Below are 72,089 nucleotides of genomic sequence, written 5' to 3'. Positions count from 1 at the left end.
TTGCAAGTTAACAGTCACATTAAGGTAAATCACACTTGGCACCATATTCTAAAGGTACAGAGCAACAACCGGAAACCCCAACCTTCTAAAGGAATTAAGATGGACTACAACAAGCAAACCAATTCAGTCACAATACGGAAGAGTAGTTAAATAACTTGATATTCAGAGAAAAGCCTCAAGATCTCGTGTCTATACATCCGCAATAGATTACCTAAATCTAAGTCCAAATCGAAGGATGGTTCTGTAACTCAAGAGTCTCAAATCCAAGAATTTCCTTAAAGGAGAAATTAGCAGAGGACAATATAAATGAGAACATGAAAATTGGAAGTGTGGGAAGGTGTCCACATTTCAGAAGCTCTGTCAAGAGTCTCCTTTGGGTCACAACAAAGTGTTATCCTAAGCCACAATTAGGAGCCCAATTACTATAGAGGTCCAAGTCCTCGAGGTCTGTAGGGAAGTTCTCTCTAGGAGAAGTGTAGAAGCGATCTGAAGAGATCTTGCAAAGTAGTCTGCATAGAATCCGAAAATGCACCTGAATCTCCAGGTGGTGTGAACGGTGTGTTATAACGTGACCAGTCCCAGGGCAGCACCCCTTGATGCGTGTCATCAGGGATCCATTGTCTTTGATTCCCATGTTGCCGACTGCAAGATTGACCAAACCCTCCACCATTCATGGGTACAACACTGTCTTCTCACACCCAAGTTAGATTGATGCTTAGGCCTTCAGCAACGCTCCGGCTCCATGATCTTTCGTCAAGGTCTTCTTCTCGGGCTCTTTCTCTCTATCGCTGGTACAGTAATGTATCTATTCTCAAACTAACAATGTGTGCGAATAAGAAATGTCACATTAGTAGAAATGGAAAACAAAAATGTATACGGAGTGGTGAAGTGCAGGCCTGGTCAGGACAAGTTAAAGCATCAACCCAGTGGTGTACATTTAATATGCATGTGCACATTCAAACACAATTGAATAAACATTTTGGGTGCAGTGTGGGGCTCGTTTGAGCATTTTCGCCAAAGCTATTTTTCCTTTCTTTCTTTCGCTACTTCCTGGCTGTGATTTTGACGGCTGTGTTGGCTGCAATGTTGGCACAGTAGTGTTTTCGGTTTGTGTTCTTAGGGTGAGCGGTGTTTGTGGATGAGTGACGTGGTTGAGATTAGGAAGGTCCGTGTCGAGCAGGACGTGCACTTGTACATGACTCTTAAGTGCCGCCGGGCTGTACAGCGTGAGTGCAGTGCCGTAGAGCAGCAGTGGCACGTAGCGCTCACAGTGAGCTCACTCAGTCGCTTCCAGGCGCTTGACTGGTGCTCATGGAAGAGGCGAAGATGGTGGTCATGGCGGGTGAAGTCCTCCAAAGCAGGGTAATCTGCTGGCTCCTCAAGTGCACCCCCCGCCACAGTCGCACTCCGCCCCCGCTACACTCATCCCGCCCCCCGCCCCCCCCCCTCCCCCGAGAATGCTCTTAACCTTGCAAGGAGCTAAAGGAAGTGATGCCAGTGGAGAGACGTGAGGCTTCTGTGAGAGGAGGATGAAGACATTGGGCGCCTTGGACAGCAGAGACCTTGTCTGTGGTACTTGTAAACTTTGTTCATGGGCAGTCAGTAATAATAAGAAAGGCTGAGATACAAAGCGAGACCTATTCTAAATGCTGGAACCCATGTTTGCTTGTTTCCTGGCCTTGCTCAGAAAGAGGCCACTATGCCTCAGTTTGGTATATTGGCACATTTTATTTGGTGGTCTGCCCAGAAGTGTTGTACAGTTTTCATGACGTGCGTCCGTCACAATGTCCGCAGTCACCTGAGGGTTGTAGCTCTGAATGTCTCACAGTAACAAGCTCCTACGTGGGGGTGGGAGTACAGTTTTAACTTCACACCGGCGTCTGCATGATCCCCTTGGACTCGCCTTGTCGCACAGCAGGACTCTCGTGTGACTCTTTGCCGCGCAGTCCCTCACCTTCAACATCAGGGTGTGTCCAGCCTTGGTACTCGCTGAACTTCACGTCTGCCTTCAGCTTCTGTTGGTGACCCTTGTACCATGTGCTTGGTGAAGTCCGCCTTTTGTTGAGCATGTGTCTCTTTAAACCACCCAGCCTGGGCGGCAGCTCGCCTGGCCACTCCCTCTGAGGGATGCTTCCCAAGGAACATCGCTGCGGCTGAGGGCACGGCTCAAGTGGAAGCAACTCTCTCTGGCTGCCTGTCCCAGCATAGCTTCCTCCAACAGAGGGCCCTCTGTTCTGCGCTGTCATGAATCTGTGTTTTTTCCCAGTGGCGGCTAGCAGCATTAATGAATGGTGAGAGGCTCGCCATAAATGCTGCTGGCCGTCGGGCACTCCAAACCGATGCTACTCTCCCTGCACCGATCCTGGGGGTCATGAGGAGCAGGGAGGAAAGGGAAGAACTTGCCTCCTTGTGTAACGTGAGTCCAAACAATCCTGGAGTTGCAGAGCAGCTCCAGGATTTCTTGGAGCAGTCAATCCCTCAGACATCTTCTAGTGATGGGATTACTGGCTTTGAAGTGCGCATGTCTATTTATTTATGGGTTTGTATAGCGCTGGAATAGACTCCCGAAAGGAGTATCGCTGCGCTCTATCAACAGAAGAGGAGTAGATGGTCCTGAGGTCCTAGAGAGTTGCTAAGCATGAAACAGGTTTTTAACAGTTTCCTAAATGTGAAGTGATCCGTACACAACCTGAGTGGCAGGGAGTTTATTCCAAAGGCAGGGGCCAAGGTAGGAAAGACCCTTTCCGCCCAGTCTTGCCCTTCTAATGGGGGGACTTGAAGAAGGGATTGATTGCTAGTGTGCCTAGCATTTGCTGGAACGTAAGGAACAAACTTCTCCGCCAGATACGTGGGGCCCAGATTTTGCAGACCCTTGTGAATGACACAATAAGTTTTGAATTTAATCCGTTGGCGGATGGGCAGCCAATGGAGCTTTTCCAAAAGGGGGCGCGATGACCATCTGGGTGGTGCAATCAAGACTAACCTCGCAGCAGTGTGTTTGACCACCTGAAGTCTGCTAAGTAAGCTGTCATTTGCTGAGATCAGTAGCCCATTGCAATAATCCAGGCGGCAGAGCACTAGAGCTTGGACAAGGGTTTTCCTGGTAGAGTCCGGAAGTAGTGGAAACACTCTTCAGAGTAATCCAATAACATGGAAACAGGAGCCAGCTGTTTGGTTAACTTGCTCTTTTAGGGTTAAACCTTGATCCAAACGGATACCCCGGTTTTTCACCACCTGCTTGGGGATGGAGACGAGGCCCAGATCTAATGGCCACCAGTCCGACGTCCACAACAGTGGGGCTCCCCCAAAAAGCATCACCTCAGTTTTCCCTACATTACACTGCAGGAAATTCGAGGCCATCCGTTGTGATACAGCCCTCATGCCGTCGGAAAAGGACTGTTTAACCGCCATGGTTAATGTCCTAAATGGGAAGAGAAGCTGTGTCATCCGCATACGACACAGGGATGAAACCGTATGACCTCATAAGACTGGCAAGGGGGGGGGGGCTTGTATTCTGCACTGCTTTCTTCATGGAAACCTTCCAGCTTTCGCAGGATGTCTCTTTCTGGAGTCCCTTCCTGCATCCGTCTTCACTCTCGTTCATAAAGAGACTGCATCCTTCCATCTTTCACGTTGGCTCGGGGGCAGGATGCTCATTTCTGGTGCCTGCTTCTAAATCTTGAATCTTCCTGTCTGGCCCGCGGTGGAAAACCTACTCTTATACTGTCCTAGAAAGGTGCAGACCCAGCTCTAAAATCTATCATCTTGTTAAGGTGTTGACGCTTTATAGTGAGAGACAGATAGAGGCAGCCAAGACCTTCCTCTTTCATGTAGTATTTTTTATATTTTGTGTTTATGTATTTTATATTCTTTTAATTTTATATTTCGAGAAACTGTTACCAAGTGGTTCACAGGGGCCAGGTGGGGACTTTGACTGAATCTGCATATTAGGATATCTTCTATATTTTATTACCCTGTCCGGTGTAGTAGTAATTACCAGTGGCTGAGATTAATTCCATCATTCCATCCATCATTTTTTATATACTTCAGTGTGACACCCTAAGTGGGACACTTATGCCCAGAAGGTGCTATGCACACTGTCTCACTGGAACCAAGCTGCACCGGGCTGATCACCCCATACCGAGGGTGAAAACGGTCTTGGGTTGCTTGTTTCTGTTCAGTGAGGACCTGCCAGTTCACACTGACAGATTTGCATATGGCTGGGCCCAAACTGAGGTGGCATAGCTTGCAAAATCACAATTGATTGGGATGCAGCCTGAGTAATTTCCAGCGACTAAGATTAATTCAAGCATTCCATCCAATTACTTTTTTTTGTTTGTATACTGTAGTGTGTCCTCCTTAGTGGGTCCTGTTCACACGGTCACTGGGACCAAGCTATCCCTGGCTGATGAGACCATAACGAGGGCGAAACCGGTCCTAGGATGCATGTTTTCCGGTGCGGGGAGGACCTGGCCTGTTCCCATTGGAGACTGATTTGCATATGGGTGGGTCTCGCTGAGGTGACCTGGCTTGCAAAAGAACAGTGGATTGGTTACCGCCCGACAGATTACTAGTGCCTGATATTATTTGAAGCGTTCCATCCATCACTTTTTGTATTATTTCTGAAGATAAGGAAATTTAGGGCAGAGTGAAAGAAACGAGGAGACCATAGTGCAAGAAAGAAGTGGACAATTAGGAGAGCAAGAAAGAGTGGGGTGGAGAAAAGCAATAGGGGAATTGGAGTGGGCAATAAGGAGACTTGAGTAGAATTATAACTGGAAGAGGCCAAGAAAGAACGAAAGGGGAAGAGGGAGGAACGGACAAATGAGAGCAGCTCAGATGGATGGGAGGTTGCGGGGAGAGGATGGGGTGAGGAAAGGAAGAGTAATAATGCAAGAACGGAGGGAAAGAGAAAGAGGGGTGTAAGGAAGAAGGAAGGGGTGAAAGGGAGAGGTGGGATGGGTTGAGAATAAAGGAAGTGAGAGGGGAGGTGGCGGAGAGTAGTGTTACAGAAGGTGCATGATGATGTAGGTGTGCAGGGTAGGGCAGGTAGCTGATCAGTGAGTGAAGTGGGTTCATTGAGAGGCGCCTACAGGTTTGATGCCTTGTTTGAGGTGAGTATTTCTCCGCAAATGACCCATGAGAGCCTGGTATGTGTTTCCTATTATTGTACAAGTGCTCCTTCGGTTTCCAGCTGGCCACTGGCAGGTGGATGCCATCCTCCGGTGCTCAGCTACCTCCATCCTGAGGTGAGGCTCCGCTTCAGTGACAGGACTGTGGTCGGGGTTCAAAGGCCTAGTCTCCCTAGAGTACCAGCGGCCCATCCGGGAGAACCAGCCATGGCACGCTGAAGCCCACAGCATTCACAAGTTGTGTGTCCTAGACCTTGTGGCCTTCCTAGGGTGCCAGCCATGGCATGCTAGGGGCCAGGGTACCCGCAGGGTTTGTAACTGAGACCCTGTCACCACCCTAGAGAATTAGCTGCCCATCTGAGGGCACCAGCTATGGCCCACTGAGGCCCAGAGCATTCGCACGTTGTGTGCCCTAGACCTTGCTGCCTTCCTAGGGTGCCAGCTGCCCATCCGAGGGCACCAGCCATGGCACGCCCAGAGCCAGGGCATCCGCAGGGTTTGAGACCCTATCTCCTCCCTTGGGTGCCAGCTGACGATCCGAGGGCAGCAGCCATGGCACGCCGAGGGCCAGGGCATTGCAGGGTTTGTCTCTGAGACCATGTCTCTCTAGAGCAGCAGCAGCTGGTTGGTACCAAGCAGACAGATCTCTTCTGCTCACGAGCTGTCCAGATGGAGGCACAATTGTATTGGTGATCTAACGAGACCCCACTGGAAGAAAATCATTTTTGGCGAGACTTGCAGCCGCCCAGCGTGCTTAATCTATTCACCCTAGCTCTTCAAAGTTGCTAGGAGCCTACTGACTCAACGTGCAAACGCACCAACTTGGAACACACTTACTGTGCCTCCCAAATCCTTGACGCGGAATCTTTCCAGTAGTGCCAAATTGAAATTTGCCAGCCTACCTCTACCCTCACATGGGCGCCCGGCTGGGTCCCATCTGAGTATTACTTTCTTCACTACATGCACGGTGCCACACTTTTTATACCAGGCTGTGCAAACTATACTTCAGGTGTCCCTTCATTCCCAGGTCCTGAAGAGGCCCTACATTGCACACCGGGTCGAAACGCCATTGACATTTCAAAAGCGAACCATTAAACACCAGCACTTATCATTGTATAAAGCGCACGGCATACAATATATACCTCTAAATGGTCGTTTTTATGAGGTATAGGAAACCTTGTATATATGGCACGAATATGTCACTAGTATTTTAGGTTCCGTTGTTTCCCTGGTACACCACTCAGTAAAAACTGATGATTATTTAATTATCATTTATGTATTCTGTTTCTAAAACTATAAAAATAATTGGTTTGAAATACTAAATTCTATGTGTATTCGACTCCTTCTCTTTTTGACATCCCAGTAACCCATTACATTTGCACTGTGCGTTCATGCACTGAGATTATTTTGCCATTTGTCCACAGGAGCCAATGTCTTTTGAAAACAATGTAGGCCCCCTGGTTCCAAGTGAGTAGAGTTCCCTTGTTTTTAGTTTCCCTGCCCATGTAGGAGAGCAAGTCATGGCACGCTGGGGGGCAGCCCAGGGCATCTCTAGGGTGTGTCAGAGACCCTTTCACCTTCCTAAGGTACATCCTGCCCATCCGAGGACATCAGCCATGACTCGGTGCGGGCCGGGGCACCCGCAGGGTTTCTGTCTGAGACCACATGCTCTCCCTAGAGCAGCATATGCCCATCCGAGAGAGCCAGACATGGCTTGCTGGAAGCCAGACCAGGGCATCTGCAAGGTTTGTTTCTGAGACCCTTTCACTTTCCTAAGGTACCACCTGCCCATCCTAGGGCACTAGCCATGGCAGAGTGGGGGCCAGGGCACCCGCAGGGTTTGTGTCTCAGGCGATGTCATCTCCCTTGGGTGCCAGCTGCCCATCCGAGGGCACCAGCCATGGCAGACTGGGGCCCAGGCAATCTGCAGGGTTTGTGTCTGAGACCCTCTTACCTTCCTGAGGTACCACCTGCCCATCCTAGGGCACTAGCCATGGCACAGTGGGGGCCAGGGCACCCGCAGGGTTTGTGTTTAAGGCGATGTCACCTCCCTTGGGTGCCAGATGCCCATCCGAGGGCACCAGCCATGGCAGACTGGGGCCCAGGGAATCTGCAGGGTTTGTGTCTGAGACCCTTTCACCTTCCGAAGGTACCAGCTGCCCATCCGAGGGCATCTGCCATGACACGTGGGGGCCAGGGCACCCGCAGGGTTTGTGTCTCAGGCGATGTCACCTCCCTTGGGTGCCAGATGCCCATCCGAGGGCACCAGCCATGGCAGACTGGGGCCCAGGGAATCTGCAGGGTTTGTGTCTGAGACCCTCTTACCTTCCTGAGGTACCACCTGCCCATCCTAGGGCACTAGCCATGGCACAGTGGGGGCCAGGGCACCCGCAGGGTTTGTGTTTAAGGCGATGTCACCTCCCTTGGGTGCCAGATGCCCATCCGAGGGCACCAGCCATGGCAGACTGAGGACCAGGGCATTGCAGGGTTTGTGTCTGAGACCCTTTCACCTTCCGAAGGTACCAGCTGCCCGTCCGAGGGCATCGGCCATAACACGTGGGGGCCAGGGCGTTGCAGGGCTTGTGTCTGAGGCCCTGAAGGCCAGGTCTGCTGCAGCTCAGCCCCCCCCAGCCCCCACAAACTCGTCAGGATGAGCAGAGCACACCATAAATAAATGGAACCCTGTAGGTCCTTACAAGGAGATCTTCACCACTGTCCGGCTCTTGGAAAAATTCAGCTTTTTAAATTCCAAGTGGAAAAAAAAGATCTGTTGCAGCGCGTGCTGCGTGCGGTCGGTTTACACCTGGACCTCAAGCCTACATGTGTGCCGCCCCCCCCCCCCCCCCCCCCCCACACACACACACACACCATGCTGATGGGAAAATCTCACTAAACTCCTTCATTTAATATTTATTATAACATGGAAAATACCATTTTTATAATAAACGTTTTAAAAATTTAAATCGTTGAGGAATATGAAGGGTCAAGATAATAAACCAAGGTGAGTGATTCTGACCATGTTGCAAAAGCAGACTGCGCGATATTTCCTTTGGACGTGTGAACTAGGCCAGGACAGACCAGTGCGCCACATCTTGCACTGGAGAAGTGCAAATACTTCGAATGCCAATTAGCAGCGCTCGAAACAAATGAGCGAGATGTATTTGTTTCCTGAAGTCCTCAAGTTTTAAAATTCATAAAACAATTCTACAAACATGAATTCCTAAATTTTTTTGCAAGATAAAATGCCACGCCTCCCTGGGATCCACCAGAATGCGTGGGCCATGGGCCATGGGCAGTGCTCCCAGCTTGTGTTTGTTTCTTTGGCATCTCTTGTATCCAAGGCATATAAGATCGAGCCAGCTGCGTTCATCATTAAAGGGCCAGTTGAAACCTAGTGTCATTTTGCAATGGAAGAAGTTCCTTAAAATTCAAACCTCCGTGAATCCAGATCACTGGTTTTCATAATGCATCCTGCAGTTTGTCCATGGATTGTTGATTGAGCATGTGTGTGCTTGCATGCATCAGTCAGACCAATGTGACCGGTCCTCATCTGTGATCAGTGAAGCGGTCTCTGTCACGGATAAACCAGTTTGGATTTCTAACCTGAGATGCAGAAATTTTCACTTTGGTACTTAGCACAACATATCCCATTGTTTCCATCTTGACAGGATCCAGCATTTTCTCCCAGAGTAGCGGTCCATCACGCCCTCCGATGGGCCCTCCAAATTGGAAGTATGGCTATGCCCTATTCTTTCTTTCCGCTCCACCGGTTCCTGCCCACAACTCTGAGCAGCTCCGAGTACCTGTTCATTCTGTTGCAAGCAGTGTGAGCGTTACTCTCTTAAGAAGTCTGAGAGGTCAAAGGCTCTGAAGTCTGAGCATGTTGCTACTCGAGCTTGTGCAAAAAAGGATGACTGCCTTCGGTCCATCTTGGATTGCAAGGACGTCGTTGACCCGGGCTACTGGATGGTGTCCTTTTGACTTGCTAGAGACAAGGTATTTTTTTTAACTAAAACCCTTTTTTAAGTCCCACAAACATTTGACTGTGGTTCAAGGTAGGGCTGGAGCATTTTCAGTGTGTGGTGTTCCTCTTTGGCATCAGCAGTGTCCCTCCGTGGTAATCCACTATGGCGGGGCTTGCGCTCATCTTCTTAGGTCAGGGATACCCATCTTCCCCAACCTTGAAAACTGTCTGTTGAAGACGGACTGGTCGAAGTCCGTCATAGACCGCCTCCAGATGACGGGAACCCTCCTTTCATAATTGGTGTTAATGATCAACGAGCTGAAGTTTCACTTTACTCCTTCTCAAACACGTCCTTTCATTGGAGTCGTCCTGGATACGGTGCACTTCATGGCCTTTCCTCCATTGTAAGAGACCAGAAAATTTGGGCTATGATCCTGATATTTCATCCTCAGTCCTGGATCTGAGTGACAACAGACCTGAGGTTGCATGTCCTTTTAGCCTCCTGCATCCTCTTGGTCGTCTTTGCTAGATGGCCTGTGTGCGGTCTGCATTGGAAACTGAAGCTCCAGTGAGCCCAGCACCAAGGACGCCGTCAGATGCCATTTAGCTTTCGGGAGAAACTACATCCGATCTGCAGTGGTGGCTGCTCGACCGCGGTTGGACTGGCGGCAGGTCCCTCTCCTTTCGCCACCCAGAGGTGATGGATGAGTCACTGCTGGGATGGGAAGATCATGTGGGGGAGGCGGATATCGAAAGACTTTGGGCTCTGGTGGAAACCCATATTAATCTTTTGAAGTCGAGTACCATTTGTCTGGCATTAAGGGCCTTTCTGCCATCGACTAAGGAGTCTGATGCAGGTATTCATGGGCAACACCCCTGCCATGTGGTACTGCAACAAGCAGGGCGGTGTGGGGTCAGGGTTTCTGGGTCCTGACCTAATGGCTCTGAGCCTCGGGAGATAGTTAGAGCATCAGGACTTTTCCTTGACTGTGAACCACCTGGTGAGATCCTTGAATATCAGGGCAGATGAGTTCAGCTGGCAGCATCTGGAAGATCGCTATGGTGTCTAAATCCTGAGGTGATACACTGCATCTTCCAGCGTTTGGAAGAACCTGGCTAGATATTTTTGACACCTTTTGAGAACGGGCAGTTTCAGAAGTTTTGGTAGTTGGCGTTTAACAGAAGCCACTTGCTTGGAGATGTTTCTGGCTGGAATGAAAGACCGTACTCCTGTAATCTTTTCCACCACTTCCTCTTCTGCCATGAGTTCTGAAAGACCAGGAATTGGCCCCAAATAATCCTTGTGGCTCTGAATTGTGCCATAACAGTGCAATATGGATATGGGTGCACACGCTGATGGAACCGTACTGGCTTGATGATCTGGTTCAACGGGATGGGCATTTTAGCTTGTTGGTCCTTCAAGACTTTTTGATCTGATTCCACCCACACGCCCGCCACGTTTTTGAGATACCTCTTTGGTATCCGTTTTAAGTGTGAAGAATCCTTGGTTAGAATTATCCATCAGAAAAACAAGTTACTTATCTTCGCTAATACCTTCCCTTGTGGATACTCTAATTCCAGATTCCTTACTGCCCTCCAACCTTCCTGTTCTGTAATGTGACCTCTTTTTCCATTTAAAAAAAAAAAAAAAAACTTTGTTGGAGATCTGCATACTGGTACTGAAAATTGTTTTCTACCCCATGTCTGAGGATGCGGAAAGAATCCCAAGGAACTGACATTGAGCGGAGCAGCATGTAAGCACCACCCCTACACGCCAGTCATTTCTGGTGCGGTACAGAGCCACACAGCACCACATAGAGGCACACCAGAATATTGCTGAAAAAGCTTCCAGTTCCAGCCTGTGGTGTATTCGAAAGGTCCGGAAACCTGCAGCTAGATACTGTATCCACGAGAAAAAGATAAATAACTTCTTCATAGGTGTGTCAGAGACCTCTGTTGGCCATAGTTTCAAATGCCAGCAGGACTGGCTCATGGTGAGAAGAGGCATTGATTTGGGTGTGAATAGATCCTCGTGGTCATGCCAATCCAGAATTCAGTTTTTGCCAAGCACAGTGTAACCGCAAAAGGGTATTGTAATAGTCCTGTTGCTCCATCACCTCAATACGGTCTCTGGCAGCTTGCACCATCTTTTCATGAAAACAGTTGATATATTTTCAGATATCGAAAACAAATTGAACGTTTTCTTTTTTTCCATTCCCATAATTTTGGAACCTTGGTCCGAGGGGAAATAGTCGGACCACACTTGATGGTCTTTGTTTTTATTTCGTTGTACATGCTGCTGAGATGGGTCTGTGATGGGCAGCGGTCTGTGCAATGGTCTGCGAGGCCGTCATTGTATATGGTCCTCTGTGCTGCTCGTATTTACGTCCACGTGTTGTCTCCGGAAGAGCCTGTCTGACCAGGTTCTCCTTGTCTGCTCAGGGATGCTGCTGTAACAAACGCAGACTGCGTTGCCCGTCAAAGGACACCACCAGTAAATTGTAATGTGTTACATCTAATAACCTTGGAGACCAGCCGTGGAATGAATGATGCGCAGCTCCTTGTACCCGCAGCCTTACCCTCCCTCGCCCTTCCACTCTGAGCGTGGGGACAGCCACGTCACCAGAGCCGGCGGATCATTATGTACAGCTCAGAGAAGGCGGGCTGAGAGGAGACATTCGGACATGTCTGATTATAATGTACCACTGTATGTGGGCGCGCGCAGAACCCGGCAGGCAAAGCCCGCCCCCGCGAGTGGCCTGCGAAGGCTACCAGCGTTGGCATTAAATTCTGTCTAAGTGTTCATTAACTGATCTCCCTCCTTACAAAAATGTGGATTCAACACTGTGTGGGGACTACAGATGATTCCTCTTTTTAGAACTGTGAAGACGCTGCCCACCTGAGCTGTGGCATCTACTGCCAATGTTGGGAGATGCTTGGCTGGCCTTGTCTCATGTTGGATAATTCTCAGCAAGGCGTAAGGTGGTCCAGAATATACCTGGCACAATAGGCGAGCGTGGGGGGAGGTTTCAGGGGTGGCAGCATCAAACCTGAGCAGCTGTCCATCAGGAACAAGTGAGCTTCAAGGCTCGCCTGAAGAGCTTCGTGTTTAGCCATAGAACAGCAGTGGAGGTCCTAGGTTACATCTCCTGCTTCCCGACGCCTGCCTTTCCAACGGCAGGCCACACCCATACAGATAGGTTTTCCCATGAAGAATGTCTGGACCTATAAAACTGATCTTCTGTTCTGCCCTCCGTCATATCACACCCAAGAACAGGCTATGCATGAGTACATGCTCGGAGTGACCGTCCTGTCCGAATGCCTTCCGAGAGCTACTCTGCCGATGAAAGCATCGAGGTAGATCAAGGTATGTCCTGGTAGCATAGTGGGAATGTCACAGACTATGGCAGTCTTTGCACAGCTTTGTGGAGGGAGCAGGAGCAGTGGCTGTGGCTGTTAGATCTAGCTAGAGGTCATTGTCTACCAATAAACTCAAGTTCTTGAACTGTCTGGTGGACTAGCAGATGACCAGTGGCGGGTTCCAAAGCTGAAGATAGAGTTCAAGACTATCGCCTCGGGTGTTATAGGGTGGAGGCGTTCTAGTGCTTATTGTGCACTTTAAGATCATCCAAACTGATGACTATTTCTAATGTGACCATGTGAGCGAACAGCTTGAACATATGCAACTTGTCTGTCAGTTGTGTATTTTGGAATATGATGTTTGATCTGAAGCCTTATATTTTTAGCTTTATAAAATGTAGAGGATTTTCCAAAAGGCCTCGCCTGTGGTTCTTGATAACTGATTGAAAAGTGAAGCAATAGACTGGAGAGGTGATAAGAAAAATATTACGACTGTTGAATAAGATTTGTTTCTAAACACTGAAGCATCCCAGTTATACTTGTTTTGACCATGTTTAGTTACCCTGAAGGAACCCGTTCAATCTACCTCCTGTATATTAACAAACAAGAAGATGACATTACACTCAACATCTCCTAAAACCTCATGCGCGTCCCAAACTCGCGTTCATATGTTCCTTCACCTTAAGATGTCAAAACCTAAACTGAACTAAAACCAAATGCATTCTTGGCTGTCAGTCCTTTCTTGGAAGAGTTGGCACCTTTCCCTACTTTATTGTATAGCTCGCACTAAATATGTTCCTTGTGCTCAACAAGCATTCCATTTTACTAGGCCTTCTTCGCTTTCAGTCTTGTCTGCCTTATCTTGCGTGAATGTCAGGGGGAAGGGCTGCATTCCTCAGTAATGGTCATTGTGGATTTCAGGTAGTTGACCTGCAGATTGCTTACCACATGGTTCAGCTCTCAACTGCTATGGCAGGGAGTTGATTCACCACATGGTTCAGCTCTCAACTGCTAAGGCAGGGAGTTGATTCACTGCTTACCACAAGTCAAGTCAAGTCAGAGAATTTACATAGCGCGCTACATACCCAGAGGGTCTCAAGGCGCTAAGGAAGGGGAGGAGGATTACTTGTCAAATATCCACGTTTTAAGTTGTTTTCTGAATGCTAGGTGGTTCTGGGTGAGGCGAAGGTAAGCGGGGAGTGAGTTCCATGTTTTAGCAGCCAGGTATGAAAAGGATCTGCCTCCCATGGTGGTCCTGTTGATGCGAGGTACAGTGGCGAGGGCTTGGTTGGAAGAACGTAGTTGGCGGGAGGGGGTGTAGAAGGACAGTCGTGAGTTGAGGCATTCTGGTCCGATGTCGTAGAGTGATTTGTGTGCGTGAGTTAGCAGTCGGAAAGTGATTCTCTTATCGACGGGTAGCCAGTGGAGGTCTTTCAGGTGACCGGAGATGTGTTCGTTGCGCGGGATGTCTAATATGATCCTGGCTGAGGCGTTTTGGATTCGTTGGAGTTTCTTCTGGAGTTTAGCGGTAGTACCTGCGTAGAGGGTGTTTCCGTAGTCCAGTCGGCTCGTGACTAGAGCATGGGTGACTGTTTTCCTGGTTTCGGTGGGGATCCAGCGAAATGTTTTTCTGAGCATGCGAAGAATGTTAAAGCAGGATGAGGATATGGCGCTGACTTGTCTGTTCATTGAGAGTGAAGAATCCAGGATGACGCCTAGGTTCCATGCGTGGTCTGTCGGGATGGGGGCTTTTCCAAGGGCTTCCGGCCACCAGGAGTCGTCCCATGCAGAGGGGGATGTACCTAAGATGAGGACTTCTGTTTTGTCTGAGTTCAGTTTCAGACGGCTTTGTTTCATCCATTCGGCAACTTCTTTCATTCCTTCGTGTAGGTTAGTTTTGGCGGTGCTGGGGTCATTGGTGAGAGAAAGGAAAAGTTGAGTGTCATCCGCGTAAGAGATGATGTTGAGGTTGTGTTGGCGGGCGATGGCCGCGAGGGGGCTCATGTAAACGTTGAAGAGGGTGGGGCTGAGTGAGGATCCTTGAGGTACGCCACAGATGACTTCAGAGGCCTCGGACTTGAATGGTGGGAGGCGGACTCTCTGGGTTCTTCCGGAGAGGAATGAGGTGATCCATTCAAGTGCTTTTCCTTGTATACCGATGTTATTGAGGCGTTGTAACAGGGTGCTGTGGCAGACTGTGTCGAATGCTGCAGAGAGGTCGAGGAGGATGCGGGCGACTGTGTCTCCATTGTCCAATAGAGTTCGAATGTCGTCTGTTGCTGCGATGAGGGCGGTCTCAGTGCTGTGTTTTGCTCGGAAGCCAGATTGTGAGGAGTCGAGGGATTTGTTGGCTTCGAGGAAAGCGGCGAGCTGGTTGTTGACGGCTTTCTCGATGACTTTGGCCGGGAATGGAAGGAGCGAAATGGGGCGGTAATTTTTGAGTTCGGTGGGGTCCGCTGTGGGTTTTTTCAGAAGGGCGGTGAGTTCAGCGTGTTTCCAATTTTCCGGGAAGGTGGCGGAGTTGAAGGAGCAGTTGATGACGTCTCGGAGGTGCGGTGCTATGACGGAGTCTGCTTTGTTGAAGATGTGATGAGGACAAGGGTCTGTGGGGGATCCTGAGTGGATGGAATTCATCAGGCGGATTGTGTCCTCAGTGGAGATTGGGTTCCAGTCGTTGAGGGTGTTCACGGGGGGAGAATGTTCAGCAAATGGTTGGGTGGGTTGGTCTCCGGGTTGGTTGTCGAAGCTGTTGTGGATGTCTGCAATCTTGTTGTGGAAGAATGAGGCTAGGGAGTCGCAGAGGGCTTGAGAGGGGGTGATGTCGTTGGAGTAACTGCTAAGGCAGGGAGTTGATTCACTGGCCCATCCTCTGCCATCCACTGCCTGGTCACCTAGAGGCTAAAGATTGTGCTCTACACTCAAGAGCTATCACTAGGGCTAACTGCCTAAAGGGCAATGAGAGGAACCCAGCTCCAGGCCTCCACCTCTAGGTGCTGGAGGAACTTGAACCGTACTTAGTTTACGTCTCTCCCGGCCTTTCTTCTGAGTCTCATTCAACTCCAGTTCAGCAGCCGTCCTAACAGTCTTGTGGTGACATCAATGGATGCCTCCGCTCTGACCAACACGGATAGGTTTTCTGGAATATTTACATAACTAGTAAACCCTGGAAGTTGCGCTCTCAATATGTCGCCAATCCTGGTGCTCCCGTGAGTCACGGAAGGATGGCTAGACCGTTCCTTAGTACCGAATTGTGGGTTGGTCCCCACTGGTTTTCAGTCTTTTTTTTATTTACAAGAAATCACATTGTAAACTGATGAGCACAGTTGGATGCTCCTATAGAAAGGCAGGTCGGAGCGGTTATTCAACTCAGAATAGCGCAAGAGAAACTTTGAAGACCATAGTGTGGCATGAATAGTCGGGTTTGTGATGAGGTATTGAGACTGATTGTGGAGGAATGTGAGTAGGTAGAGTTGGTATTGGAGTCTGTTACTCTGGTCTCTGGTGCACCATCGATAGGTTGGATTTCAGGTAGGATTATAAAAATTTAATTTATTAACAGAGTGAATTCATGATCTGTCATCGCGTCCTATTGGGTATGTCCGCACAACCACCATGCTATTGAACCCACAGATTTTTGTCCACTGCTATTAAGGGCTTAAATAAGTAACTTTAAATTGATCTGTAGGGATGCTCATGCCATCCGTAACTCCTCTCGTTGCTGGACTTGGCCCTCTCTGCAGGGTCTCCACCAAGCCTTTTGCGTTTACCGCTCCTATTTCCTGAATGCATTTTTGTTGACTTTTGGCACTCTGTGCTCTTTACCACTGCTAGACACTGCTAACCTGCTTGTGCTGACTTAAAACATGGTAAAATTGAGCTGCACCCGATTGGCACATTCGTTTATTTGTAAGTCCATAGTAAAGTTATACAACATGTAAGCAGGGCCTATAAACCAAATTGTACTAGTGGGCCTGCAGCCCTTGTTGTGCCTTCCTTACCAGGAAGAGCTGCCCTGTACTTCATAGGACTGTCCTGCTGCTTGAAATCTGCCTTGCTGCTGAGACCCAGTGCTCTCAGTGTGACTCCAAGGCCTCCTGATCTGAACTACAGGGACACAAGAAGCTCCAGCAACTTTTAATTGCACACTTCGACCCTGCCTAAAGAGTCCTATCCTCCAACGGGTGCACTATCCACCCAGTCCTACGCCCTTGGAAGTGGTGTTAAAGCTTCCAAACAGCCAACCACCAAAATGTGGGACTTAAAGAAACATTTTAAGCCAAAAAGTCCCCTGAGTACTGAGGAGACAGGGACTTACCTGCTTTCCGATCCGCTAAAAGTGCATTGCTGGTCGGCCTGACTTAACGGTAGCTCCTGCTACATTCTTCTCTGCAGCACTAAATCCCGATCTGCAGCTCCTCTCAGAAGTGGTATCAGACCGCATAAAGCCCTCTTTGGCTACAGCCTGAAGCCTTATCCCGTTGTAGATTTTCGACTTCCAAAATAGTGACAAATTCCGAACGTAGAAATCTTCAAAATGTCTTAAGTCTGAAGGTAAGCTGAGACCAAGCCCAATCCACCTTGATTATCTGAACCATATTCCAATGTGGTAGATCATAACTTTCAATTTTACCCTGGTCTCGTGCATCTAGATGCCTGCGGTTGGTGGTTTGTTTTGGAGGGTTCATTTTGGTGCTATTTTTCACTTTAAATGTGAAAATCCATAACTTCAGGTCTACTAATTAAATGTATCACTTTTGGTCTCTATTTATTAAAAAAAAAATCCAAATTGGTGTGGGGTTTTTTGTTGTGTTCTGTTTCCACCTTATGTTCTGTTTCCACGTTATTACTGCTTGCGAGCTGCATAAATACTTTACACATTTCCTGTGAGTTGAGCTTTTGTGCCAAGCTACCATAGGGCTAAGCACAGGTTGATTTAGTGACTTTTGTGGTTCACCCTGTCAAGCAATGTGTTTATTATTTGAGTGGTTTCTGCTTGATAAGGGTTCTAACACCCGTATACAGCAAAAGTGCCTCCTTGATTCAGGGGTGTTTGCTTTTTGTGTTTGGACTCTGTCTCATGTGGTGGTTTTGTTTTGGAAGCCCATATTTTGGGGGATGACTTGTTTAAAGGAGATATGTCTTGTGTAACCACCATTGCAAAAGAGCGCTTCCTTGCACAAAGATTAGTGTCGTAGTAGATGTACCCAGTTTTCATAAGTGTGTCAAGCATGAGTGCTGGGAATAATTGCTACAATGAAGTAGTGGAATTTAAAATTGGAGTTACATTTTTATTAGGTGAATGGTGGTATAATGTATGACAATTCCATGGGGTGCATTTCTTTGCCAATAAATAAAGGTGGTGGCAAACTTACTGAAGAAGGCTATGTTCCGATTTTTGAGCCCGGGAATTATAACTGGTCTCCAGTTTGGCCTTCATCAGTATGGTGATAGAGGCTGTACTGTGCAAACAACTGCAAAGGCATCTAATGTGCCATTTGCTTGTGAATAGTCAGGGATCTGTCTTGGTGGTGGGCTTGTGTGTCCTGTAGCCAGCAGTCCAGCTACAGGATTGGTTAAACCCTTTAATAGAGCTGACCTGCACTGTTTTAAATCGAGGCAGTGAAAGGGGTCACTGGTCTAGGCACACTCGGGGTTCCTTCCAGGAAAAAGAATGATGCACCTAACGTGGAGCCCCTCAGAAGAGACTTTTCTCCAGCGGTGTTTGACATCTGTTCATTGAACATGCAAGTACAAGCTGGGGGTTCCACGTGGACAGTAGCGATAGATGCTAGAGTACTGTAGGCGCTGAAGTAGGTCATTTCTCACTGTCTGGTGCACGTGGCAGGGGAGGTTGACAACTAACTAAGCCATTCAGATGGCTCCGTGAGTTAAAAACTTGCTGCTTGCGGGTTCTACAGGTCATGTGCTGGCGATTCTGCCAAAGCAAGCTCAGACAATAGTAACACCTGCTAAATGCTACATTCAGATGCGCTGAGGTGTGTAGTCTGGCATAAACACGTTGTTTACGCAGCTAAAAATACATTCCTTGTAATTTGGGTTTAGTGCACCCCTAGTTATTAGGAACTAGCCCTTATCTGCTGACAAAACTGGAGTACATCTGGCTAATTGGTTCCTGACTAGACCAATCACTGGAATGGTTAAACTTAGATTATTGAGGAAGATGAGCCCTGATCCATTTTGAAATGAGTTTTTATAGATGACAATAATATTTCCATGCACTTACGATGCTGAGCATTTCCCAGGTCCTGTCCCTGAGCAGGAATGTCTGTTTAGAGCAATTCGAGGCGGATCTACAAATAGTCACCCTGAGGACTGTACACAAATGGTGATCGGAGGAGGCTTGCCACTAGTCCGACCAGTGACAGTCACTCAGGTTAGTTTCCCAAACATCAGTATTCGCGCACTGTGTGACTCTAGACCGAGGCCAGCCTTATGCAGAGCAATCCTGACACTGCTCCTCATGACAACACTTAATTTGAAACTTCTAGGCGAGGTCCCCTCTTGTGTGTTTGATCCAAGTCACACCTCCCTGATGAGGCATCGTCAGACTGACACCGGTCTGGGGTTCTCACTGATGAAGCATCATCAGGCTGACACCAGTCTGGGACTTTCACCGATGAGACCTCGTCAGGCTGACACCAGTCTGGTGTTCTCACTGATGAGGCATCGTCAGACTGACACCAGTCTGGGACTTTCACCGATGAGACCTCGTCAGGCTGACACCAGTCTGGTGTTCTCACTGATGAGGCATCGTCAGACTGACACCAGTCTGGGGTTCTCACTGATGAGGCATCGTCAGACTGACACCAGTCTGGTGTTCTCACTGATGAGGCATCTTCAGACTGACACCAGTCTGGGGTTCTCACTGATGAGGCATCTTCAGACTGACACCAGTCTGGGGTTCTCACTGATGAGGCATCGTCAGACTGACACCAGTCTGGGGTTCTCACTGATGAGGCATCGTCAGACTGACACCAGTCTGGTGTTCTCACTGATGAGGCATCTTCAGACTGACACCAGTCTGGTGTTCTCACTGATGAGACATCGTCAGACTGACACCAGTCTGGGACTTTCACCGATGAGACCTCGTCAGGCTGACACCAGTCTGGTGTTCTCACTGATGAGGCATCGTCAGACTGACACTAGTCTGGGGTTCTCACTGATGAGGCATCGTCAGACTGACACCAGTCTGGGGTTCTCACTGATGAGGCATCTTCAGACTGACACCAGTCTGGGGTTCTCACTGATGAGGCATCTTCAGACTGACACCAGTCTGGTGTTCTCACTGATGAGGCATCGTCAGACTGACACCAGTCTGGTGTTCTCACTGATGAGGCATCATCAGACTGACACCAGTCTGGGGTTCTCACTGATTATGCATCGTCAGACTGACACCAGTCTGGTGTTCTCACTGATGAGGCATCGTCAGACTGACACCAGTCTGGGGTTCTCACTGATGAGGCATCGTCAGACTGACACCAGTCTGGTGTTCTCACTGATGAGGCATCGTCAGACTGACACCAGTCTGGGGTTCTCACTGATGAGGCATCGTCAGACTGACACCAGTCTGGTGTTCTCACTGATGAGGCATCTTCAGACTGACACCAGTCTGGTGTTCTCACTGATGAGGCATCGTCAGACTGACACCAGTCTGGTGTTCTCACTGATGAGGCATCGTCAGACTGACACCAGTCTGGGGTTCTCTCTGATGAGGCATCGTCAGACTGACACCAGTCTGGGGTTCTCACTGATGAGGCATCGTCAGACTGACACCAGTCTGGGGTTCTCACTGATGAGGCATCGTCAGACTGACACCAGTCTGGGGTTCTCACTGATGAGGCATCTTCAGACTGACACCAGTCTGGGGTTCTCACTGATGAGGCATCGTCAGACTGACACCAGTCTGGGGTTCTCACTGATGAGGCATCGTCAGACTGACACCAGTCTGGGGTTCTCACTGATGAGGCATCGTCAGACTGACATCAGTCTGGGGTTCTCACTGATGAGGCATCGTCAGACTGACACCAGTCTGGGGTTCTCACTGATGAGGTATCCTCAGTGCTGATGCCAGTCTGGTGTTCTCACTGATGAGGCATCGTCAGACTGACACCAGTCTGGGGTTCTCACTGATGAGGCATCCTCAGTGCTGACACCAGTCTGGGGTTCTCACTGATGAGGTATCATCAGACTGACACCAGTCTGGGGTTCTCACTGATGAGGCATCGTCAGACTGACACCAGTCTGGGGTTCTCACTGATGAGGCATCCTCAGTGCTGACACCAGTCTGGGGTTCTCACTGATGAGGCATCGTCAGACTGACACCAGTCTGGTGTTCTCATTGATGAGGCATCATCGGGTTGAAGCCAGTCTTGGTTTCTCACTGAAGCATCACCAGGGCTGACAGCAGTCTGGGCTGCTTATGTGCCTTTCTGGCGGGGGCATTTGGTGTCTGGCAGTTTGAGATGAGCGTTCCCTTCAGGACCAGGTTCAATACTGATTTGGCTATGGAGAACCTCTTTCTAGAGTGCCACAATGGGTGAAAAATGACCTGTTGAAATGCTACCCTGAGTGATTGCCAGTGGGCACCGGTAACCACTGGCTCAAATTAAGGGCTTCCTGCAAGCATTCCTCATCATGTCTCAGGTGTTTGAATCCCGCCAGTATAGGTAGGGATTATTTTTTTCGACCTCACTGTCTTACAGGGGCTTTCTGGGCAGAGGACCTCTGTTTTCGAATATTTCTCACATAATGCGGTCTGCTCTCTGGTTTCTACCCTGGCTTCCATGATCTACCAAACTCTGATTAGGAAAGTGATGCGTGTGCTCATGTCTCTGGGGCCTCGTTGGACTGCCCTCAGTGGTGGGATCTGGCAGGGTCCGATCTGGGTGTTGGGACCCTCCTTTGATTCTGTTTCGGGATTGTTTTAGGTTTGCTCCAGTGAGTGTCGCTCTAGTTGTCCTCGCTTCCCTTTGGTATCTACAGACTGATCTGAGCTTGCTCTTGGGATTGTCCTTCAGACATTTGACCCAAGCGCCCCTGGACACCCTATTGGAGATGTTGGTGTCAGTTCCAAAATCAGGTAACTCGGCATGGTGTCATTTATCTCAAGGTTTCAGGATATATTCAAAGATTTGGCTACACACCAGTTATGCTAAGAAGTAAGATGCCTGCAATAGGAAGGTATTATGATCGTGTGAATCTGTGCCCTGAGGTGTCTGACTGTTAGAGTAAGATTTGTAGAGAAAGTTCATATCCTTGTGTTGACCGCTTGGGCCTCGCCTGCTTGGAGAGGTGTGCTTTGAGCTCGAGCCTTGTGCAGAGGCGCTTCGAGAGAAACCTACAGCTCTGATGCGGATCATGATCCTAAGGAAATAGTAACCGTAGAACCTTCCTTGAAGCCGGATTCTAGGAGCTTAGAGATGCTAAGGAATAAAACTGATACCAAACAGGAGTTTAAATGTAAGAACCAATGAATGATTCCCTTTTTTATGATCCATTATTTCATCTGATCTGCCATCCCCTAAAGATTAAAGATTTATTCTGTACCCCATATTTTCCTTATTCCATTCCTAATTGAAAAGCTCTAATATTTGGTTATCAATTTACTACAACCTGTTGAATCCCAAGCCATGTCCATGCTGTGTGGGCATCCTGCTGCCTGTGTTTGACTTCCGGTTCACCCTGGCAGGTGTGCTGCTGCTGCTTCCGGTTTGTTGGCAGTGGCTTTTGTTTTTGGCGCAGAGGCCTCAGTTTCAGAAGGAAAAGATGGGAAATCAGACGCTATTCACTCCGAAGCTTCCGCGAGCAGATAACTGCGTCTGGGTCGTGCGAACATGGCCCTCGTCTTCTGTAGACCCTTAATTGCCAATTACCTTCTTTATTCCCTTTCTCCTGCCTACTTTTTGTTCCGAGATATCAGGGTAATTGGATTGATAAAAAAACTGAGAAATATAATGGAACAGTGTGTCCAGGCTGAGACGTGGCGTGTTCGCGTTCAGAAGGCATTTGTACAAGCATGTGTAGGGCTCTGCCCATGAAGACGTCAGCCTCCGCTGACGGGAGCGGAGGTCTGTCTCTTTAACACCCGCGGTGCTTACAACAAGCATTTGCAATGCAAGAGGTCTTTCATTGGTGAGTGTTTGACAATGACTTTTATTTGTGTTTTTAAAACAGATAAGGCATTGTCATTTACAATTCCAATAGCTTAAACTGTGGCAAATGTGAGACCTATTACATTGCAAAAAAAACGTTAGCAAAGCGCGTGTCCTGCCTGCAAGAGCAGGCAGGACAAATCTATTTGAGAAAAGAGTGCTCGGAGGCTGAAATTAAATCTACCAAGTAACAACACACAACAGATTACAAAATGAGACAAGGGGGTACTAAGGAGGGACTACGCAATTCGACCAATGAGCAGCCACAGGTTACATTGGGCAGTGACACTAGCCAATGAAATATATGGGCAGAGAGGGGGCGAGCTTCAAGTCCCTACCTCAGTACAGCATGCCTCGCAGAGCAGCTCATGCGCTCCCCAGGCTTGACCTAAAAATGACTCACAACACAAGGAGGGAGGTACCCTGGCAACCAATAAGGGACCGGGTTAACAAGTATAAGAGAACAAAAAAAGGTCCCTAGACGTTGGGGGTGTACCCGATGTCGTACGGTAGCTCACCAAGATGGCTTGGGGGCTATCTACGACTTGACAGAGAAACTTATCTTTTAGATTCAACATGCATACAATACCTAAATCGGGGCTAACAGTCAGTGTAGGAACTCTGTGTACAATTATTCACAACATTTTTTCAAAAGACTCTAATCATCGCCATTATTTAAAATCAACAATTTATTGTTTAAAATTTATAACCTAATACAGTTTAACAATGCATAAAAAAAATGTTCACAATCAAATACAGATTTAAAAAACCAAGCCATCTTGGTGAGCTACCGTACGACATAGGGTATACCCCCAACGTCTAGGGACCTTTTTTTGTGCTCTTGACCTATAAATGGTAACCTATCTGGGGCTTTTACAGCAGATGTCTGTATTGGGCTCACTTTTTTAGCTCACTGTCACAGGATGTACCATAGGGTCTCTGTAACAAGCAGTACAGCCTGAGGCAGAAAAATATTCTCACTATTAGAAAATTCTACCAACTGAGGCGATAATTTTCTAAATAAATCCAGAAAGGCAAGTATTGTAATGTTTGGGTTGAATGTAGGGTCACTATAAGCAATTAACGGCCCTCTGCCACTTTATTGTCTTCAGTGCAGCTCCCAATATTCTGATCTTCTAAAATAGCCTTATAGCCCGGTGCCAAAGGCTATTCTGGTTGTTAAAGGCCCTGAACGTGAGTTATAGCCCTGAGCAGCAGGCTGAGTGAAAGAAGGTAAACTTCTCTTCCAGCCTTACAGTGGATCAGAAACCAAGAGTATGCCCACCCCCCTGTAAGGAAGATCATAGACCAGCGGTGTCCCCCCCCCCCCCCCCCCCCCCCTCCCACCTTCCAGCCTTCCAGTGGATTTTATTGGCGAAGGACAGCCCATGGCAGCCAGTGCAAGACCTATTGGCTTTTCCAATGCTTGTTTTTTCTATCTTTACAGGCCTGGTCTTACTCCAGTGCACCACAGCCAGTAGGAAGTTTCGTTTGCCCATGTTTGTTTTTGTTAAGTCCACGCTCATGTTTGGCAGTTTTAAGAAATCCCTTTTTCCCAAAAACGGACACATCTTTCGCTACTTTTCAGTTGAGGAATTCTCCGCCGGTTCCAAAGCAGCTGACACTTCTCAGCTTTGCCTGATCGTTCTGTACATTGTCCGCATTTATTAAAGCTTTGAAGTCCTGTTGTATTCGTGCTCCAGAGCAAGACTCCTGCACAGGCAGATGTGGCCTCTGCGCCCCTGGCTAAGCACATTAGAAAGCTAGAAGAACTGTTTTAAATCTCCAGAGAGCTGTAGGTTACCAGCCCCCCGGACTCGTCCCCTCAGAGACGGTGTCGGCCTGCTTGTTGGTATCATCAGACACCAGTCTGCAGATAATGCAAACGTGCTGTGGCGTGTAAAGCTGCAACCAGATCACGGCGCAGCCCACTGTAGGGAGCTGCGTGATCTTCAGCAGCGTAGCCATTGTGGATCCCCAGTCCAAGGCACTGAATGACACCCCCCCCCCCCCCCCCCACGCCTGCTGTTGGAATGAAAAGACCCATACAGCAGATCTCAAGCTTCAGTGGGGCCACCAGGCCTCTGGCCCCGGTGCACTGCACCTGTTGCACCAGTGGAAGTAACGCCCCTGGATGGAGTCCTACAGTAGATGGCTCTGTAATTACACAGTGGCCTATTTTATGTTGTATATCATATATGCACCGCCTTGGGGTAGGAGAGGCCATCAGAGTATCGGAGGATAGGCCTTGTCCGGCCTTCTTGAGCTCCGGTAAAACTGTACCGGGCATACATTCCGGTCCACCCTCACAACCCCGACTGCAATGGCTTTCGTCATTCTCACTGTGTCCTCCCCACGCCCATCCCCCTGTGACACCAGCCGCGTGGGCACCACAACTCCATCCAAACCCAGAATGAAGAAAGACCAACCCATTCAAGATGGCGTCCTAAACCGGCCCGCCATCCTTGTCTCCAGGAGTCCAACCCGGAGGAAGGCTTCCCCCCTTCTGAGCCTTGGACATGCGAGCGTTGGATCATTTCAACACGAGCCCCCCGTAACAGCAGAGCCCCCCCCCCCCCCCGTGTGTACCGGGGACCTTGAATCACAGCTCCCTACATCGTGATCACAGTGCAGACAGCGCCTCTCTGTCCCTCTGCTCAGAACTGTGGGAAGGCGGCATCATTTGGCTTCTAGGTCGCGCCCTCATAATGTCAATAACATAACACGTGTATTTGTAAAGCGCACTTATCACCCGTGGGTCTCAAGGCGCTGAATAACAGATATTTGTTACCCAACTCAATGGTACTCATTTTATAGACCTCTGATAGATGAACGGCTGAGTGGACCCGCCGGGATGTGAACCTGTGACCATGAGGCCGAACACAGGCCCCTGCAGTGGATGCATTAGTTCACTGAGCCACCAGACCCGGCTAAATGGTTTATACCCGTATAAAAATTGGAAATGTACATGCATTATCGGTTTGTTTTTAAGTAGTCATGTATGAAATTTGATTTTAGGTACAAATGTTTTATTGAATGTGCTTTTATGGTCGCTTATGGCCGAATAACGACTTTTTTGACTGACTGTAAATGTTTTGTGACCATATACAGGCCAGACTCCCGATTAACATGTACCCAGTGTCTTCCCTAATCCTCTCCATACTATGTGAGGTGACTCTCCTCCAGGTTACTATAAGGTGAAGCGGACCTATTGTAAGATTTAGATATCCCTCTCCTCCATGAAGAAATCCTAATTGCATGTATATATCTCACGCCGGGCAGCGCGCTGCTCCTGAACCCAAGGTTGGTGGTTAGTCCAATGTAGGGGACACTGGTAGATTTTGGGATTAGTCGCGTGCGCTCCAGGACGCCATTCAACGCAGTCCCGCCTGGTTCCCTGCTGTGGATTAAAGTAAAATGAGTCCAGCAGGATCATGGGAGGGAAAAGGAGGATGTGTGAGTTCATGCAGATGTTTTAAGGGGTTAATAGATGAGAAAGAGGAGAGTAGGAACTGAGGTTACAGGGCTATTGGTTTCCCAAAAAGGAGAGGCTGTGATTTTTGGAACCGGATTTTGGTAATTTGCAGAAATATATTAAGAGATTAAAACCAACATTCATGCGACTTTGAGAATGTTGTTCCCGGAAAAAAGAGGCTTGGAAAGGAGGAGAGCCATGCAAAAGGCAGAGAATCAGAAGATTTAAGTATATACCACTTTTTTGCTTTTGATACTGAATTTAAGTCTAGAGGACGCTTTGTGGGAAACCCTGCCATTTGAGGGTGCAAATACTGTATAAGGAAACGGCATTATTTGCATGTGAAGATAGTGCTATATTCCATACTTAGCTAGGTGCTAGAGTAAGGTGAACAGACTGCCCACTGCTGGGTTAGCGCTTGACCACCGCTTCTGCAAGGAGAACTGATCAGCACAGGGTGGAAGCACAAAGTAATGGCCGGACGCAAACCGTGGAAAACGATTGTGCAAATGCTGGTGCGAATGTTACTGATGATTGCCCTCCAGGTTGGCGCACACACTATTATAGCGCACAGAAGGATCCATGTAGGACGCCTCTGGTTTGACGTGGCACAAGGTGGCGGATGAGGACTACCTCCCAGAACAGTGGACGCGTTACTGCCTGCATTCCTGTGGGTGGAGAGCATGCACTGAGGAGACCGGCTCCCTTTACACAAGTCCCTGAAGAGTTTGTGTGCAAAGGGATACTAGTCTGACTTCCTGATTCCGCCCTTGGATGGGTGGGACTGCAGGCTCTTCTGCAGAGGGAAGGGGGCCCTTTAGGTGAGTCCCCCACCCCTTTTTGTCTTTCATGATCACACCTTCAGTTTGGCTGGTGACCAGAAGTGCTGAATTCTCACTTCTTGTCGGGCCTCTGTTGTGACTACCCTGATGTGAGGGGCTTCCTTACCCAGCATCTGTGTCTGGAGAGAAGCCTCACAGTGACATCTGACAGGAGAACGTCCTAAAACAGTTTTAGCAACATTTATCATGGGAATGATGCAAAGAAATGTATTTATTTTCAATTTGCAAGAGGTCATGTCAACATGCGCTCTGAAAAAAGATACAATTGGTTGCCTAAGTAATCCATGTATTTCCCCAACAGTGCTTTGGCCTTGTTTTCACCTCTGAGGTGGAGGTTTCTCTCTGATGTGTGTTGGCTGGAAAGCATTTCAACCATAAATGTTGAGACATATCACCTTTTCAAGGCATCCTTTAAATTAACCCCCCCACCCCCTAAAAACACAATAATTTTTGCCAATAAGGTCACCCGCTGCCAGTAGTTTCCATCAGGGAACCATGTAATGCACTTTTTTTTTAAATAATCTAGGCTCACAAGAAATTACAATGACCCAGAAATTTTGATTTGAAAACATGACTAATTTGAGACGCGACAAAGCACTCCGTTCCCCAACGTGCCTTTCAGCCATGACTTTTAAGTTTTCCTCATCGAAGACCACAGAGAGCTTGTTTTTCATTCAGTGTTTTTCAAAGTTAACTGACATCGAAAAAGTGAAAAGTTCTTAATGTGCGCAAACTGCGTAAATAACTGTTGCATTTTACAGGCCGAAATAATTTGTAAAGATTTAGAATAATGAAAACTGCACTTACCAGAACATCTTGAGGGGTGCAGAACCGATGTCACTACCTTATATCCCCAGGTAGCGGACATATCTCGCTCATTAAATAGACTGTTCCGGAGTATCACGTCACCTATTTTAATTCACTTTTTTCACCAATCTACACTACATTTTAGCCCACACACCCTCACTTTATCAAACAGCTATTCTAAAACAAGCATTTACAATGCAATGGTTTTGCCTTTGTTAAAGTTAGAGCTATTGGCATTGCTCTTGACATTTTTATTTATGTTTTTTTAACATAAATAAATGGCATTGTCATTTACAATGCCACTAGCTTTATCTCGCAAATGACACACACAAACACCCACGGAGAGGCCCCCCCAAACACACACAGAGCCCCCCACACACACACACCCACACAGAGCCCCCCACACACACAGCCACACAGAGCCCCCCACACACAGCCACACAGAGCCCCCCACACACACAGCCACACAGAGCCCCCCACACACACAGCCACACAAAGCCCCCCACACACACAGCCACACAAAGCCCCCCACACACACAGCCACACAAAGCCCCCCCAAGTATAAGGTACTTAAAATGAGTAATTTTGTCAAAATGACACGTCATGTGTAAGATTATAATGTGTTATTACGCATGCTCCGTGTGTGCGCCTGGTATTGTTTGGCATTAAGATGTGATACAAAGTGACCAAAATGGTGCTGGGGCTACTGGACCAAAATGCATTACATTCACCTTGCTACCAGAACCCACGATCTGGACGGAGTTCGAGCATTTAAAAGTGATTTAAGACATAACACATCGAAAACATGCCACTTCATACACAGTAAACTTGACGAGCTATAGCAACACGTTTTTCAATACAACGGGGATGGACACCAGTACATGGCTGGGGCTTTAAGAAGACGTCACCGTCCAACGTGTTACTAAGGCGGAAGTAAATGCAGCGCTCCTTTTCAATGGCCTCACACGCCCATCACGATTGCTAGTCGGCTTGCTACAATGAGTCATTACTATCGGAAACCGCATCCGACTTTAATCTTACGTTTTACAGTATTTTTACACGTACCCTCCAAACAATGCTTCCGGATTAATTGGTGCAATATTTTTTTTATTTACCACCCAAGATCCCACTCCTCCTCCCGGCAGTGAGAGCGCAATGAACAACAAATTAAAGTCCGAAGAATGGTTTTCAGGAAGGGTGTATTGGCGGCGGTTAGGACAGTGGCAAGAGTAATGCGGAGGAGTACGTTTGCATTTCGGGGTGGGCATGCTGGGAACGGAGGGAGACAGGATGGCAGGAGATGGGTGGAGGAGTGCACAAATTACGTTCTCAGTTAAGGAAAAGATTGGGTACCAGAATACTTTATATATAGTACAACGAAAGTGCACATGACAGATCAGATTGTGTGAAGTCCAAAGGATCACTTCAGAGTTAGCAGTGTAAGAAAGGCATGTACGGAGGGCGTGTGCACCCTATGTGTAACCTGGATGTGCTGGTGAAATACAACGCGACTTTCTGCAAGTTGAACGAAACTGCTTCCGAATTAGTAAACTACCTAGGACCGTTCACTCTATACCCTTCACATGTCGGATGGTGTTCAACGCGGGCTGCCGTTAGTAACTGACTTTATTTACTACGTGATTGCAAGATGAAAGTCGGCGCTTTACAAAACTGAGGGCATTTTTCCTTAGTTCCTTTAGATTTCAAAGAAAGCATACCTTTGAGTTGGCTACTCGCAACACTTGTTTTTTGACAAAACTACAGAATAGTGCATTTCGGTTAGCACGCTGTGTTATGTTTTCTTTATTTGATTTTCACTAGCATGCCACACATTCTCAGTTAGTATATTGTATTCGGCCAGTTTGTAGCATCCACTTCTAATCTAGACTGCAGTCCAATTTACAGGTTTTCTGTTGCTGACATTAACGGGTGGTCGGAAAAGGGGGGGGGCTCTGGCGAATGGTTAGAGGCTCGTTGAGGGTTGCGGAGACGGGGCTGGGGCTCAGGAGCAGAGGATGTGGCGTGACAAGACGGGGGGCTATGCTTGGAGCTGGGGGCTCAGATGTCTGAAGGACATGGGGGGATGGGGGCAGGGTGTGCGCCGGTGGGGTGAGGGTGTCCCGGACTGCGGGGGTGCAAGGAAAGTGAAGGAATACAGGGGTGGAGGGGGGTTAGGGGGTCGGGAGCACGCAGAGGTGGTAGCAAGTCACGGTGGGGTGGGGTCTACTCCTAGACAAAAATACGAAAATGCAAAAAAGGCTGTTTAAGGGGATTGGGATGCATATGTTTTTGAAGTAAAAAGGAGCAACAGTGAAGGGATCTGGCCAGAACGCACGGCATGTCCAGCATTAAGTGGGGGAGGGTCGGCCGCCAACAAGGTTTTAACTCCAAGCCGGGAAATCGGAAAGGGGAGGGGCGTCCAGCATCGCTAAGCTTTTGGGCAACCCTGTCCACACCATGGCAAATATGCCTGGGTCTTTCATGTACCGCCTGACTGATGGAGGTAACTCGCGCCGAAAGCAAAAAACTCCAAAGACAATATTTTTATATTCACCTCGACAAATAAACGTCATAAGGACTAAGGCCCCAGGCGCTGCCGCTCACGGCGATCGTGCTAAGTGCATCATCGATGCCACATTTTAAAAGGTCGAAACAAGCAATGGCGGGAGCGTGACTAGAGGGGAACTTAGAGGTCCAGTTCGCGCCGGCCCTTCACGGTACACCGAAGGTCAGGGGAGAGAGCATTCTGGAGCCAGTTAGATGTTGCACGCAAGGTATATTACAACTCTCTGCCCTCAAACTACATACACACCACAAAGTGCCTTACTTCCTGCATGCGCCAAGCTTAAAGCAGTACACAACCACCACGCTTAGTAAGAGAATGGCAACACGGGGCATCACCCACAGACACCCAAGTGTTGGTCCTGGAATCCCTAACGGAGAAGATGCATTTCTGTCAAACTGTTTTTTCCTAGTTTGTTACCAGAAATGTCACTAAGGAGGCTCTGCGGAGACTGAGGAGGTGTCTGCAGAATCTGAGGGGGTGTCTGTGGAGACTGAGGAGGTGTCCGCTGGACAGTCAGCACGCACCCTGCCCGCTCTCACCACTCTGTCACGCACCTCCCGCGCAACGTCACGCACACTGGCAGCCCTCCCCTACCCCTGCACAGTCACACACCGCCACCTCCTACAGAAGTGTCTCAGCACGTGCCCTGCCTGCCCCCACACACTGTACTCCACGCACATCCACACACAGACGTCCAGCGCCTGCAGCTGTGCGGTCTCATCACACACTGTCCGCCCTCACACTCTCCCTTCCACACACTCGGGCAGTAGGGGTACGCCCCATACGAACACCACCAGCTCCTGTGCAATTCCTTTCTCTCCACAATGACGCACACTGCCAACACTTGCTGCGGGGTGTGAGGTCCATCCGCACATACCTTGAGCTCCCACACTGCCCTTACACACACACTGCAAGCCGAGGCTCTGCTGCAGAGGTGAGAGTGGCAGCAGGCTCCTCACAGATTAGCTGCACTGCACCTTAGCAAGGACACACCCTGCAGTGTCAGTGCGGTGCGCACAAGACAAGGAAGGAGGCACCAGCTTTTGAGACACACCTGCCTCGGGGGTCCACTGCTCAGCCAGTGCTCGTCAGTATTTTGAGTATAAGTCCTGTGGATGTCACTTCTGAGTGCTGCCGGCACGTGCGCTGCTGTCCCCGCACCCCGGCTCACACTCTGGGTCCGATCCAGCCTCGCACTACCTTCCCTGCCACCGGAGCGCAGAGAGTGCAGCCGGGATTCAATGCGAACGGCAACTTCAAAAGGAGGGAAGGAAACGGCTCCCTGAGCGCTGCAAACCTTGCGGGGGCTTCTAGGCGACAGGAGGACCCTTGGCGTGACTTACACAGACCCTGGCAGCACAGACACCCACAGGTCCGAAGAAGTAACGGGCGAAGCAAGGAGCACCCTGACAGATCCCACTGGAAGAAGAGGGGGTGGGGCTGATCCCTGTGGTGTGAGAGCAACAGATCCCACGGGGGAATAAGAGGGACAGACCCCAGAGGAGTAAGAGGAATAGATCTTATAGGAAAAAGAGAAATATATTTGAACTGAATAAGGGTGGAGGAACAGATCCCAGCGGAGTAGGATAATTGATCCAAATGAAAATGCTGACGGGAGCCGGATCCCAATAGGATAGCATCGAAAGGACGGCGAGCAGGACATCGGGAGCGACGGATCACGGCGTAGAAAGAAAGAAACAACTGGTCCCAGATCACAGCGAGACCCAATCACGACCAGATCCGAACAGACACCAGTGAGGCATCCACGGAGCACGTGGTAAAGGGGCGTGGCCAAAAGATCTGCGACCGAGAGCAAAGACACATCCAACTTTACACGGAGGGGCGGAGGACTGTACCACCGGATCCCAGAGGAGTGCACAGGACAGATCCACTGGCGAAGGGTGGACAACGCGCGCCCCGCTTTCAGCAGTGGACAGAGCTCAGCAAGGTGGAGGAGTGAGGACAGAGCTGACCTCGGAGGCCGACTGTGGACAGAGCTGATCTCAGAGTGTGGACAGATCTTCCAGGGACTGCAGGTGTTGGGGTGGGGGAGCGGGGGAGGAACGGGATGGTGCGGGTTAGAGGAGCTCGAGGCGTTGGGGATGACTGTGAGCAAGTGGGACTGGACTGGGACAAGTAAGAGAAGCGAGGGGCTTCTAGGCGCTGTGGGTGGAATGCGACGCTGGAGAATGTCTTTCAGGGACTGCAGCGGATGGGTGAGCGGGAGAGGATTAAACGGTTCAAGAAATCGAGAGGCTTCTGGGCGCTACAGGAGCGAGAGTGAGCGGGTGCAGCTGGACTGGTATAGGTAAGAGAGGGGATTTAGGCATTCTGGGGTTAGAAGGGTGAGCGCAGGGGTTTAGAGCGTTCCGGAGTGAGGGGGGGGGGGGAGGGGGCGGGGGGAGGGGGCGGGGGTGTGATCCGGCTAAAAAAAAGGCTGCGGACTGGTCAGGATATTATAGTGCCGTGAAGGCACCGTAAGGAAGTGAGGCGCGCGCAGCAGGTGTCTGCGAGCGCAGCTGGAAAAGTCTATGAGAGACCACAGGCCTTATGGAGCTCACCCCTTTTCTCTGCCACACCCGCTAGTGCAGTCACTTCCTTTAGGCTCCGCACTCTGTCCTCTGGTATTCCACTATGTTCTGCACTGCTTCAACCTTTCCAGATTATGGCAATCTGTTCCTGCCCTTATGCCATCTCCACGGCCGTACCGCCGCAATACAAACCCTCGGGCTCCCCCGCTCTTCCTGTTCGCCAGTAGTCGTAAGCAGACCTAAAGGGATGGACTTCGTGGCGCTCGGAAGAGGTGTCTGTCAGTAGAAGTAGGACTCTCTACAGAAGCATGGACCTTATACAAGTGCCTCGAAGGGACTGACTTCGAGGTAGAGGATAGTGGGCGTCCACCAGTCAAGATAACAGGGTTTTTGGAGGGGGTGGGGAGAGGGGCGGGAGAGTACACGAACGGCGGGAGGGGGGCGGGAGAGAACGAGGGGGGCGGGAGAGTACACGAACGGCGGGAAGGGGGCGGGAGAAGACGAGGGGGGCGGGAAACGTTGACATCCATCGGACAATTTTGCTTAGAGAAGGATGGCTTTTCAAGAAGCTGAGCTCTTCTGATAAAACAGCTTTTTTCGTGTATTTAAAAAGAAAAAATGAGAACATCTCTCAGTTGTCCAACAAACATCAAAGTGTACATGTGTTACTGTGGAAGGAGTTTGTACAAAGTGTTAATTTTCTAGACACCATGACTGTTTCTCGAAACATGCCAGAGGAAAGCTGCATTTAAAGCGCAGGCCCGTGCAGCCCGTTAATGACTTCCCTTCTCTTCGTCGAGATTTCCCTCAGGTTCTGGTAATTGCCGCTCCTCAACTCCTTTCTACAAACGCAAGTGCCCGGGACCTAATTGCCGCTCCTCAACTCCTTTCTACAAACGCAAGTGCCCGGGACCTGCGTCGAGGCTGCAGTTCTACTCGCTGAGCTAGTTAATTGAAGAACACTGCATAGCGAATAGGCCAGAAAACGGAATTAAACAAAGTCAGCCTTTGGTAAATCAGGCCCCAGCGGATATATACACCTCCGGCCTAGGCCGACAGTGTGAGGATAGCTAATCAATGCTTGAAACCACGAGCCTGCAGCAACTGATCGATGTCATATGCAGACAACGGCGGCCTTGTCACCTTAATATGAGGAAAGCTCTGGTCTGCCTTTTACACCAATGATTGGTTCTTTTGCAGCACATCAGTGGCGGGCGCTCGGAGCTTTGAAGAGCCCCCGAGCAGGGTATTAGAGGTAATGCCGCATATTTAACGCCAGTTACTGGAGGACGGCCGGGGACAAGTTAGCAAAAACATCTCTCTGATTACAGAGATTTCCCTAAATGGCTAACAAATGCCCGCAAGGCCTCTAATGCTAAGTCATTCTTAGATAGCTCTTAGCAGGAGAACACACTATCGCTGCCGCACTGCTGTCCGCAGTCTCAAGACCCGATCAATGCTAACCTCGAGGACCCTGGGCCCTGCCTGCAGTGCTGCAGGATGCCAGTGGGGTCCTGTCGGCCCCGGTGGCAGTTTAACTGGGACTCACTGTTTGTTACGGTCCCTCCAATCTCTATAGCAGGCCCTTAGACACGGAATATCGGACATTGGGTCTTTGCTACCCTTATCCTGCCTGGTAATTGTAAGGCTACTCAGCAACACGGGAGGGGGCGGAGATGTTCCTAATGCCGTGGTTGAACCCGGGAGGGGGTGGGGAGGGGGGCGGGAGAGAACGAGGGGGGCGGGAGAGTACACGAACGGGAGGGGGGCGGGAACGGGAGCCGAGGCAGCGGTAGGGGGCGGGAACGGGGCCGGGGAGACACGGAGAGCGGGAGAGGGGGTGGGAACCGGCAAACAAGCATTTAAAAAAGCAAGCACTCACCTGGACTTCTTCCGGGTGCCTTCAATGGCGGACCAGATTCGGGGGCGTTCCCGGCTTTCGCCTGACGTCGCGTGACGTCGGCAAAAGCCAAAGAATGTCGGGAACGCCCCCGTGTCTGGTCCGGCATTGACGGACAGGCCCCTCATCCAATGGCTAGGCTCCATTTACGGAGCCAGCCAATGAATGACGAGGGCCGAGCCAAAGCACACTACAGTTCTCATCAGGTTTTCGCCTGCGCCGAAAAAGATGCGCAGAGCGCATCTTTTTGGCGAGGCAAAACCTAAAAAGATCTCCAGCAAAGTGCCTCCTCGTGGCTGCCTGTCGGGCCTTGCAGCGCCGGCCCGACAAGGAGCTATCCCAATGAGGAAGAGCGACACCCATCTGGGTGTGAAGGGGCTCGTGCTCCTATTGGAGCATATTCCTTCTCTTGGAACTATCCAACTTCGTCCTTCTTTACTCTCTTTAGGAACTGCATACCTTGTTTTTCGAATGTGATCAGGAGCACGTATGCCGGACCTATATCGCTCCTGGTTCCCTTTCTTTATATAGTATCAGACAACATCTGGAATACACCAAGCAAACCACTACCACAACTTCACACCAGTCAATAAACCCACACAACCATTGTCCCTGCTCTCAACACAGCCTATGAAGACATGCTTCCCTGAACCATCTTGAAGTCCATCGGCCGCGATGCCCTCACGCCATTTTGTAAATAATCCATTTTCCTCTTAGAGTGCATTTTTCATGCACTCTTCATATTTGGTCCAACCTTACCCTTCCTGAGGAAAGCCAGCTTGAACTTGATGGCCAATTCCACCTGATGACTGTAAAAGGAAAAGCGGAAATATTGTTTCATATTCTCCCAGCACATCGCAATATTTCCAGAAAAGTCTATAAAAAGACGAATCTGCGTTTCAAATACACACAAAGTAAACCAAATGGATTGATCAACCTATGAATGCAAACGCCTTTGCTTATTTTCAGCTGGGGATAGAACCAGGGAAAGGTGTGGGTGGTGGGGAGACGCGGATTACCAGATGAGGCGGGAATGGGGCTGGGCCGGAAAGCAGCAGAAGAGCTGGGGGGGTGCAGAGGGGAAGGATATAAATTTAAAAAGTTCAAAAAGAAGCATGATAGTGGGTGTAGGATGGGGCAACGCAAAGCACACCAAGGAGGGATATTTGAAGGGGGAAGCAGCAAACGCTGGAGTAAGCTGGAAAACACATGCACTCCCATGGACTGCTGAGATGAAAAAGTAGTTCCCTGAATATAGGGAGCAGAAAGATGCAAGTCATCCAATCCAAAGAATGGCGAGGAAGCTGGGCTGAAGGGGTTTGAACAAACTGAAGGAGAGGTAAGCCATCGAAGAAGAAGCAAATGCATCAGAGTAACTAAAAAAAGAACCAGGGTGAGCAGTGGGCGGCCCAAAGCCCAGTCTAAGTTTTACTCTGGTCCACAATGTCTTTCAGCAGCAAGAAGCGAAGTGCCAGTGGGTGAGGCCAACAAGGATGGTGAAAAGGACTGGAGTGCACTGACTGACGGTGGAGTGGCGGGGGGTGGAGTGGGGTGGGGGGGTGGGGAATCCGAGTATGTGAAAGAGGCGAGTGGTGGATGGAAGATGTAGGAAGGGCCACTAATGAGGCAAAAGGGAGTAGTTGGACAGTGTAGAGTTAATGGCAGAATGTCGAGGTTGGCCGGATGTAAACCTTCTCTTACAACAAAACATGGAAGAAATCCTAATTCATTAGAGAGACATTTGTCAAGTGGAATTTGTCTCCTCCGTCACGTCATGTTTTACTTGTGAGAGTCCAGTTTACTTTCTTGCCTATGGATGTGTGAGGACTGGGTTTCGTCAGCACACCGGCTCAGTTTGGCCAGGAAGTGATGAATTTTAAGGCTTTATACGGAAGGGAAGTCCAGGAGCTTGAAGAGATGGGATTACCTTAAAAGGAATCATTCCGCCTACGTGAATGTATGAAATTCAATGTAAATATTTGCTTTTGGAGTGTTGTACCCTCTGCAGCAGGAGTCTGTTGTGCCTTTGCTATTTTTTTCCTGATAAAATGCTGAACGGTCACCCCTCCCAGGCATGAGAGCGACCACCCTTCCTCCTACGGCCGACCCCATGCGCCCCCCTCCTTGTTTTTAGTATTCACACCGGGGATGATGCAGCTTGTTCCATACGTATGGGTCACATATTGGGAAGGCTCCAGATGCACCTCAGTTTTTTTTGTACTAAATGTGTTGTGTACCTGAGCCAAAGAGTGTGCATCACAAACTGCTGACCTCTCTGTTGCTGGGCATTCCTCCCACCGCACCCTTCCCTTTGACCCCTGGTGTCAGCCAGCCGCTGCCCTGGAGGGACCTTACTATGCGGTGTGAGACTTGTGACCTCATTTATCTCTACTCTGAAGTGGGAAATGCAATCCTGTGGTATAAATGCCGCTTGCACTGGGATTAACCACACAGTTCGGTCTTTTGCTACCACGGAGGAATAGAAAGCACGGGTTGACCTTGAGTCTGGTTTGGCACCTTTTTTGTTCTCTGTAGTACCACTGCCTTTTAGATGATGGTAAATGAAAATTTAGGATTCCATTCGAACCTGCCCTCCGCTTGAATATGCGCAGTGCAAAATTATTTAAAAATCATTTGCGCCCAAGTTTTTACCAATTAAGCCGGAGTCTTATCTGGAGCTAGCTCCTAACTTCTCATCAGTTATTTCACCAAAATGTCTTCCTAGTGTGCGCAAAAACATGCACCCTCCTTAATCTACAGGGTTTAAGCCTTCTAGGAACTTTCACAACGTTATGCCTGTGACAGATCCCCCACGATAGAACTGGTATTGGGGTTCAAGCCACAACTCCAAAGACTTTCAAAGCGTGTGCTCTGATGTACATGAGGGCGATCGGAGAACGCAAAGCCAAGCTGTGTGATGGCAATCACCGCAGTATGTCATGTAAGGTGACTCTCGCTTTTAGGCGAGGACATGGACCTACCAGTAGGCTTGAACCGCATGTTGCAGGAATGGGTCTAACTCTTTAAAAAAAAAAAAAAAAAAAAGCGCACTGGAAGTCAAAGCGGGTCTCATCCAAGCCTCGCCACTTTTCTGAGAAGCTGTGAAGACATCCGGGTGCCCCACATTCTTGCTTCCGGTCCCCTACTGAGGACTCGATCACACACCTATTCTGATGCAGTCCGAATTTCCGTGGCTATCTGTGATGACTTAAGAGTTGAGGCATTTAAGGAGGCCATGCTTCAAATCGTCTGCACCCTGCCGGCTCCCCCGGGAGTACCTTCAAAGACCAGTGGATCTGACACTGGGCTAAGTTCTCCCTTTGGCCATTCCATGAGGGGTCGGCCTTCCCCCCGCTGTAGTCATCAGACAAAGCGATACAAAAGGGGATGATGTAAGAGTTTGAGCAAATCAAACACTTCTCCACCCCCACCCCCCGTCAACTGATCTGGGTTTAATCCATCACCATTCTTTTGCCCACTCTGCCACTCCAGTTCAGACATGACCATATGCAAATCAGTCTGACCCTGTGCCTCATGGGAACAGTCCAGCCCGAACTGCCAAAGCCATCTTCCCTGGACCGGAAACCAGCATCCTGGGACCGGTTTCTGGCATTCCAGCCGTCTTCAGCCGGGCTTGCTGGACTCCAGTGGCAAAGTGAGCAAGGGACTCACGTCTGAGCATACCCTGCCACACTTAGGGAGAACAAAGCGATACAAAAGGGGATGATGGACGGAGCATTTGAGCAAATCAAACACTCACACCCAGTCAAAAGATCTGGGTTTAATCCATCACCGTTCTTTAGCCCACTCCGCCACCCCAGGTCAGACATGGCCATATGCAAATCAGTCTGACCCTGTGCCTCATGGGAACAGTCCAGCCCGAACTGCCAAAGCCCTCTTCCCTGGACCGGAAACAAGCATCCTGGGACCGGTTTCTGGCATTCCAGCGTCTTCAGACCAGCCTCTTTAGTCTTCGATTTGTAGTGACATACTGTTGAACTGAAAACTAAACCCTTTGGGCACTTGGGCTAACCCCTCCTGCTGCCCATCTGTGAACAGAATGGTTACCCAAAGTCAGAGACTCTGCCTTCCTGTCGCAGTATCAGATTCCTGAGGCAACTTGTAGCAGGGTTAACCTCATGTCTTTATTTACTTCCTGCCTCCAGATAGCAATGTCAAAAAGAATGGAGGCATTTGGGAAGAGACTGTTCTCTTCACCTAGCCTTGCCCGTAGGTCAGTCAGCATTAGCTGTTTGCTGGGTAGTTACTGCCATGCGCTATTAGACATGGTTGCTGAAATCTTGCCAGCAATTCTAGAAACATTTTTCACAAACTTGGCACAGGCCATTCAAGATGGTCAGTATGTGGCCAAGTAGTTCATACTGTCCGGACTAGACACGGCAGACTGTTAAGTGACGGGTAGTGTGAACTAGTGTGGTGGTCCGGTGTCATGCTTGACGAGATGGGCCCTCTCGCCTCCCTGTTCTGTGGAGTGGGCCCTATTTCATATAAAAAAGCTCTCAATTTAGAGATCTGCTCACTGGCTTGAGCAATTTAATGTCCAGCGAGAGCATGACGTCAGCATGCTTGGGTGGCATCTATATGCAGCCGTAGGTGTCACTGCTGGGGTGCAGATGAGTCCACGCATAGTAGTTCGACATTACCTACAGAAACAAAGGGGGCTGTGCTGGAAAGCCTTCCGGATCCACTCAAGCACATGAGGATATTGTATAGGTGAGGAATCTGCAGTTGGAGTAGACACTAAAACTAGTATTACTGAAGGTAAGTTTTTCTTATAACCACACTTCTTACAAATTACTTTCTAACCTTGGATGCTAAAATTCCCTCCGGGCCAAATGTCTTATTCCAAAGTTATTGCTCCAGAGTCACGCCAGTCTCCCAGGTTTTTAGAAGATGACAATTGACACTTTGTAAAACATCTACGTAAATGTTTTGATGTCTTGTGCAACTCTTAATATTGGCGTTGAGCCGGTTTAAGCGTGATGGGTGCTCAGATTGTGTAGATATGGGAATCGTAGCACAGGAAGGCAGTGATTTTCCCGGGATCATGCAATGATTGTGCAGTGTAGCCTAGAGGGGTCTTATATTCAATTTCTATCCCAATGGATTCACAGCAGAGGGCATCACTCTGCTGATCACTTGTTGGAATAGTTCCGTGTGTCCATGAAACGGCTGAGCCAGCACATTTTCTCTCCAAATGTAGATTGTATTTGTTATTTTAAAGTTGGGTGAGTAGTAGTTAATTGCAACAAGTCTGATCTGGGGTTCTTCAGATGTTTGGGAACATTGGATCTTGGATGGTTGGTTACGTTCAGTGAAATTTTTAATAGTGATGTTTCTGAAAAGATAGTGGCTAGCAAAGGAGCTCCTCTTCACAAGACAGGCAAGACCCCAGAATGGCACGAGGAGCAAAGATCTGCACTAAAAATGGATTGGCCTCACGCCGCGTCGGTGAGTTGTGAAACGTGAAGGCCTGTGATTACTGTATTTCAGTGGATGGTGTTTATAAGGTCTGTCAGCTTGTGACATTGGGCCACAAGTAGCCAAAAGAGCATTGGCATAAGCCTCAGTTGACTGTCTGTCTGTTCAAAGCCCAGAGGTTCTGGTTGCCGCACTTTAAAGCGGCACCTGACAGTGTGGGGCAGCATTGATTTGTGGTCAACGGTGATGGTATTTTTATGAGGCCTGATGCATCTGCACAAAAACATGTCCACACCCAAAGCTCTATCCACTGACCCCCTCCCACAGGAGTTAAGTGCACTCCCACCTGTTGGTGAAGAAACTGTCTATTCTAGGGGTGCAGAGACCATGGTTTCGGGTAACTAGGCATGGCCGACTGGAGTCCGCGTAACCCACTTGGTCATTGTGAAGGTCTAAAAGCTGGTTCTGGCTTGACCTCCGTAGAATGCCTGTGTTAAGACCCATGATGGTTTGTGCCCTCATACTCGGACCATATAGTAATGTCCTAGAACTTCCAGTGCCAGGGGAGACACTGGTCTGTGATATGCATGAAACAAAAAAATCACAATACAGTGCTTCCTACCAGGCAGAAGTCCTTGAAAGAGTCATTGTAACATGTTTTTCATTCTAATGCACATCATAGGAAAATGTTTCTTGTTGGCATCGATAAAAGGAACAGTTGGCTTTGAATTAGTGTAACCTGAAGATATTTTTAGACGTGCATTGATGATCAATAAAATCCGAATGACTAATTAAACCAAAATAAACGTTGGTAAAGCAATTACACGCCATTTTGGGCTTTGAAGTACGCTACTTTTTAGGTGGATATGGACATGGAGTTTGATAGAAGGCCGTCAGTCAAAGTGCAATCGCTCAAGTGGGCTGACCCACTGCAGCGCGCGATGTGGCGCCGAAGCTAAATGTGAGTGACCGTTCAACAGACCAATGCATGAAGAGGACTGACCGAAAGAGCCACTACGTGTATATGCATTTTTATATTTAAAATTTTTTATTACATGAGGTCAATGAGAGTGTCAGAGCGGTTTATGGTCTGGACCTAAAGATTGAACTGTTACGATTTCAAGGGAACATAAAAGTAATTTAAAGGGGTGAGGAGGAGTGTGGAATTTTACAAAATGTCTGCTTGTCGAATGGAAGGAATTCTTCACAAATCTACCTGCCCTGTGTAGAAATCTGCAAGTCCCATTTGATGCCAGGCAGTGAGGTGGCATTATGCCAGCATTCTCGTTTCCGGCTCTGCTGAGCATCCTCCTGTGTCAAGTCAGGCCGCATGTTCTATCAGTTATACCAAGACTACAACTATATCCCATTGCTGCGCAAACTAAACATGCCAGGGTCCCGAAATCAAAAAGGGAGAAAAGCATCTCAGCAAAAGGTCTGTGACGAAAAAGTTTTGTATCCCAAAAAATGAAGGCTACGTATTGGTGTCTAAAAGTCAAAGCGCAACACAACCTTATAAAAAGTTCAAACTAAACCATGTCTTATACAGACCCTTCTTGCCTGAATGTCTTTGCTAGCGGTAGGCACGGCAGCGAGTTGATGGGTAGGGCAGAGCTGAGAGTCAGGCTTCCATGGCCTTCAATTGTGGAAGGAGCTGAACTAGAGCACAGTATTAGACGAAGCCTCATCAGAAAGGAACACCAGCTGCACACATCTGTGAAATGCAGTAACGGGAAGACCCTGCCGTCTGTTAGGTTATGTTGTATTGTACAATAACATCCGTATAGTGCTTATGACGCCTATGACGCGCTCACCCACAAGGATAGCCAGCAGCTCTGTGTCAGGTGTGTGGCTGGAAAGGTGTTGTGTTGGCATTCTTAAAGCCTTTATCAGGATGGTTTTCATGTTCTGTGAGGTGCGGTTGTCATGCTACTGCATGTAGCGCATGTTGGTGTGGTGGATGAGGGAATGTGAGCTATAGAGTGCATTTTATAGTGTGGTGGTGCCGGAATATTGTATAACCACCAGTGTGGAGTGGGTAGAAAGGGATCTGAACTGCCATTCGCAGGTCAGAGGTTTAAAAACATGTTAAAAGTGAGATGCTATTAAACCATGCAGAGAAAAATCTGAAATCTAACTTTGGAACTTTAGAAATTGGATAGTGGTGGAATGACTTTGCTTTAATTTCTGTGAAACCAGCGTCCCAGCAGGGATTCCATTTTAAGTTCTGAGATGTGGAAACTGTTTGTTTTAGGGGTTTCTGAGATAATTTGAGCTAATACTTTATACTGAAAGATAGAAATCATTTAGTTTACTCGTATTTAATTGCGTAAACCTGCAATAAGCATACACTTCTCCATACCTTGCAGACAGAGACGAGCAGACCAGCTGTGCTCTGCAGTACCGGGGTACAAGACGGTGCTGTACTTACATGAAGAAAAAACAGAATGCGACCATTTTTTCCTTATTTTCAAAGCGCCTGAAGCAGAGGTGTTTTTTTCAAAGCAGGGATCATGTTTTTCAATTACAGGAAGGCAGACACACGCATTCTATTTTCAAAACTCGATTTGCCTGAGAGCTACGTAGAGATGAAATAAGTTCCAAACACAGGGTGTGCATATTAAGGTTTTCACAAACGAGCCAGAAATATAGATCGGAACTTAACCATCTTTCCTGTTTTGTGGCCAAGACACGCAGTGGGAAAGAAAACTAACCGCCCCCTCCAGGCTGCACTTGTGACCCCAGCTGAACACAGGAGCCACTCGAGCGAGCCTGGATGTGATGCCCCCCCCCCCTCTCCAAGCAGGATGGAAAGAACTCTCACTGTGCAGGTGCCTTTGGAGTTCATTGTCATCTCATTGCCCCCCACCCCTTCATGAGCAGTCCTTCTCTGAGTGAGGCCTGACCACTGCTTTCATGGTAAGGAACAGAAGGCGGCATCTCCTCGCATCCAAGCAGACGAAGAAGACTCCCCTCAGTGCATGAGTGGGGTCCAGGAGGGAGACCCCATGGGTCGTAGTCCACATACGGTTGTAACCGCATCACCTGGCTCCAGGGGATAAAGATGTCGCGGCCCGTCTGATGACAGAAAAAGGGTCCATCTGGGAAGGCAAATATGTCTCCTCTGAAAGATTCGAACAGCAGCCTTGGAGACACCATCCGTGAAACGATGCACACACCGCCACTGTGCGGTAAGCAGTGTGTCTGAGTGCAAGTGGTGAAACACCGTTTGTATCCTGCCGCTCACAAGTGAAGGGATCAACCGTAGCTCATGACATCGCACATATAGACCAGATGGGTTTTAAGTAAAAGCGTGCTAAGCCGGTGAGTCGGTGAGCGCTTTCTTTCAGAGAGCTCACTATGCTTGGAATCCAGCAGCAAAGGGTAAGGACCAGGGGGTCCTCCTGTCCTGAAGCAGGACCGATGAACCCCCATATAGTGCTATACGGTCTGGACCCAGTTGGCCTGGAGCGTTCCACCAGAAACACTGGCATTAGTTGTTCGCGGCATAGGCGCTCCGTACCCTTGGGAAAAATGTAGGCTTAGCACAGACTTTTTTTTGGTGGTCGGGTGCATCCACCTCCATGACCACGAAATATCGTAAAGGGGTAACTCTAACAACTACGGTCAAAAGCGACTTGAATGTAGTCTGTAAAAGCGCGGAGCTCAATAAGTGCGCTGCTGTTCTATCATCCAGCGGCATCCAAGGCGACCTGAACGCAGTCAATGAGTACTGCTCGAACAGCGTGCTGAATGTTCCATGAACCATCTACCTCCTAAGGGGACGTGTAGAGAGTGAATGCATGCACAGGGCTGCCAGTTGCAAGATCCAGCTGGCTTCAAGGAGGAACGCGTAGTGCTTTGTAAAGGTGCTGCTGGATCCATGATCCATCGACCATCCGAGGTGGCTGGATGGATGTGAACAAAAACATCGCACTGGACCAGTATCCTGCCAGGTCCATGTTCCAGCCGATGTTCAAGGTGACGGAGTGAAGCTTGGTACCCAAGCAGTGTGCTGCCCTTTCCATCATCACAATGACTTCCAAGGGCATGTGAGCGGAATGAACAAAAGCTTGAGCGCCAACAATTTACTGCCAAGTCCAAGATCCTGCTTGTGCTCAAGGGGATTTAAAGGCTGTAAATGAATGTCTGTAGCCCTCTAGCAGTTGCTGCAGGGTCTATCCACCAGCTGCCACCGCAGGTGACTTGAATGTTATGACGAACAGTCAAAGTACTTGAGCGGTGTTCGTCTAGATCCATGGTCCAGCTGGCTTCAAAGTGACTTGGATGTAGGAATTGAAGCTGTAATCCTCCATCTTGGTGCTGATGGGTGCATGATCCAGCTGGCGTCCAAGGTGACTCTGAACCTGCTGGCATCCGTGATGACTTGAAGTTCATGAATCAAAGCTCAGTACTTGAGGGATGGCATTCTGGATCCGTGATCTACTGTGAACCAGTTGGAGTCCAATGTGACCGGAGTGGAGTCAATAATAGCAGAGTCCTCGGGCTGTGTGCTGCCGGGGTCCGTGATCCACCTAGAGCTCAATGTGACCGGAGTTGAGTCAATATTAGCAGAGTCCTCGAGCTGTGTGCTGCCGGGGTCCGTGATCCACCTTGAGTTCAATGTGACCTGAGTTGAGTCAATAATAGCATAGTACTCTAGCGGTGTGCTGCCTGGGTCCGTGATCCACGTGGAGTCCAATGTGACCTGAGTTGAGTCAATAATAGCATAGATCTCGAGCTGTATGCTGCCGGGGTCCGTGATCCACCTAGAGCTCAATGTGACTTAAGTGGAGTCAATAATAGCATAGTCCTCGAGCTGTGTGCTGCCGGGGTCCGTGATCCACCTGGAGTCCAATGTGACCTGAGTTGAATCAATAATAGCATAGTCCTCGAGCTGTGTGCTGCCGGGGTCCGTGATCCACCTAGAGCTCAATGTGACTTAAGTGGAGTCAATAATAGCATAGTCCTCGAGCTGTGTGCTGCCGGGGTCCGTGATCCACCTTGAGTTCAATGTGACCTGAGTTGAGTCAATAATAGCATAGTACTCTAGCGGTGTGCTGCCTGGGTCCGTGATCCACGTGGAGTCCAATGTGACCTGAGTTGAGTCAATAATAGCATAGATCTCGAGCTGTATGCTGCCGGGGTCCGTGATCCACCTAGAGCTCAATGTGACTTAAGTGGAGTCAATATTAGCAGAGTCCTCGAGCTGTGTGCTGCCGGGGTCCGTGATCCACCTAGAGCTCAATGTGACCTGAGTTGAATCAATAATAGCATAGTCCTCGAGCTGTGTGCTGCCGGGGTCCGTGATCCACCTTGAGTTCAATGTGACCTGAGTTGAGTCAATAATAGCATAGTACTCTAGCGGTGTGCTGCCTGGGTCCATGATCCACGTGGAGTCCAATGTGACCTGAGTTGAGTCAATAATAGCATAGATCTCGAGCTGTATGCTGCCGGGGTCCGTGATCCACCTTGAGTTCAATGTGAGTTGAGTCAATAATAGCAGAGTACTCGAGCTGTGTGCTGCCGGGGTCCGTGATCCACCTAGAGCTCAATGTGACCTGAGTTGAATCAATAATAGCATAGTCCTCGAGCTGTGTGCTGCCGGGGTCCGTGATCCACCTGGAGTCCAATGTGACCTGAGTTGAATCAATAATAGCATAGTCCTCGAGCTGTGTGCTGCCGGGGTCCGTGATCCACCTAGAGCTCAATGTGACCTGAGTTGAGTCCATATTAGCAGAGTCCTCGAGCTGTGTGCTGCCGGGGTCCGTGATCCACGTGGAGTCCAATGTGACCTGAGTTGAGTCAATAATAGCAGAGTACTCGAGCTGTATGCTGCCTGGGTCCGTGATCCACCTTGAGTTCAATGTGAGTTGAGTCAATAATAGCAGAGTACTCGAGCTGTGTGCTGCCGGGGTCCGTGATCCACCTAGAGCTCAATGTGACCTGAGTTGAATCAATAATAGCATAGTCCTCGAGCTGTGTGCTGCCGGGGTCCGTGATCCACCTGGAGTCCAATGTGACCTGAGTTGAATCAATAATAGCATAGTCCTCGAGCTGTGTGCTGCCGGGGTCCGTGATCCACCTAGAGCTCAATGTGACTTAAGTGGAGTCAATAATAGCAGAGTACTCGAGCTGTGTGCTGCCGGGGTCCGTGATCCACCTAGAGCTCAATGTGACCTGAGTTGAGTCCATATTAGCAGAGTCCTCGAGCTGTGTGCTGCCGGGGTCCGTGATCCACGTGGAGTCCAATGTGACCTGAGTTGAGTCAATAATAGCATAGATCTCTAGCTGTATGCTGCCGGGGTCCGTGATCCACGTGGAGTCCAATGTGACCTGAGTTGAGTCAATAATAGCATAGATCTCGAGCTGTATGCTGCCGGGGTCCGTGATCCACCTGGAGTCCAATGTGACCTGAGTTGAATCAATAATAGCATAGTCCTCGAGCTGTGTGCTGCCGGGGTCCGTGATCCACCTAGAGCTCAATGTGACCTGAGTTGAGTCAATAATAGCATAGATCTCGGGCTGTGTGCTGCCGGGGTCCGTGATCCACCTGGAGTCCAATGTGACCTGAGTTGAGTCAATAATAGCAGAGTACTTGAGCTGTATGCTGCCCGGGTCCGTGATCCACCTTGAGTTCAATGTGAGTTGAGTCAATAATAGCAGAGTACTCGAGCTGTGTGCTGCCGGGGTCCGTGATCCACCTAGAGCTCAATGTGACCTGAGTTGAATCAATAATAGCATAGTCCTCGAGCTGTGTGCTGCCGGGGTCCGTGATCCACCTGGAGTCCAATGTGACCTGAGTTGAGTCAATAATAGCAGAGTACTCGAGCTGTGTGCTGCCCGGGTCCGTGATCCACCTTGAGTTCAATGTGAGTTGAGTCAATAATAGCAGAGTACTCGAGCTGTGTGCTGCCGGGGTCCGTGATCCACCTTGAGTTCAATGTGAGTTGAGTCAATATTAGCAGAGTACTCGAGCTGTGTGCTGCCCGGGTCCGTGATCCACCTGGAGTCCAAGGTGACTTGAATTTCGTTAATAAAAGTGGACTAATCCAAAAATGTCCTGCCGGCTCCCTGATGGCAACCAAGGTACCTCAATCCACATGAATAGAAGCGTGGCACTCCCATTATCCTCCTGGGTGGGTTCTGCTATGCTGAAGACTGATAAAAACCCTCCGTATCCATCCTGTTTCTGCTGTCCATTCCTCGCGGGCACTGCAGTAACTCACTGGATACGTCAGAGCAGTGACTGTCACTCTTCTTGCAGCAGCATTAAATCGATCTCTAAACCTCAAACTGAGTCACTGGAACAGCAAGTTCTACCCAATTGCTTCATATCTTTCTTCCAGTTGTCTTTTTTTGCCCAGTAAACCGTGTGGTCCCTACATTTACAAACAGTTGGTAGTAAAGGGCCTGTAGATATATACAGCATAGAATGACTGTGTTGACCCGTGTGGGTGCATAGAATAGAAATCCTGTCCATCTTGGAGGCAAGTCTGGTCGTGCATGCTGAAATATATTTTGTGCACCATTGACAGAACTGTCAAGTTTGGGGTGAAAGTCGCACTCTATGTTAAACAAGGTAAAGGTGGCGCACACAGATTTAGGTTGCAGTTGTAAGTTTCAAGGTACGTTGTGGCTTAAATCCAGCACTTCCTTTGACAATAGATGAGCCGCCAGTGGATGTCTGGGCACGTGCCCATGCTAAATAGTTGTATCCCAGTGCTTTAAATAAATTCTATTTACTGAAGATATTTAGGAGGTGTGAATGTTTATTTCCTTTTTAATCCTATCAGAGTTATGAATGTACCTGACCAGCTTTATGACCATACTTTAGTAGAACGTCACTTTAACCTTTTTGTTTTTTTTTCCAGTGAATATCATTTTTTTTTCTTAGCTTATTGTATGTCCTCATCATGCTCACTGGCTCCAGCCAGGCCCTGTGCCCAACTTTCCACCCATGGCCAACCCTCTGGTGCACACTGCCTCTGGCGCTGTGCCAGCAGCCACTGCGGGGGAGCTGTGCCCAAACCCTTCGGGCTAAGGCGCCAACGCTCGCAGGCAACCTGCAGTCCGACGCCCCCAGATAGACCACTACCACTGCTGCCCAGGCCCTGTGGCCAACACGGCAAACGTGGCTTGAGAAAGGGTGAAACATTCAATGGCAAAACCCCAAAACCGCAGTTTGTGGGAAATGTTGGCTTCACACATTAAGTTTGTGCAAATTATAAATGTTTGCAAAGCGGAAACAGCGCATCAAATATGAATGCGGCGAGACCCGAAGGCACTTGTGAGATGGGGTCAAAGAGCAGAGCTGCATTGGAGACCCCTGTGAGCTCCGAGTGCAGCGCTGCAGCGAACAGGCGACCTGACCGGTCATTTACCCAAGCCTGGCTAGGAGACCGGCACATCCATTCAACCATCCTGAAACTTTCGGTCAACAGACCATTTAAACAAGCATTGGCAAACAGCTTCTTTTTGAAAGGTTAGTGAAATGTGAACGAGGGAAAGCAGGAATATGAAGAATTTTTGTATTTGCTCTAATTTCATTTTTTGAATACTGTGTGTATTGGACATCGGACATAAAGTATGTCTAATTTCTGTTTCATGAAGCTTGAGGTCTTTTTGAGGTACATTGTTTCTTCTCATTTCATGGTAGATTCTGAAAATTGGAAACTGCCTGCAGTGATTTTCGTTAGTTGCGCTTGTGTGGTTGTGCGTGTGTGATGTTGGTGCTGTAGCAGTTCTCTACTCTTACTATCTGTCATGCACTAGTTCTGCTCTGGGCCTCGTATCCTCTAGTGCTTAGTCTATCATGTACATATCTGACCTTCTTTCCTGCCGCCTGGACAGCGGAGCTCCAAACTATTCACCACCATTACGGAAAAAAGTTTCCAGGCTCACTGGGTCGCCAATGAAATACAGAGAAGTCTTATTCTAATCCTTTCCTATTCCACTAGCTATGCCTTGATATTTTGAAGTCGCCGTAAGCTCCATCTGTTACCCCTGTACAAGTAACCCAGTACAGTTTGCTTACAACCAGAGGTGGCCTGAGAAGCGTCCAGTGACCCCGAATGGATGTCCATTCAGCGGCCCCGAATGGATGTCCATTCAGCGGCCCCGAATGGATGTCCATTCAGCGGCCCCGAATGGATGTCCATTCAGCGGCCCCGAATGGATGTCCATTCAGCGGCCCCGAATGGATGTCCATTCAGCGGCCCCGAATGGATGTCCATTCAGCGGCTCCGAATGGATGTCCATTCAGCGGCTCCGAATGGATGTCCATTCAGCGGCTCCGAATGGATGTCCATTCAGCGGCCCCGAATGGATGTCCAATCAGCGGCCACGAATGGATGTCCATTCAGCGGCCACGAATGGATGTCCATTCAGCGGCCACGAATGGATGTCCATTCAGCGGCTCCGGGAATGGATGTCCATTCAGCGGCTCCGGGAATGGATGTCCATTCAGCGGCTCCGGGAATGGATGTCCATTCAGCGGCCCCGGGAATGGATGTCCATTCAGCGGCCCCGGGAATGGATGTCCATTCAGCGGCCCCGGGAATGGATGTCCATTCAGCGGCCCCGGGAATGGATGTTCATTCAGCGGCCCCGGGAATGGATGTCCATTCAGCGGCCCCGGGAATGGATGTCCATTCAGCGGCCCCGGGAATGGATGTCCATTCAGCGGCCCCGGGAATGGATGTCCATTCAGCGGCCCCGGGAAAGGATGTCCATTCAGCGGCCCCGGCTATGGGCGTCCATTGAGCGGCCCCGGCTATGGGCGTCCATTGAGCGGCCCCGGCTATGGGCGTCCATGGAGGGGCCCCGGCTATGGGCGCCCATTGCGCTTCCCTAGCTGCGGATGTCTCTTGAACAGCAGCGCTGCCACTTACTTCCATTCTGAAGAGGGGCCCATCAGGGGCCACCTTTGTTTTAGGAAATGACTGGCACTGAGATGCTGCAACACAGTTGTTGTTACTCAATCTGTAGGGTCATACCCGGTAGATTTCCTGAACCCCTAAGGAAATCCATTACTTTCTTGGAGAAAAGGTAAACTCGCAGATGTCTCTCTGCCCTATGGCTGACTTGTTCTTTTGTCAACTAAAGGTGGTGGAGTCGGACAAAGCTGTTCCAGGACCTCGTAGACCTGCACGTGAGGTAGCAGCCCCCATGCAGAATCCCAGAGTTGGGAGAGATTGGAGTATTGATATATTGCGTCTCGTGCAGTTCTCGGATTCATATACACCTCAGCAATCATGAATGAAATCTAGGTGAGCGATGGGTGCGCTCCGACCATTGTTCGTCTCCCATCCTTTGCCTGGGAGTCAAATGTGTAACTGGGATACTTTGCTTTCTTATGGCTTGATGTATTCATCGAATCTGTTTCAAGCAGTTTTTGCAAACTCCTTTTCGCTCGCTGCAGCCGTCGGCCTCGGGGCGCTGCATGTGCCCGACCCCTGATCTCTTTTCACTATACCATATTTGCCCGAGTAATATATGGCCCTCCTCCTGTACTCCACTCCACCTATATCACCTGTATTGCATTGCTCCAACTCCTGTTTCATTCCTCCTTGATTTGTAATTGTTGTTTTTTAGTTTGTTGTTCTGCTTTTTATACCATGTTTGCCTCATACTATCCTGATCATGTAAAGCGCTCTGATACCTCTGAGTCTAGCCAGCGCTATATAAAACTTTAAAAATAAATAAATAAATGCTCTGATCCAGGTAGAAGACCACGCCCTGTTAATCAGCCTCTATAAGGAAGCTGCTATGTTGTACCTGTTCATCCACCAGCCTGGACTTTGCTCGAGGTTGAGCTGCAAACAGTTCTTTCTGCAGCGAACGGCAAACTCCATCCTGGCTCCATTACAACTCGAGCAGTCACGTGACGCTGCGTCACACACCGCTCCTGCTGGCAGAGGGAAACCCACAGTAAGGAATGCCTGGTGTTTACGCCGAGCGCTTCGGCCATACATGCCAGTCCCTGCCTTGTGCTAGCAAGAAGGTTCTGAGCAGGCAGCCAGTCCTGTGACTCATGGGATGGTATGAAACATAGAACATGCGTGCTCTGTGTGACATCTTCTAAACACAGCTTCAGACATGTGCTTACACCTTGAGGGCATGACATCAGTGGTGAAGGCTCACTTGCCTGCACACATCTGGATGGATAGATGAGTGAGTGAAAGGGAGGGTGGATGGACAAAGGGCTGGATAGATGAGTGAAGAAGTGGAAGGATAGATGGATGAGAGAAAGGATGGATGAGTGACCGGGTCAATGGATAGATTCATGAGTGGATGAGTAGATGTATGTATGTATGTATGGATGGGTGGGTGAATGGGTTGAAGGAAATATGGCTAACAAAGGGTCTGCAGAGAGAGGGTGGATGGATGACTGAAGGGGTGGATGGGTGGAAGTATGAGTGACTGGGTGGATGGATGAGTAAGTGAAAGGATGGCTGGATGGAAAAAGGGTAAATGATGGGTGAGTGGATGGATGGATGGATGGATGGCTAGATGGATGGATGGATGGGTAGAAGAGTGGATGGATGAGTGTACAGATGAATAGGGTGCAAAGGTGGATGGATGGATAATGGAGGATGAGTGAAAGGATGAAAGGATGGATGGATGGATGGATGGAGGGATGGATGAGTGAAATGATGGATGGAAGGATACATGATGGATAGGTTTGCAAATGGTTGAATATGTTTGGGTATGGCTGGGCTTACTTCTATACTATTGCACGGCCTCCTCTGTGTCTGTAAAATGTACATTTCGTCCCGAAATTTTGTCCTAAATTTTGACCACCTGTCCTGAATTTGTGTCCTGAATTTTGACCCTTTGTCCTGAATTTGCACCAGTGCCAGTTGGTGCCCCTAGAGCTGAACGTCCTCCAAGGATCTTTGGTGCAGGCACATTAGCCGACTCGAGCATCCCTCTGGAGCTGAAGCACGTGACCTCGAGGTCCCTTAAGGTGGCGTCAGTAACACTGACATTGACGCTCCCTGTGGGACCAGGACTCGAACCGGAAAAGCATGCCTGTAGAGCTCTGCCTGGCGATAGCAGCTTCCTCGGCAGAATTCCTGAAATGCGAAGTACTTTCGGTTCTAAATTTGGTACTAGGCGCATTTCCGCTTGTATGCTGTCTTATTAAAGCGTTCTGAGGGCGATGACTTTTCTTACAGCTTCATGTAGCAAGGGTGGAGCAGCGGGCTACAGGCAAGCGCACGTGCTCCTATCCATGCTAAACATGTCTTTATTGTGCCGAGATGTACTGTAAGTGCGAGTTTGGTTTCCTCGGTTGCACCTGCCGATGGCAACACTTCCTTCTCTCGTCAGCCATCGAAGTGCCTTTGCATTTGTAACACGGGAGGGCTGCCCGGTCTCAGAAGCGCTGCTCTGACGGAGACTGAGTACAAGGTCACACTGTGCTCGAGAGGTGTCCCGTGACTCACTGCACCCCTCAGTCCTTCCACAGCTGGCGAGGACGCGGTGTGCGCTCTTCCACTCTTGGGTGTGTGTGGGGGAGGGGGGGGGGTGTTCTGTACTCCCACCTCCTTCTGAATCTGATAAAATACTAAGTCTTAAGAGGCTCGCTGTGACTCTCTTCTTCAGCAAAGGACGCGTGTTACCTCCAGAGTCTGCCCCTGGGCTTTAAATGATGTGAAAAAGTGTGTGTGTATGGTGGGGGGCGTCCCTTAAAGGGGCGGGAGTTAAAGAAATGCACTAAAATCGAGCAGAGTGTTACTTTACCCACATATTTGCACAGAATCACCACTGCAACTGGCGCACGCGACTATTGCCCTGTGCGGTGTGCCGAGAGGCCAAAGATTGAATGGCCACGTATTCTGAACACCCCCCTGCACTCCGAATCCGTAGCTCCACATTGGATGAAAGGTGTCGCTGTGCGGGGGGGGGGGGGGGGGGAGGGTTCATGTTACCGCAGGGGCCTTCGGTACGCCCCTGTCCTCTCTAGCACAGGCCCCGGCTGCCCGTCCAGCCCGCTCCGGGTTCCAAGAGGGCCCCGGGGCTTCCAATGCAGCCCAGGCCGCTCAGCGCCTGCCTGCCTTATACGGTGAAGAGCGGAGCCGGGAGGGAGGGAGGGAGGGAGGGAGGGGGGCAGCCGCCGAATGCCAGACATACCATGCATTCCTCCGGCCCTGCTGCATTCAGAGGGAACAGCACAGCATCCCTCCCCTCATCCTCGCAGCATCCCTCCCTCCCTCCCGTCCGTCCTCCTCATCCTCACTCCCGCCGAGCCCGGCGCAGCTGTGAGTGATGTCCGCACGGTGCAGCCGCTTTCATCTCCCCGCGGACCCGGCAATGGATCCACTGAAGGGCTGGGACACTCTGTCCTCGTACACGTCATTCATAATCCACCACTGCCTCCTGCGCGCCCCCAGGGCTGCGGGGAGGACGCCACCTGCTGGCCCCGGCCGGGAGAGCCTTCAACTCTGTATGTGGAGGGACACTGGGTTCCTCTGCACCCCATAACTATGCCTGGGCATGGTGAGCGCCAGCCTAGTACAAGGCACCCCCTCCACCCCCGGGAGAGCCTTACACTCTGAATGTGGAGGGATGTAGGGTTCCTCTGCACCCCTTTTCCTTGCCTGGGCACGGAGAACGCCAGTCTGGTACAAGTCTGCCCCCCATGACCTCAGAGGGGTGTGAAGTAAAGATGGGGGGGGGGGGGGGGGGAGGCTCTGAGGAGGGACGGGCAAACTTTGACTGGTGGTGGTTGCTTTGATTTACTCCTCCTTCCTCGTTCCTACTCTTGTACTCGATGGTGCAGCCTTCACGACCACCTTCCCCCCCCCCCCCCCTCCCCCCCCACTGCTACACACGGGGCCGGTCCTAGGCCTTCTGAGGCCCCGGGCGAAAGGGAAGATGCGAGGCCCCCCTAATTGCATATTGCGTCACAAGAAGTGACATCACAGAAAGCGACATCGCATATTATGCTGATGTATTAGAATTTTCACCATTTGATTCTTACTTTTTATTCCTCGTTATTCTATGGATTTGTACTTCATGCTCCTTTTTATATTTCTGTACCATGTTTTCTCTTTCTATTTCAATAAAGCTTCCTAAACAAACCACTGGAGCGAATGGATAGAACTAGAGAAACCATTTGATGCTATAACAGGAAGAGCCAGCAAACTAGGGGTCCAGGATGTAGACGCAGCGCACGGCGTTGGCTTCCTCGATTAGACCCTGGACCTGCTTCAGGGATGCGTATGCATGTGTGTATAAACACACAATGCGTACTCATGCCAATAAAATGTCTTGGTTGGATAATGCACCTGCTACAGAGCAACTGAGGTTAAGTGACGTTCACAGATTTTGATCCCGGCAAGTTTACTTTGGGGTTAAAGTCTCACCTACTGGTCACAACATACTATACCCATAATAGTGCTCCTGGCGCTCATGTACTGGCTGCATGGAGGTACGCATGTGTGCAAACTCCTACACACAATAAAAATGTTCAGTGCGGAGAGTGCTAACGCAAACATCTGTGTATCATGCATAACGCAAACATGCATGCCCAGTTAAAGCTTAGGAGTTGATATACGGCTCGCAGAGGTGTGCTCTGATAGCCAGAAACCGGTCCTAGGATGCTTGATTCTGGTCCAGGGAAGACATGGCTTGGCAGTTTGGGCTGGACTGTTCCCATGAGGCACAGGGTCAAGACTGATTTGCATATGGCCATGTTTGAACTGGGGTGGCTTGGTGAGCAAAATAACGATGGATTAAACCCAGATCTGTGACTGGGGGTGAATGTTTTGCCATTGTGCATCATTCCGTCCATCATCTTGTGTGTTTTGTTCTACCACACATAATACAGGTTACAGGTACAACCCCTGTAGGGTAACTAGCCTGGTTCGTGTTCCTGCTGCAGAGATCTGTGTGTAAACTTTCGGTCACATGTTCCGATACAAGTTAGAAAGCCCACCGCCATAAAACACTTGTTACAGTGATCTGTTTGTAACTACACACTACTCATCTGAATGCCAGCAGGACCACATCAGCCATTTTAACCTCTGAAAATAACCAAGAATAGTTCATTTGGACTGAGTAACAGCATTAGCTGATATAAATTGCTTGGTTGAGCTTTTATTATATTATAAACAAAAGCAAATTTGTAACACCATTTCGTACCTAGCACTCTGCACTCCCTAGCACTCCATAGTCACTCTGCACTCCCTCGTCGCTCTGCACTCCCTCGTCGCTCTGCACTCCCTCGTCGCTCTGCACTCCCTCGTCACTCTGCACTCCCTCGTCGCTCTGCACTCCCTAGTCACTCTGCACTCCCTCGTCGCTCTGCACTCCCTCGTCGCTCTGCACTCCCTCGTCGCTCTGCACTCCCTCGTCACTCTGCACTCCCTCGTCGCTCTGCACTCCCTCGCCACTCTGCACTCCCTCGTCGCTCTGCACTCCCTCGTCGCTCTGCACTCCCTCGTCGCTCTGCACTCCCTCGTCGCTCTGCACTCCCTCGCATTCCCTTGCACTCTGCACTCCCTTGCACTCTGCACTCCCTTGCACTCTGCACTCCCTTGCACTCTGCACTCCCTTGCACTCTGCACTCCCTTGCACTCTGCAGCACTGCCTTGCACTCTGCAGCACTGCCTTGCACTCTGCAGCACTGCCTTGCACTCTGCAGCACTGCCTTGCACTCTGCAGCACTGCCTTGCACTCTGCAGCACTGCCTTGCACTCTGCAGCACTGCCTTGCACTCTGCAGCACTGCCTTGCACTCTGCAGCACTGCCTTGCACTCTGCAGCACTGCCTTGCACTCTGCAGCACTGCCTTGCACTCTGCAGCACTGCCTTGCACTCTGCAGCACTGCCTTGCACTCTGCAGCACTGCCTTGCACTCTGCAGCACTGCCTTGCACTCTGCAGCACTGCCTTGCACTCTGCAGCACTGCCTTGCACTCTGCAGCACTGCCTTGCACTCTGCAGCACTGCCTTGCACTCTGCACTCCCTCGTCACTCTGCACTCCCTCGTCACTCTGCACTCCCTCGTCACTCTGCACTCCCTCGTCACTCTGCACTCCCTCGTCACTCTGCACTCCCTCGTCACTCTGCACTCCCTCGTCACTCTGCACTCCCTCGTCACTCTGCACTCCCTCGTCACTCTGCACTCCCTCGTCACTCTGCACTCCCTCGTCACTCTGCACTCCCTCGTCACTCTGCACTCCCTCGTCACTCTGCACTCCCTCGTCACTCTGCACTCCCTCGTCACTCTGCACTCCCTCGTCACTCTGCACTCCCTAGCACACCTTAGCACTCTCTAGCACTCCCTAGTCACTCTGCACTCCCTAGCACACCTTAGCACTCTCTAGCACTCCCTAGTCACTCTGCACTCCCCAGTACTCCCTAGTCACTCTGCACTCCCTAGCACACCTTAGCACTCTCTAGCACTCCCTAGTCACTCTGCACTCCCCAGTACTCCCTAGTCACTCTGCACTCCCTAGCACACCTTAGCACTCTCTAGCACTCCCTAGTCACTCTGCACTCCCCAGTACTCCCTAGTCACTCTGCACTCCCTAGCACACCTTAGCACTCTCTAGCACTCCCTAGTCACTCTGCACTCCCCAGTACTCCCTAGTCACTCTGCACTCCCTAGCACACCTTAGCACTCTCTAGCACTCCCTAGTCACTCTGCACTCCCCAGTACTCCCTAGTCACTCTGCACTCCCTAGCACTCCCTAGCTCCCCCTAGCACTCTGCAGTCACTCTGCACTCCCTAGCACTCCCTAGTTATCCTGTGAGTTTCAGCCCTTCCAATGAACAATTGAACAATGGACTAGGAAAGGCAGGGTGAGGGTAAAAAAAACAGAGCTTGCTATAACAAACACTTGGCAGAGGTGAATGTGTTCCAGAGGCATGCTTAGTACCTTTCTCCAATCTACACAAAGTATCTTACGGTCTCCTACTTCCACAAAACCAGTCCTTACCTCTCCTCCTTTTTTTTTTTTTAGTTATATAGCATAGCCATGCTAGCTTTGCCTTTAAGAGGTCAACATCAATAGTTATGACACTTGTCACTGTTGGGGCTTTTTTTTGCTCAATCTTGTGGTGTATTGTAAGAACTGCCTGATTTGCAATAAGCAGCTATTCCTGATCCACATTTTTAGGGCGATTCCTCTCTGGTTGTGAAAGACTTATTGTGGGATTACAAGGAGCATAGAAGGACTTGCAGCCCACCCATTAATTTCCATTGGTCAGCTTTACTGTCACTCTTGTTTACTTGCTTCCGTTTGATTGGCTTGCCTTGCCCATCTTATGTCTATCACTCCCCTGGAACATATGCAATTTACTTTTACCCTTCCACTTCTACTTTTAGGGAATTGCTTTCTTTTTTTTTCTCAAGCCCTCCAAAAGAATGCATGTGTTTTCCAGCTTACTCACCCTTTTCTATGCTGGGGTGACAAACAGCGCCAAGATGCTCCCTGGAGTGATAGCATGCGCTATACAAAAGCCTCCTTACATTACATTTACATTTTCAAGCGGTCTCCCTAGTGTGCTTCTCTTCCCTTGTCATGCTCGATGTTGCTCTTTCAATCCCAATTGCTTCTCTCCCTCATCCTTTTGTGATGCACTCACAATTGTGCTCTTCTCCTCCCTTGTTGCTTTTCAGCCGTGTGCTTCTCTCCCCATCTCGCTGTTCCTCTCTCGCATGTTTGCTTTCCTCCTTCCCTTACCCATGCCCTCCCTGTTCCAACTCGGATTGCAAAATAAAAGTATTAAAAAAATGTTCCTGAGTCATTTTGTAGGTGTGCAAATGCATGGTGCACCTACATTCAAAATGACGGAGCCGTCATAGGAATTTTATTATTAATATTCTTTAGCTATGCTGCACTGTAGAGCCGGGCTAAAAGCCATTGGCAATAACAAATAAGTCACAAAATGCAAGACCTGTTGTCTTTGCCATTAAATCGGTAATACCGAGCACAAATCTGGAGTGGATGGGATACTTAACGCATGGACTAGGGAAACTTGAGGGCTTTGTGGAAAACCGTGGGACAGCGAGCAGATGCGAGCAGTAAAGTGTGTATGAACTTTGGGAGGGGGGAGGGGCAACTATTCAGAGGCAATCTCCACATTCTGAAGTGAAGCCCTCACAAATAAAGGAACATTTTTTTCAAATTCATGGGGTAGAAAGAGGTTTAAGTCTCGCCCTATGAAACGTAAGCGCTTTGCCCGACCCGTATGGACTCCTTAAACCAGACATTTCTCTATAAATTAAAGCTTTTTGCTTGCCAGAATTTGTTGGCACACATACAAAAACAAAACACACGTTTCAGAATGCAAACGTTGATATCTACAACATAAACGTTTTGATGGTGGGGCTACTGGGTAAACATTTCACCTTTGCTTAACACGACAAGATACCCCACCCTCTGGTCTCAAACATTCTGCTCAATTGAGATAAGAGACACTGCCCTACCAAGATTCGAAGTATACAAAAGACAGTTGATCTGGCTGCTCCCTCCTCCCCTCACCCACCTCCTCTTACCTGTGTCCGGCTGGTGCTCCAAAGAAACAAAGGGGCCTCCGTTGCCTGGAAACAAAATGCTGAAACAGAGCCTAGAATGGCCAGTACTTAACCAAGGCGCTGCCCCGCCCCTGACATTGTGAGCCAACATAATTGCTGGCCCAGCTGTTATGCCGCCCCCCATTCTGTTTGCACCTTCCTCCACCTGTAATGTGATCAGGAGAGGCAGGGGGCCCTGTAGTGAGCTGTGAATGTGTGCCTTTCACAGGGGCGCGATCAGGTGAGGTAGGGGGGCCCTGTAGTGAGCTGTGAATGTGTGCCTTTCACGGGGGCGCGATCAGGTGAGGCAGGGGGCCCTGCAGTCAGCTGTGAACGTGTGACCTTTCACGGGGGCGCGAGGCCCCCTGTGTTTTGCCGAGCGCGAGGCCCTGGGCGGCTGCCCACACTGCCCATGCCTAGCGCCGGCCCTGGCTACACAGAGCATGTCCTGCCCTTGCCCACGGGCCACTTGTGGTTTTACTAGCTCCACCCCTCCCGGCTCCCTGTGCCCTGTCCTCCTGTCCTCTGTGTGCAGACAGATCTTCACTCAAGGTGTTTGCACCCAGTGGGAGTTGGAGCTCTTCAGGTCACTGACCGTTGTTTAAGACCGCCTTGGGGTACTAAGGCCTTGGCTCGCAGGTGGTGACTGGGCCTGCAAAGGGCGGTGGTGCCAGATTCAGGGCGTTGGCCTTCTCAGCCATCTCTAGGTGAGTCAGAGGACTCGGGATGGTTCGGTAGACCCCACACCTCAATGCACCCTCGTTCGGACTCCTCTGCTCACTCCAGTCATGTGGCCTGCCTCCTATAGACTCGCGTGGAATCGCAATCCCTTAAACCTTACCCCAAATCACTCCCATTTACAGCCGCTTCAGCACCCAACCAGACCAGTCGCACCTCACCAAACATCTTTGTTCTTATCCAGAGAACCAGTGCGAACCACAGGGTTTGCCATCACTCCAGAAGAAACCGCCACCACCATAAGCTCCATTCACTCGGGCCACATCGGACCCCTGCCCCTTCTCACACCTACTACAGAGGACTCCAACCCACCAGCCCATGCTCACACCCATCATGAATGCCTCCAACTCTTCTGCAACCTTCCTTGATGCCTGGACACATAGCACTGTCCGCCCATTGCTGAAGAAACCCTCTACGGACCCATCAGTGCTCGCCACCTGCAGGTCGATCTCCATGCTACCATTAACAGTCGAGGTCTGAGAGAAAATTACATGTACCTCACCGACCACCTCAATGACCACCAGCTCCACAACACCACTCGGTCTGGTTTCAGACTCAACCACAGCACAGAAGCTGCCCTCGTTGTTGCCACTGATGAGATCCGCATAACTCAACGGAGGAGACGTACAGCCCTTCATTCCCGTGGACCTCTCCATGACATGTGACAGTCTCGCGCCCCATCAAACTCCTACATGACATGAATCCAAGGATATGCACTCCATGGATCTGCTCCTTCCTACTGGGAGGAATCGGTCAGTTAGCCCGGCACCGTACACCTCGGATGCCCGAGACCTCATCTGTGGAGTTCAGCAAGGATCCTTCCTGAGCCCGACCTCTTCAACGCCTACATGACCCCTCTACCCAGCATCCTCCACTCTCATAGCATCAACCTCCTCCTATGCCAGCAACTCATTCTCTCCCTCACGGACAAGATGACCTGTAACCACATCAAGTTCAATGGCTGAAAGACTGGGATCGCATAATCCTCTCCATAATACTCGTATGTTCTGTTTTTTCATAACACCAAGCTCATGGCAAAAGCTTCACACGCAAAGAAGTGGAGAGCAAACCTGCTTCGACCTCCCAAGCTTCAGGCAACCACCTTCTGTCACAAGTGCCAGCCCAAGCTGGGCATCCAAACAGTGATGCCCAAGTATCTTTCCTACCGAAGCCATTAACAAGAGCGTCCGTACAGGCTCAACGCATTGCTGTTAATGCAGGCATTACAAACGCCATGCGAATACCTGGAAATAACAGCTGTACGAACTGTGTACTGGTAGAGCCACTTCCACTTGAATTCTGTGTCCCAGCTCAGATCCGGCCGACTGATGCGCCGTGGGAGTGAGTGTGACACACAAGGATAAAGGGGCAAAAGAAACAATTAACAGTGTGCCCTGTAAAGCCCTAGCACCTGACCCACTATCCCTAATTGATATATCCAATGGGAATCTCCCTTACAACATATGTGCACACTGTTAATGCACCCACTGCCACAGTGCAATCCAATACAGGATTATAATAATTTCAAACAAAATGCAAAGGTGCGCCACTTGACAAGAAATCACTGGTCCATGTCCATAGTGTTTTTCTTCAAGTTTCTTCTTTTATTCACAATAGTCTTTTTGTAAAAAGACCCAACACAGCCGACGCGTTTCGTCCAGTGATGGACTTCTTCAGGGCATAAAATCAAGGAGCTGGGCACTCCTAAGGCATATCAATGGTGGAGTATCAACAGAAGGTAAACTTCACACGTCCAGTTTATGCAAAGCTCGTATCAACAGGAATGAGCGTAACAATGATAGACACTTCTCTTGAGGAGAGAAGGACAATGCAGGGTGGGATAGCACCTTACTGAGCTAGGTCCGAGACCTCACCACGATAAGGTGGGCCAGAAGTAATGGGGCGATCACCCAATACAGCCTTGATCCAGCTGCAATCCAAACCACCTCTCGTAGGGCGAAGACGGTATAAATGGGGTCACCTACAGCCAGTTCCTTGAAGGGGGCATGCATGGTGGCCTGGGCTTTACCTGGGTAACTTTGAATTCTCACCACAAGTTGGCGCTGCTCTTTGTAGTTTGTTGCCCTGAAGCCCATAGTGTGGTGGAACTGCTGTCTTACTGCCCCTCCTTAGTCTGCTTTCCTCCAAATGTCACATCCATATTTAGTGTTATTATTATTATTTTTTTTTAAGAAACTGATTTGGTTGCAGTTGGGTGCAGTCATTGAATGGTAATCAGAATGGATTGTGAAGGCATGGCCTAAGTTGAAGTGAAGTATTCGCACAGTTGCTGTTCTCGCCTTGGCGCTTTTAACATCTCTGCTTGAATTATCTTTTCAAATGGCTGAATTTACAGCTGTGCTTTATTCATATATATATATTTTTTTTTTTTCTAGAATCCGAGGACCCTGCTGAATTTCCCCTTCAGTGGACCTGAGCAGCGTTGGACTCTTAGAAAGGTAGAGATCTTATTTATTTATGGCTGTACAACTTGTGAACTTGGTCTAAAAAGCTTTAGTGCCTCAACAGTTGCAGGCCTTGGAGCTCTGGAAGAAATGCATGTTTCTTCTAGTGTTTTGACCCCCAGCTCTAGCCTCTCTTCTTCCGGTGTCAGTCCATGTGTAAAGAGGGGGTGCAGCGGTGGCCTGCTGCTTACAGGAGATCTGGTCAAGCCGGACTGTGTACATACCCGTACAGGCATGGGTTTTAGGCCGCCCATTGCCCATCACTGGCTGGATTTCTTGTCAGTCTCTTTGCTTGCTTCTTATTCATTGCTTTCCCTTTCTTGGGTTTGTCCTTCTCCAGGAGCCCGCCTTCTTTACCCTCCTTTGATTGGGTGACTTGTATCCTACCACTGCTCACAATCAGGAAACTTCTTTTCCCCCTTTTCCTTTCAGCCCTCCGTAAGACTGCGCATGTGCGGTGATGCTTGTGTCTATAAATCAACATGCTATGGGTTCTTTTTGTGCTGATGATCGCATTTGCAAAGAACCTTTTTCCAGTGCTGAATGGGATCAGCAAAAAGCACTGGTAAAGCCACAAGCTCGGGTTACGCCTTTGAAAGACGTGACCTATCGTCCATTTCCCTGTTTGATATTCGCGGTCGTGGCTTGGCACAGCGGGCCAAGTATCCTGGAAGGATTTGACTGCAGAATCTTGCCCTGGCCTGGCATTCACTTGTTACGAAATTGGTCAGAGTGGCAGCCAATGGCTTTCCCACATAATGGCTGCCTACTATCCACATATGCAAGGGATGGAGCGGCCAGTTGCTTGGTGAGCAAAACAGTGCCTTCAGCTAATCCCCAGCAACCTGTTTCCTTATAAAAGAGTTTGTGATGCACAGTCCCTGTCCTGCTGACAATCTGGAGTAGCCTACTGAGCAACAGAACGATGGATTCAACCCGGGATTCTTGACTGGGGGGTGAGTAGTTAAAGTTTCTGCGCTACGTCCATCATCTCCTTGCATCTGCTTTGTTCATCCTAAATTGGCAGGGTATGCCCAGACGCCGGTCCCTTGCTCACTCTGATACAAGCCAGCCTGGCTGATAAGGGGTAATGGACAGAAACCGGTCCTCGGAAGCTTGTTTCCGGTTCAGGGAAGACCCGACTTGGCAGTTCAGGCTGGACTGTTCCCATGAGGCACAGGGTCACGACAGATTTGCATATGGGTGGGTCTAAACTGGGGTGGTGGAGTGAGCTAAAGAATGTTGGCTTAAACCCAGATCTGTGACTGGGGGTGAGTGGTTAAATAGTTTCAGCGCTCCGTCCATCATCTCCTTGTGTTTGCTATACTCGACCCTTCACGAGGATCTGGTTTCCATTAGGTCTGCACTGTCCTTGTGAGTAGGGCTGGTTCCATTCAGCCTCATTCCCTCATCACAAGGGCTGACATTTATTCAGTCCTGCTCTCTTTATGGGAGGGGCTGACATTTATGCAATCTCCCTGCCTGCACGAGGGAGGCTGACAGTAGTACTGCTTCCTTCACAAGAGGGCTGACGTTCATTCATTCTTGCGATCTCTTAGAGAGGGGCTCAGGTTCATTCCGTCTCACCTGCTTTACAGGATGAGCTGATATTCATTCATTCATTCATTCTCATTGCCTGCATGTGGGGCTGGACACTCACTCAGCCTTAATACCTCCAAGAGAAGGACTGGCATTCATTCATTCTTACTGTCTCCTAAAGAGTGGCTGGCATCCATTCATTCTTACGGTCTCCTAGATGGGCTGGCATCCATTCAGCCCCACTGTCTCCTAAAGAGTGGCTGGCATCCATTCATTCTTACTGTCTCCTAGATGGGCTGGCATCCATTCATTCTTACGGTCTCCTAGATGGGCTGGCATCCATTCAGCCCCACTGTCTCCTAAAGAGTGGCTGGCATCCATTCATTCTTACGGTCTCCTAGATGGGCTGGCATCCATGCAGCCCCACTGTCTCCTAAAGAGTGGCTGGCATCCATTCATTCTTACTGTCTCCTAGATGGGCTGGCATCCATTCAGCCCCAGTGCTTTCAAGGAAGAGTTGAAAGAACCAAACCAGTTGCACTGATACTTAAACATTCGTAGAAGGGACAATGAATAAAACAATTGCCCTTTCAAACCAATCTTATGGTTAGAATTTAATCAAAAATTAATTTTATTTAAATTTATCAAACTTTTTATATCATTTTTACAATTTTCTCTATTTCACAAAAGCTAGAATAAACTAAATTTTATCTTTGTTTACTTATCTTGGAGCCCCATTAAAGAATAGAAATTCACAATCATACTCTAAAAAACCTGCTTTATGTACACCATATATACAAAGCGACCCAGTCATACCCGTAGAAAACTTTCACACATCTGTCCAAACACTCACACACACAAATTTCTTTAGTCAATTCGTAATGCTGCACTAAAAATATGGTGTAGTAAAACTTTCCCAGGGCTGGCATTCTGTGTATGGATGGTGTGAGTGTGTGGACGGATGTGTTAAATAGTTTTCTAAGTGTTTGACTTGGTCACATAAAAAGTATCCTCTGCTACAATCAGCGCAGTCCTTTCGAAGCCAGGGATAATGATTAGGCAGACGTGGGGCCATCAAGTGCACCAGGCTTCCCGGTCCAGTTCACCTGCGGCAAGAGCCACCAAGCTGCTTTAGCTTGCCGTTTGCAGCGCACAGCCATCCAGTGGGAGAGAGAATCCAACATTGATGATCCATCACGTCTTGTTAAGTGTGGCTCTACCTTACCCTTCCATCCTGATTTGCTTAATCTCCCCCCCCCTTCCTTCCCCACACCACCTGGAATCTCAGAGCAGCACATATATTCTGTTGCAAGAGGTGCACGTTTTGCTCTTCAAAGAAACCATGACGTGGGCTTCCAACCCTGAAGTAGGTGAGGGTCGCTACTCTCACTGTTTCCTCATACTGAAGGAGGATGGGGGGGCATCAGCCCACTTTGGTCCTTCACACTCAGAATGCCTCCTGCAGAAGGACACCTTTACAATGCTTATGTGAACCCAGATTCTATCTGTTCTGGCCCCAAGTGACTGGATGATGTCCTTGTGCTTGCCAGAGGTGTATTTTGACACCTTATGCAGTCCCACCGATGTTACCGGCTATTCAAGGTAGGACAGGAGCATTTGAGTTTACCCTGCTCCTCTTTAGCTTCACAAGTGCCACTGCATGGGCAGCAACAAAATGATTGGCTGTGGTTGATGCCCCTCTTTGGAGGTCCGTGATACCAGTTTTCCCCTATTTCAATGACTGACTGTTGAAGGTGGGCTTGCCTCAGTCAGCCGTAGGTCCCCTTCAGATGATGGCAAACCTCTTGACCTCATTGGTCTTCATGATCAACGAATCAAAACTCTTACCAGACTCCTTTGCAAAGGCCCCCTTTGTTCTAGGAACAGCCCCAACACCCACCGACCAGGCACGCAACCTGGGAGTCCTCCTCGACTCCACCCTCTCCATGACTAAACAGGTCAACGCCGTCTCCTTCTCCTGATGCAACACCCTCTGAATGTTCTGCAGGCTTTTCAAGTGGATCCCCACCGAAACGAGAAAGTCACCCAGGCCCTCGTCACCAGCAGGCAGGACTAAGCAAACGCCCTGTATGCAGGAATGTCTGCCAAGCTCCTGAGACGACTGCAATGCATCCAGAACGCCTCGGCACGTCTGATCTTCAAAATCCCCCGCCGCAGCCACATCACACCCCACCTGAGACCTGCACTGGCTCCCCGTCAACAAGAGGATAACCTTCAAGCTCCTCATCCACACACACAAAGCTCTCCACAACACCGGCCCAGAGTACCTCAACAGATGACTCCGCTTCTACACCCCCACCTGTCAGCTCCGCTCCACCGGCCTCGCCTTCGCCACAGTCCCCTGCACCTGAAAAACGATCGCCGGTGGCAGATCCTTCTCCCACCTCGCCGCCAAGATCTGGTACACCCTCCCCTCCAACGTACGGTAGACCCAAGGCCTACTCGCCTTCAGAAGACTCCTCAAGACCTGGCTCTTCGGTCAGTAGAAGCACCCCCCCTGCACCTTGAGACCCTCACGGGTAAGTAGTGCGCTTTATAAGTGTCTTGATTGAGCTGTCCTGGATACAGTTCGACTCGGGGGTCTTCCCTACATTGCAAGTAGTCCAGAACCTTTGGGATATGATCCCGGAGTTTCAGCCGTGGCCGTACTTTCTCTGAGAGAAATTTTGAGGCATCTTGGTCTTTAAGCCTCTTACACCCATATTGTTGACCATGCCAGATTGTATTTGCGGGCTCTGTACTCGGTGCTTAATTTGAGCGGGATTTTTACGGTACTCGCCACCGTCACTTCATCAAGTGACCAGTGGCTTCCAGTTCGCCTCATAGTAGAGATATTTCATCTGTGCTGGTGGTAGTTTCTGATCTGTCTGGTGGTCCCTCGCTTCTTGTTGAGTTGATTTGCTGAGGTCACCGAGGAATGTGGCAGTAAGCCCCTCTCTAGGGAGGGTAGTGATTGCGGCTCACGCACCCAGGTGGGGATTACTTCAGGAACATACTGACGTGAGGCGATACTGTTATTAGTCATCATCCTTGAGCTGCCCCCAACTGGGCCTTGGACCTTGGTGCAAATCTGGAAGCCCAACCCCAGGTAAAGTTACTGATCTGTGCTCCAAAAACAATATGTCTGTATTCATTTCTACAAACCTGTGAGTGGAGTCCGCTTACCACAATCTAAAGAGTAACAATGAAGGAAGCAAGGAGACTCTACTTACCAGAATGTCCAGCAGAGTGGTCTCCATGCCCCTGACACCACGCGGGTTAGCAGTGGCTTCAGACCCCATCGCCTACTGTGCCAGAGCCGCGCGGCCATCAACCAAGATGGAGATTCTTGTTCCAGAGCATAAGTGACCTGTGCTTCTAGGCTGGCTCAGAGGAGAGGTTCTTCATCTACCAGATCTCTGAATGGCCCCGTTTAGAAGTGCGTTTTTTTTTTTATTTTTTTTTTTTTTAAATTCAACAGATCGTTGCCAAGCAACAGCACTTGCGTGCTGCCTGAAAAAAGAGCAATTTTGTGTATATTGCACACCAATGTAGCATCCTCTCAGGGGCTTAGTACTGTGTACATCTCTGTAATGCAGGAAGAGGGTTCCGAAGTACCCAAAAAGAAGTTATGGGATTTAATAGAAATGGACCTCAATCATTGTAATAGCCACATTTGATACTGCATTGCCCACTCAGAGCTTCATAAATGTAATTGAAGCATTATCAGGGCTCACACCTCTTGCATAGAAAGAACCACTGTTCACTAGAGGCGTGCCCCGCAGTAAGTGCGTTTGCCAAGAATCCAAATCGCGTGATACAAGCTTTGCATTTTACTGGAGAGACCTTCCTGCTTTTCGAATGATGCTTTGACTGGCATAAAAAGGCGCTGGTATCGCTTTCAATGCCTCAGGTTCTTTATTGAGACGCAGCTGCCTTTATTTGCAGTAGACGCCATCCATAAGCTGTGTGAAGTGCACTCCACCGCAGCCTTGGGTGCAGCCCTAGAATAGTTCCAGAATGATCTCCCAAACCCCTTTGAGCTGCCCTTCGACAAAAGGCAGCCCTCTCCAAGGGCTTCACCCTACACAAAGCAGCCTCATTGGATGTGCCTGAGAGCGCTGTCCCCGATTCAATTCTTTAAGGAGTTGGTATCATAGGAGTTTCAGGGCTTGTCGCTTAGGCACCATAATCTACCCGCATCCTCATTCGTGCATCTTTACGGATTGACGTGCAAGCTTCTATTTGCTCTGCAAGGCGGCCGTCCGCTTCTGCTACCAAACCCCTGAATTACTTTGTTGATTTTCTCCCAGAGTCAGACTTCTCTTTTAGCTGTTGTGAAGGAAATTGGTTTTTGACCAGTTACAGCAAACTTCTTGTGACCTGGCAACACCCACAATTCTTCATATTGGAATGTGTGGAATTGAGAAGGAATCGATCACCATTCACTGCTATTAGACGTAGAAGTGTCCACTCTACACGAGCAGCTTCTAGAGCGCTTCATTTATGGGGTGAAACCTTGATTGGTAATGAGTAAGAAATGCAAATAAGTAGCATACCTGTCTTCTATATCGAACCCATGATGGGATAAAAATGGCACCAGAGATACCAGTCAGTGGTTCTTTAATGAGTTGGGTTTCACTTTACAGAAGATTAAGGTGTTTAGTGTTAATTTTAATGCGATAGAAAGATTTGGTCTAGGGTTTATATCTATTTATGAGGTGGAGGAAGTAACGCAAGATTCAACAGTGGACAAGAGGGGCGTGTGCGGTGGTAACCTCACATGGAACAGTCTTGATCCAATGTGTGTCCTACACAGATACTCGCCCTCCTAGAACGAAGAGTCATTGGTGATGACAGCAGATATGTGAATTAGAGGATGCAGGGATTCTAGACGCTGCAAAAGAACAGCAACCTCGCAGTTCGTCACATGACCCCCAACTTGATGAGCGCCTGTGGAGAGCTGGAGTAAAAAGAATGAGGTAGTCAGCAGGTACGAGGCCATTGTTACCTTCCCAGACTCCACTTCTGAGGCCTTGTCTGTGATATTGCCAAAGGAAATGATGGACGGAGCGTTGACAATACAAGCACTCGCCCCCAGTCAACTGATCTGGGTTTAATCCATCAACGTTCTTTAGCCCACTCTGCCACCCCAGTTCAGACATGGCCATATGCAAATCAGTCTGACCCTCTGCCTCATGGGAACAGTCCAGCCCGAATTGCCAAGCCATGTCTCCTCTGGACCAGAAACAAGCTTCCGAGGACAGGTTTCTGGCATTCCAGCCGTCTTCAGCCCGGCTTGCTTGAATCCAGTGCAAAGTGAGCAAGGGACTCGCATCTGAGCATACCCTGCCACACTCATGGCGAACAAAGAAAACCAAAAGAAATGATGGACGGAGCATTGACAATACAAGCACTCACCCCCAGTCAACTGATCTGGGTTTAATTCATCAACGTTCTTTAGCCGGTTCTTTAGCCCTTTAGTCTCTGATATTGCCTCATGTCCTGGAGGGCACCTCTGCAGAAGGATGCAGACACATTGCAGTCTGGCCATGGTGACTGGTCTGAGATGTTATCCTGGAACTTGATGTGCAGCATAGATTCGGGGGTGAAATCCCTTCCTGAAAGCTTTACAGGCTGTGAACTTTTTTTCTCAAAAAGGAAACTTTCATTCTAGTTCAGTAGGAGAAGAAATAACTTCTTGATCTACTCTTAGTCATCAATCGTTTCTAAGAGCTCTGGTATAGCGGCCCATTAGTTACTGTCTGCAAGTGGTGGCGGCCGCCATGAGTGTTCTTTCTGGCTATGCTTGGCTTATTAGTTCTTTACTGAAATGATGGTGAACTTACCAGGAGAGCTCCAGCCAGCGGGAATTCCAGGCACAGTTGTACCAGATCTCCACCGTTTGCCTCCCCTGATGCTCCTCTCGTACTACGTCTTAACACCTGTGAATGAACGGAAGTGGCTTCTTGCGGAAGGCTTCACCTGATGGACTTCGATCTCGTTCACCTTTGGCTGGAAGGAGAGTTCTACATTCTTTTCTCGCCTATATATACTGCTGCCTACAGACGTGATGTCCCGATGCTTTGGAAAACTAGCACTCCAAGAGCTGGCTGATGGTAGAGGAGCGGCATGCCACTGAGAAGGTCAAATAGGTAAAAATTAAATAACTCATTGTTATTTTTCTATTTTTACGTCCTTGCTCAGCTGGGGTGGGGCTGTTCTGCTCACAGAGCAGGGCAGGGGAAGATTGGTATGCCCACTCCGTGTCAGGACGCTTTGGTCGGCCATCTTGGGCCTGTCAAACTCATGCGCACGTTGCATGTTCTCCACGCAGCCTACTTTGGAGAATATGCCCAGCCTCCCATTCTCTGGCAGAGTGCCGATCCAAGGCTCTCAGACCAATCACAAGACTGCATTGCAGAGTTGTGATTGGCTATTGGGAGCTGGGTGCTGGGTGCTTCCTGCTCTGCGGGTGAACAGGACAGAGAAGGAAATGGCAGCGGCGGCAGACTAATAAGTGTATTTTTATTTTTCACTCCCCCCTCCCCCCCCCCCCCCCCCCCCCTCAACTCACCATCCCCATCGCTGGTAAATACCAGCCACCACTGTGTTTGTCATGTCCATCATCTTCCAGGAGAAACTCCAAAGTGGCATAAATGGTAAATACAAACCACAGTGCCAGATATTAGTTTTTCAATTTCTTGTGGGATGGAACCAGAACTTTAAACTGGATTCCAGAGAAAATGAAATACAGGTTTGTGTTTCTTAACCAAGCTTAGTTTGTTGGCCACAGTCTGCACTCTGGAGGTGTTCTGTGTGGCTGGACTGGCCCAGCAGCTATGGGAACCATGCCGCCTCACCAATACCAGGAGATCACCGGCCCTCTGATCCCTATAGAGGATCGCAGGCTGATCCCACAGCAGCAGATCTCAAGGTAAAGGGACCGGCTACAACTGCAGTAATGTGTTGTAACTCCATGAAGCTCGCTTCCACTTCAATCTAAAACATCACATGAGCCTCACATATGCCTTTGTGTGGGCATTAAAGGGTTGGAAAGCACTGACCCACAAAGGTGTCATCTCTTTTCTGGTTGAAGTGCTTTTCACAGCTCGATCTGTTTCGCCTTAATACTTCAGTGCACGTGCCCCCAGCACAATCAGCTCTTGAAACATGTAAGTGAACATTCTCCATCTGTGTAGTAGTGGAATTGGAAAAGACGAGCTTTCAGCAGCCTCCGGAGCTTCATCTACTGGACATTTAACCAGAGGCGGCCGTCTTGAGGGACTCTTGTTCAAAGTCACCCAATCACTGGCAGATCTTTGCTGCCAGAAGGAGTAACACTAAGTGATCGATCCTTGACGCCCCAGACATGGGCACCAGGCGCTGAATCTGATGGACTGCAGAGTGTGTGGTTGGTGCTGACAGTCTGGGCAGTGTCCCTGCACACCCATGGGCCACAGTTGTTCCGTGAATCTACCTGCACAGCCTGCGTTCCATGTCTTTGCTGGAAACAGCCCGTGGAACACATGCTCTGTGTGGAACACACAAGAAGACACGGTTCAACAGTGCATTGACTAGCTGGCAACCATTCTAGTATGGTAGCCTAATGTCCTAAATGGGAACACTTTAGTTAGCGGTAAACCAGTCAAATACCTATTGTCGGAAGTCATGCTGGCTACAGTGGTAGAGGCACCAAGCAGAGGAAAAGCCAATACTGCTCATTTTTGAAAGGCATTCGCTGATTTTGGCTTTATCAATGCTTGTTGCTGTTACTGAATAGCATCAGCAGTTGAAAAAAAAGAGTTCACCAATCCTGAACATTAATCATAAAAAAAACACTTGCTGGCCCCAACATGATATGCACACTTGAGACTCCCCACCCATCCCACGGTCAAGACTTGACAGAAATTTTGGCCTTTAGCTTCCCCCTCCCCCCCCCCCCCCCCCCCCCCCCCCCCCCCATACCACTCCGCCCCAACCTGCAGGGAATTTACGTGCCATCTGCCCTCCACAGGTGAACAGAAAAACTAGACCACAGAGATTTTTTTTTTATGGATGGGGGCTGGCCTATCTTGGCATTAGGCGGCCTCCTCCGCCACACCCCCTGTGGTGTAAATGGTCTTGTAGTAGGGGTTTGCCTCCAGTCTGCCATCTATCCTTATAGGGACCCGCAAGCGCCCTAAACACAGGTGACCTGTATTATAGAAAGTGCCCAGAGGGGTAAAAGGCATTCGCTCCTGCTCTTCACACTTTAGTAGCATAGAAGGGGAACCGCATGCCTGTGTATGGCTCCTTCTACAGTATGAATCACGCTGATGCGGTTACTGGAGGTGTGTCCTCATTTGCATAATGTCGTGATTCCATGCATATGAGGACACACTTTGCTTTTGCACCTGAGCTGTATTACAGATGCAAACACAGAGGCAAAAGAGCTGTCTACCACAGAGAGGTAGGGCAGAGCCAGAACCCCCCTTGGCACAGGGACCCGGAGTGCCACCGACCCGCCTGGCAGTCATACTGGAGTGAGAGGTTGGTTAGTCTCCAGTAAAAGACCAAGCCATGGTTTGAACCTGCGGCCCTGTCTCATTAATGCCCTCTCCTCTGTACACGCGCCTGCGCA

This window comes from Lissotriton vulgaris, unplaced genomic scaffold (assembly GCF_964263255.1).
Source record: "Lissotriton vulgaris unplaced genomic scaffold, aLisVul1.2 SCAFFOLD_2696, whole genome shotgun sequence".
NCBI lineage: Eukaryota > Metazoa > Chordata > Amphibia > Caudata > Salamandridae > Lissotriton > Lissotriton vulgaris.
This window is presented reverse-complemented; position numbering follows the sequence as displayed.